The sequence below is a fragment of the Rhamphochromis longiceps genome, linkage group LG3 (genome assembly GCF_057381845.1).
Source record: "Rhamphochromis longiceps isolate RC_006_pf linkage group LG3, R_longiceps_female_GT1.1, whole genome shotgun sequence".
NCBI classification, from domain to species: Eukaryota; Metazoa; Chordata; class Actinopteri; order Cichliformes; family Cichlidae; genus Rhamphochromis; species Rhamphochromis longiceps.
In genome coordinates, this window is record NC_140559.1 from 4083192 (window position 1) to 4136275 (window position 53084).

At 42.0% G+C, this 53084-nt stretch overlaps 2 protein-coding genes, 4 long non-coding RNA genes and 1 pseudogene across 6 annotated transcripts; 5 read left to right on the forward strand and 2 right to left on the reverse strand.

Moving 5' to 3' along the window:
• The first annotated feature begins 5206 nt into the window (after window positions 1-5206).
• Window positions 5207-18321, forward strand: LOC146672568 (uncharacterized). Its single transcript, XR_014910370.1, has 3 exons — window positions 5207-5462; window positions 14392-14497; window positions 18165-18321. It is a non-coding gene; the product is annotated as an uncharacterized LOC146672568 (long non-coding RNA).
• Window positions 8074-8829, reverse strand: LOC146672569 (uncharacterized). The gene is made up of 3 exons (XR_014910376.1): window positions 8700-8829; window positions 8343-8405; window positions 8074-8212 (listed from the first exon to the last, which is right to left on the reverse strand). It is a non-coding gene; the product is annotated as an uncharacterized LOC146672569 (long non-coding RNA).
• A 53-nt stretch (window positions 18322-18374) lies between the features above and the next one.
• LOC146672570 (uncharacterized) lies at window positions 18375-21261 on the forward strand (the record flags this gene model as incomplete). The annotated part of the gene is made up of 2 exons (XM_085400882.1): window positions 18375-19685; window positions 20011-21261. Coding segments are annotated over 2 exons (2004 nt in total), but the record flags the coding sequence as incomplete, so codon positions are not given.
• Window positions 21262-28068: 6807 nt separating this feature from the next.
• On the forward strand, window positions 28069-29386 carry LOC146672571 (uncharacterized; annotated as a pseudogene).
• Window positions 29387-31583: 2197 nt separating this feature from the next.
• On the reverse strand, window positions 31584-42830 carry LOC146672572 (uncharacterized). The gene is made up of 3 exons (XR_014910371.1): window positions 41419-42830; window positions 35463-35568; window positions 31584-31832 (listed from the first exon to the last, which is right to left on the reverse strand). It is a non-coding gene; the product is annotated as an uncharacterized LOC146672572 (long non-coding RNA).
• LOC146672573 (uncharacterized) lies at window positions 37336-38462 on the forward strand. The gene is given in 2 exon segments (XM_085402586.1): window positions 37336-38389; window positions 38392-38462. Coding segments are annotated over 2 exon segments (1125 nt in total).
• Window positions 42831-49344: 6514 nt separating the features above from the next.
• On the forward strand, window positions 49345-50100 carry LOC146672574 (uncharacterized). Its single transcript, XR_014908300.1, has 3 exons — window positions 49345-49474; window positions 49769-49831; window positions 49962-50100. It is a non-coding gene; the product is annotated as an uncharacterized LOC146672574 (long non-coding RNA).
• The last annotated feature ends 2984 nt before the right edge of the window (window positions 50101-53084 follow it).

Below are 53084 nucleotides of genomic sequence, written 5' to 3' on the forward strand. Positions count from 1 at the left end.
GATGCATCAAGACTTCATTGTGTGTTACTTCTCATTCAGCACAGACACATTATTCCTGTTAGGTCATGTCAGCTGTCACTCAGTACAAGCACAACTGTGAACAACACAAACTTCTCTTCAATGTGTCACAGAAACACTAAGTGTGAGAGCCTGTATGACACACAGGACAGACTGTAAGCTCTGCTGGCTGCACAGCACTTTGTAGCAGTTTTCCAACATGTCCTCCACCCGTGATGTCAGTGGTGGGACCCCAGTCACAGCACTCAGCACCACCTCCTTTAAATGGATTTTATAGCAGTTCCTCCCGTTACTCGGTGCAACGCTTCTTAAATGTGTTTTTGCAGGATAAAACACAGCAGGTGGTGTAGAGAGGACGTCAGCTGACGGAGCAGAGGGAGGCAGACTGTGGATAAATGACAGAGTGAGAGGAGAGCAACCATGACAGAAGCACAGGTGTGGCAGATAGAAGTGGCTTTATAGACACTTATTGTCAGTCCTCGTGCATGCTGTGGAAATAAGTGTCTGTGTCATGAGGTGACATGTGAGCTTATCTTTGGTCAATAAAGCTGAACGACCAGTTTTCACTTTGCTTGTTACGCTTGTTTAGTGACGTCTGGGTTTCTGTGGAGCCCGAATTTTGATGAGTTCTGGTGAAATCATCTGAGATCATCTGAGCATCGGTGAAGAGTCAGCAGAGAAAGTGTGGGACAGAAGTTTGCTTTGGACACATGGACTGAAATCAAAAAGTAACAAACAGGATTTCCAATGGACAGTATGGAGAAGTGAAAGTACACAAAGGCTGTGCTGGAACACGTGTGTTACACTTTTTGACAGCTGAGAACAAAACACAATATTTTGCATCATCTCTGCAGTGTCTCTTCTTTCCTCTGCTGTTGTGCTTTTAGCTCCAAACTGTTTCAAATGGTTTGTCAGCAAGCTGACCTCTGACCTCTGCAGTACTAACTCCTGACCCGTACAAAGAGCGGGCGTTTCTGACCTTTGACCTGCAGCTGTATGTCTCTCAGTCTCAGTTCTTCTCTCCGTCACTGATGGAGCAGGTGTAGTTGCTGCTGCTGACAGTCAGTCGTTTGTTTTCTCAGAGTGAGGCTGAAGTCTGAACTGTTCAGAGCATCAGGTCTCATCAACGTGCGCTGCTGTAACGCCGCTTTGTCCTCTGAGATCACCAGGTATGAAACCTGAGTGCTGACAGAGCAGCATGTTCCCCCTCATTCACCTCCACCACCACAGCCAAGGCATGCTGGGAAACTGAGGACACACAGACGGAGAACTGAAGTGTCTGCTGTGTGTTCATCTCAGAGTCCTCACAGGTGACACATTAGCTCCAGAACACCAAGCCAGGTGTTTGAAGCCTGACAGGGATTCTTCCCATCCAGAGGGAGGATTTAGCTGCACAACAATGAACATTAGTGTGTAGTTTAGAAACACAGACTGTGCCTGCACTGCATCTAGTGAAGAAAAGTGTTACTGCCAGAGAACCAGGCTCCTTTAAAGCAGCTGATATTAAGGTTGAAAAATCAACAATAAGCTGATGTAATCAACGTTTCACAAAATGGTCAGCAGCTAAAATCTGGAGCCGTTCTTTGGTGGTAATTAACAGTTTGTTCTTGTTAGCTAATTATGTCATTAAAGGTAGCAGCAGAAGCCTTGTGTTGAAAGCCCATTCACTCACACATTCACACAGTATGTGTGTGTCTGTGTTACACTGTGGACATCCCTTCTGTTGGAGCGCCATCTTGTGGCAGGTTTAAGAAATGTTCTTCTTGTAAATCCAAACTGATGCACCTCCATAGCAGACTGTGGAGGCTTTCAGTGACATGAAGACTTGATTTATACTGTCATATTCTCCTGTTACACAAAGCACAGCACGCTGAACATGGATGAACTGAAACTCCCAGCATCTGACTGAGGAAAAGCACAAATCATTCTCACACTGACTCCTGCTTGATTTTAGATTTGCTTTCAAATCCTCACACTTTCATATGAAGCACTAAATGGGCTCCAGACTGTTTATCTCAGCTTCCTGTCAAACACACTGCTGCTCACACCGAGGCTCAGTTTACTCCTCCAGCCTGGCTTAACCTGCTGTCTGTTAAAAACAGTCCCACACTCCTCTGTTTAATCCTTCTGATCAGACTCTTTGATTTTGTATTGTTTTTACCTGAAGTTGTGTTTTTGACATGGTTCTGTCTGTGAAATAAAACTCACACACACACTGCTACAGTCCTTCATACACTTAGAAACGAAGCTGCTCCTTTCCTCAGTGCTGACACATAAAGAAGAGTTGCTTTTATATCCAACACGTCTCTGTTCCAGAAAACAGCTTCAGCAGCCTCTGAGTCTGAACTTGGAGTTGGTTATAAGCCACAGGCCTGTGTGCACAGCAATGAGGAAATATAATGCAGTAAGTGAAACATGGATGTGTGGAACAGATTATCCCAAAGGTTGATTCTGTTCATCTGGACGTTCTCAGTGAAACATTTGGTCTCTCGGTCAGGTGACTCCTTTAGTCTCAGCTGACTGCAGCTTTCCAAACCTTTGTCACTGGATCACTCACTTCATCTCCAACGTGTCCCTGACACAGACAGCTGGAGCCGTTACAGCAAAATCATTGATCATCGTTTTTAGAACATTAGCTGGTGTTGGTGGGCAGGCTAGCAGTGCTAATTGTTAGCACTAGTTCTGCTGCTCTCCCTTTGTCTCTGTTATTGTTGGTCTTTAGTGAACAATAGAAAGTGTCTTCATGAGACTGTTGCCTAATGTTCAAATGTAGATAACACCACCTGCACCAACCTGTTACACAGCACAACCCTCTGGTGTAGCTTTGGCTGGAGCACATATTGGCAGCTCCAGTGACATCACCACTCCATGGTGACATCATCTCTACAGACTGTGGCTGTTACATATCCTCACCTGGTAATAATAAGACTGTCCTCAGCTGCACACAGCTCCAAGATGAACAAACTGAAGTAAATACAAATTAGAGTTACGATAGATTGAAATCTTGTAATCAGAGCTAATTCTTAGTGAAACTCTCACAACATCATATCATGATCCTGGGTTAGTGTCTCGGTCTCAGATCACAACATCAGCACAGGCTTGGCTTGGGTGAGGTATTGAGTGGTTCTTGTCCATGACAGCTGCAGGTACAGTGCCATCAGCCATGCTGCACCACATGTCTGCCCAGGAACATTAGTGTGGCTGAGTCTCATGTAAACATTGTGCTAAAGTGGTGGGAAAGTGGCTGCAAGCTGGCTGCACTGTGTCCAATACTCTCAGTATGATATCCACAAACCTCTGAGTGTCACAGAGTGGGCCTGTGCTCAGCTCACTGTGCCCCATTCAATTCTACTTGCATAGTTTTACAAGTAAAATTAAAAGTTGCTCAATGATAAGTTATTGTAGTAACAACTAAGTCCATGGTCATTATTTGTTAATAGTAGCTTAAAGCTTCTGCACCAATCATGGAGCAGCAGGTTTAGAGCATGTGGATCTACAAAAGTAAGTCCCAGTAAGATGGGCTGAGCCTTACATACTAGAAGAAACATGTCATTCCCAGCAGATGAAGCGCCCTTTAAAGCAGGATCTCACTTTAAACCTAAAGAACTTGCTATGAGCATGCAATGCATTCATGGTTATTATTCATACGATTGTGGGGAGCTAATAAAGTGCAACTATCACATTACATTTTATTATTAAATTGTTGTTAACAATCCCTTCACTTCTGCTTATCTAATTCATGGTTGCAGGATGGCTGACAGCTTCCATTAGGCAGGAGGTAATGTCCATTCTGGCCACAGTGCAACCCACAATGTGTAACTGACACTATTATATTGCATTATGTCACATTGTTACATCTTTTTAATAAATGATGACAGTCAGCTGAATTTGCTGCCCCCTTGGTGGAGGACATCAGGATCAGCAGCTGCTGCTCCATCACAAACACCACAGAAGAAGAACAACACTGGATCAGATTATCTGGACGTGTTTGACAGGGACAGTGTTCATGTTCATGGACATCAGGACAAAAACAGACGATGGAAACCTGCCAGATTTGAGCTAAACTGCTCGTTTCCATGTGTAGTCCCTGGGAGGTCACATGACCAACAAAGACACACAAGCTGTGTCCCAAAACGTCGGCTGCATCCTCCGGAGGCCGCATTTGAAGGCCGATGACGTCACAGCCAGGCGACGAAGGCTGTCCCGATTCCTCGACTCCTTCAAATGCGTCCTTCATTCCCCCGAGTTTGAAGGATGGGTCGGGTGTGTCCTTCGTGGCCCACCATATCCCAGAATTCATAGCGCGGCCCAGCCAAATTTCAGCTGCCAACAATGGCGGCCGCTACTAAGTTTTAAAATTTAACGAGGGAGTACTACTTACTTACAATGAATTCCTTACACTATATAATTTTCCCGTCAGTGTTGGGGAATTCTCAATGGTGCTTGGTGCCATACCCTCAGGGACTTTAATGTTATATAAAAACACTGACAGCTCAATATCTGCCTCAGTCACTCTCCCTGATCCAGCTGAGTCAGCAGTGGGAAAAATCTGCTTTTCACAGGAACTTGGTAACAGCAATAAGAGAATACGTAGTTTATTCCAAGAAGATATCATGTCTCTCCCATATATAGAATATCTTACTGGAACCGACATGTTCCAGATATCACCTGGAAGACAGTCTGGATGATCCCATAAATATCTAATTGTGAACAAGGTGAAGGAAATCTCATATAAAATTCTTCATAAATGTGACCCAGCCAGTCACTATATGGTAACATTTAAAAGAGACATAAATACTAATTGAACTTTCTGTGGGGATCATCCAGAAACTGTGGCACATGTCTTTTGGTTCCTCTACACAGAGAGTCTGGAAGAATTTAGCAGTTTTGTTATTGTCCATATTTTAAGGGAGTTTTCTTTACGATGGGAAAATGTTTTATTCTGTTTCTTTAAGTTCCCCAGGAAGAATGATAAATGTTTTTTATAAAATATTTGTTAATACTTTTAGCTATTTTATATCCATAAATGTAAGTTTATTAATAAAACACCATATTTCTGCCTTTTTATAAGGATATGAATTGTACATACAATCAATTTCAGACTCAACCAACAAAAAGCCTCTCAGAACAATATTTATATGTTGATTTTTTTCGCCTACTCATATCATAATTTTTTTACTCCTGGTTCTGTATGTTCATGTTCTGTTCTTTTGTAAACTTCATCTGTTTGTATGTTGTATACTCATTGTGTTTCAATAAAGTTCGATTTTAAAAAAGGTACGTTCTAAACGAAGCTTCAGACGTCACTGATCACGTGACTCTGGCCAAACGAATCAAGCCTCGACACGGTGCTTCTGAAGCAGCGCGTTGATCTTTCTGACACACGCACCGGAGCGTCAGCTTCAAGCGGACCATCACTACGTCTCACATCTAAAGGTGTCAAGGTAACTTTGAACTGAGTTCAGTCAATCTGGAGTTTTTCCAAGTTTTCTGTTGCTCTCTGTGAGAGAAGAGCGTTAAAGGCGGGGCTCTCCAGAGTCCAGCAAAACAGGAAACCACAGCTGGGTGTGTGTAAGTGTGCAAACCAATAGAATGCATCGTGGTGGGGGGGGCATCACGGGCATTGGCAAGAAAAAAATAAAATAATCGGTCGTACCCATGCTTCCCCGACGTCATGCCAGCGCATATTGGGAAATTCGTAGGCACCGATCGGTTTTCTATCAGCCATTTGCTGGGAGTAAGGGCGCCCTCCGTTTGCGAGGTGCGCCTGCTGCTGGCGGCACAGGGAGGAGAGGGCGGGGCGGCGGGGAGTCTCTGGCTGGCTGCAGCGGCATCTAATAACCAACTCGCAAAACAAAATAAAAACAACAAACAGATATTATGATACAGACTTATAATCTGCACCCATGTTTTTTCTAAATTCTATAAAGTGAGCGCGAGAGCCCTCGGTGCGCCTGCGCGCTGCTGAAGTCAAAGTAAACTTTATTGTCATCTCCGCTACAGACAGTCCAGCATATAGAGAGACGAGACGACGAGGCTGCAGTTACAGCGGTGCAAGTAAACAAACAATAAATATAAGAAGAGTAAGAAAATAAATCTACACTTTAGGACTCGGGGTAAAGGATCAATAACAATTTAATTTATAATTTACAGTTTGATGATTTAAAGTCTCACACAACCCGTCAAAAGGGGCGGGGCCGGCTGCTTCCAAGTAGAGCACATTTCATTTATAATGATGTAAATCCAAGCCCATCATGGATTCACGATCTGAATCCTGGGTTGTGTGAAATCCCAGAAATCAACCTTAGACAAAGTGAATCTGTGAACTAAGGTGTAGGTCTGTTAGGCAGGGCTGTGCAGAGAGGTTTAAAGGGGCGGGTGCTCAAAGTTAAAAAGGGGCACATTGAACCAGGCTGAATAACAACAACACACTTTCATCAAGAATCTAATATGGGCAACAAGGCAAAGCAAACGTAGCCGATGCTTTACCTGATGGGTACAATGTTGCTGTTGAGGGGTTGCTGTGGATAGTGCTGGAGGGCAGGCAGGGCTGGACTGGGACAAAAAATCGGCCCGGGCATTTTGACTGGAGACCGGCCCACCAAAAATGTGACGTCATTCATGGATAAAACCGCAAAGGATTCTGGGAACTTTTGGCAAGCGGTACTAGCGCATGCAGGCTTTCAATTGAACTCAGTTACACAGCGATAAAAAGAAACACAAAAAATGGCAAGAAGCTGCTGTATTATTAACTGCAATAGCCGGTGTTGTGCCAAAAAGTGATTGTCTGCCAAAAACTGATTTCCGGTATTTGCAAAGAAACTGATTGCTCGTATTTAAATTGCTATAAGTAACTTGTTGGGCTATAATATGTGAAACATATGTCAAATGCATCCCTCATGGATGACATAAAGTCATACTGAGCTACAAACAACATTAGTGTAACAAGGTAGAAGCCGCAATCAGTCTGTGGCAGTGACTTTTATATAACCTTTATTTATGCCGTAAAAAAAAATCTAATTAACATTAAAAATGTATTTTTTAAGAAGTAGTTGGACAGCAGAAATGGCTCAAATATTACAAGTATTTTTCCACTACTAATTAATTACCGTTGAGCTCAAAGGTTATATTAATACACGGTTAACGAATGTGTATTTATGACGACGATTTGTGAGACGAACAAAGGTAAACGTACCTTTGTTCGTACGATGGTCTTTCGGTGCATTTCAAGGTCCTGTACCCATCCGTCGGTAAACTGTACCTGGGCTTGTTGCAGTGACCTGAAGTTACTAAACTTCATGAGTGTATGCACTCACTCCAAGAACCGTATGATTATAAATCTGAGCGTGGTGAAAGTTGGGCAGCACGCTAACGTCTTTTGTCCCTCTGTGTGCTCGTAAGGGTCTGACCCTTTCACTCCTTTGATTTTTCCTCGTATCTTTTTTTGTCTTTTCGTCGAGTCTGTCTTTGTACGGACCGGCATTGTTCTCCGTCGTTTTGTACATACCTTTTTTGTGCGGCAAAGAAAAATCAAGAAGGTATTGGAACCGGAGAATGAACGTTTTGCGGTGCTGCAATTGCAAATGCTTGTATTTGATGCGGTACTTGGATTGTTTTGCCAGGAGTTCCCGGCATGCAATGCGCAAAGTCACGTGGTCTGTCAATCGCTATAGGAAAAACCATAAAGCCTTTGCATGAAAACAACTGCTTTGATGTACACTGCCTTGTTGGTATATATGTATCAATCTAATAAAGTTAAACCTACACCATTCTCCCTATTCGGGATTTTAAACAGTACATAGCGGAAACAAAAAGACTGCTTGGTAGAGTTAACCTCCTGAACTATCTACAACACATGGTAGAAACCTGAAATTAAGACCAAGAACACTAGAGGTGAGACATGATCATTAATTAATATTAAAATTAATAAATGACAGATTTAGAGATATTTTCATAAAGTATTTATTTACCAAAACAATAGAAAACAGCATGGTAGCACAATATATTTTGTTAACACAGCAACCTTTAAATATGAAAGGAGACAGAGAAAGAAAGGTGAGAAAGAAGAATAAGAATAACACTTAATTGAGTTTTTGATGGCATTTTACACACAGTACTAATACAGTATCTAGAAAATATGGGAAAATACTGGCATCATATACAGTACTTACTTCTGAAGAAATTATATGGGACCCTGAAAAACAGGACACAAGTGAAAGGACAAAGAACTGTGAATGGCAATTGATGGACTTGCTCAGATGATCACAGTACTGGCATCTTTATTCCAGAAAGGAATTAGAGAAATCATATACACTAGTACTTACGTTGATGAACTTAAAAAGTTGAATGGTCTCGAACCTCTTAAACAAACAATGTATGATCAGACCCTGACAAACAGGACAGAAAGGAATAAAGATTAGATGAATATTAAAATCTATAAAGGACAGATTATGATTGAATTGTATCACCAAAGACTATTCACTCATCAATAAAAGGTCACCTACAACACTTCCACAGCAGCAACACTGAACATATCTTAAGACATGGAAACCTTTATGAAGTGAAAGGACAGACACTGAAGGTTGAGAAAGAATTGTACTTAATAGATTTTTTCAGACAATGACAGTACTGGTATGCTTACTCTAGAAAAATGGTTGAATCATATTCCATATAGTACTTACTTAAAATGAACACACTTCAGTCCTCCTAAAATGACTGACAGCATCTGAAATGAAACAATGACAGATTAAGACTGTAAGAATATATGTTTATAAATGCCTAATACTCCAATCTCATATTTATTCTATCTATTAAGATGGACAAATTCTAAGCATTTACCAATCACTTGACTTGTTTGAAGTGAAGGTAGATACTAAACGTATTCATTTAGGCAATAACAATAAAGCTGAATTTAATATTAACAATAGATAATTAGGAATGTTTTGCTCATTTTTATTTCACCTCACCAGGTTACAAAAGGAGCTTTCTCAGCAGGTCACTCTTCTCAGCTACCCTGTCAATGACCATGTCAGAGTCCAATGACATGAGAATGTCCTTTTCAGTGGCCATCAGCATAAACATCTCCAGCTTGTTTGCAGACAGGCTGCTTCGGAGTCTGCTTTTAATGAACTTGAGTGTAGAGAACGTTCTTTCACAGGCAACCTGAGTGAGGGAGAGGGTCAGCAGGTACTTGTATGCCAGCCCAAGGAGACGATAGGCATCAGACAGCATGTTGAACCGCCTGAGTATTTGATAGCAGCACAGTGGGCAATTTTTGCAAGAACCACAGCTTTCGGTCACAATTTCACTTTCTTCGTCCCATTCTTCAGATCTGTCCTTTGCTGTTCTGGTCGTGTACTCATCTACATGTGATGTCTTAAGCCTTTCCCACTGTTCAGCAAAACGTTTCAGTTCTGACTGAAGGTTATTAACTGTAGCCCTGCTGTCAAATTTAAGTAGACAGGCGCTGAGGTTCTGAAATGCATTACTTGGAAGAGAAACTGTTCTGACCTGGCTAAACTTCCTGGGGTCCAACCATGCCAAATCGGCAAGAAGAGGGCCATGTATGACAAATCGTCTGTGGATTGCTTCAATAACTGTGTCCAGGATGATGTTGTGCACTTTCACCTCATATGATTTCTCAGCATTGATTTGCAACTCATCTTCAGGCATCTCTCCGGCCATGCCTTTTCTCCTTTTGGCTCTCTTTTTAGGTAGTTCAGCCTCCACTTCCATGTCTGTGTTGTTCTCCCTCTCCTCTAGTTTTTGATTTGTCTGTTTCACAAATGTGTCTGCAGCTGTCTTCACAGTTGGAAAGTCCCTGGCAATACTTTTGAGGCCATCTTGTGTGGCAGTCACCATATGATGGGCAGAGAGAATGTCCATCCCCTTTGACTGGAGGTACTTTGACAGAGGAGTTGTTTGCTCAAACACTCTAAGAAATATCTGTGCTGTTAACACAGTTTCATGCTTCAAGAGACACTCTTTAAAGCCTCGTGCTTTGGCACAAACAGCTGGCTTTTCTTTTCCCCTCTTTTCAATGGCTTCCATCGTCAGCACTACATCAACGAAGAGGCCATCATCTGGTTTTCCAAAATGTCCAAAGATTTTCTGGAGGGCATCATGCTTGGCCCACCACCGTGTCTCACCTATTGGACTGAGGCGTCTGTGTCTTGTGTTTTCGGTTTGTTTCTCCCACAGATTAACCCTGTGATAGGACTCCTTGATGAACACAGCTATGTCATTAAGTAAATTAAAGAGTGATCCACTTTCAATGACACTTTGTGTTGTGTCAGCAATCACAAGATTAAGTATGTGTGCATAGCACCACACATGCACATGAGTTGGAGACTGGGCAGTCATAAGTGCTGAAAAGCCTTTGTACTGGCCCTGCATATTTGAAGCACCATCTGTTGCATTCCCAATGCACATGGCCTTGTCTAGATTCAGATGCTCTAAAACTCCGGAAAGCAAGTTTACAAAGTACTGCCCCGTGGATGCTTCGCACCTCACTATGGAGACAAGCCTCTCCTGCACAGACTCAGTAACATACCTGATGATTACTGAACACTGATCATAACCTGTGATGTCTTGGGTTGTGTCTAGCTGAACAGAAAACATCCCAGCTTTCTGGACATCACTGGCGATGCTCTCTTGAAGGAGATGGCCAAGTGCATCAATCACTGAGTTGACAGTTGTTTTGGAGAGTAGGGTGATGAGAGATCCTCTACCTCTTGATCCACTGGTCTGATGCAACTTCTTGCTTTTTTCAATGCAGTCATTCAAATGTTCTCCAAGGCACATATCATACTTGCCTAATAACACAATCAGTTCCAGAAAGTTACCATGATCGATGGTGTTATCACCTAAAGTGTATGCAGCCTCATTCTCCACATGCCTATAGCTGAGTCCCCTCTTCCCAAGTACTTTGATCACATCCACTATACGCTCTAAAACTTGCCGTCTCTTTTTCACTTGTGCTCTGTGAGCTGACAACTGACTGCCAGCAAACAAGCTCCTGATGTTGCCTTTTGAGCACCTTAAGAAAAAAGCTTCAGCACAGGTCTGGTGTGTATTGCTCTTTTCATGCTCCTCTGTGCGCAGATGTATATGTCGCCAGTCACTCATGCCTGTTATAAATGTGCTGGTGTCAGTCCGCCTTGCAAATGCCAGACACACAAAGCAGAACAATAAATGGCGTTCTTTGCAATAAGTAAGCCACTTCCTGTTGGTGCCATCTTTACAGCTGAACACCCTCATCACAACTGCACTGCTACTGTTCTGCTGTGGGTGGTAATCTAAGAAGGCCTGTAATATGGCAGGTTCAGGGCGAGCAAAGTAATCGATGCCCTGGCTCTCACTCTCCTGCTCTTCCATCTCTCTCTCCTGCTCTTCCATCTCTCTCTCTTGCACTTCCATCTCTCTCTCTTGCTCTTCCATCTCTCTCTCTTGCTCCATCTCTCTCTCTCTCCTGCTCTTCCATCTCTCTCTCTTGCTCTTCCATCTCACTCTCTTGCTCCATCTCTCTCTCTTGCTCTTCCATCTCTCTCTCTTGCTCTTCCATCTCTCTCTCTTGCTCTTCCATCTCTCTCTCTTGCTCTTCCATCTCACTCTCTTGCTCTTCCATCTCACTCTCTTGCTCTTCCATCTCACTCTCTTGCTCCATCTCTCTCTCTTGCTCCATCTCTCTCTCTCTTGCTCTTCCATCTCTCTCTCTTGCACTTCCATCTCTCTCTCTTGCTCTTCCATCTCTCTCTCTTACTCTTCCATCTCTCTCTCTTGCACTTCCATCTCTCTCTCTTGCTCTTCCATCTCTCTCTCTCTCCTGCTCTTCCATCTCTCTCTCCTGCTCTTCCATCTCTCTCTCTTGCTCTTCCATCTCACTCTCTTGCTCTTCCATCTCACTCTCTTGCTCCATCTCTCTCTCTTGCTCCATCTCTCTCTCTCTTGCTCTTCCATCTCTCTCTCTTGCACTTCCATCTCTCTCTCTTGCTCTTCCATCTCTCTCTCTTGCTCTTCCATCTCTCTCTCTTGCACTTCCATCTCTCTCTCTTGCTCTTCCATCTCTCTCTCTTGCTCTCCCATCTCTCTCTCCTGCTCTTCCATCTCTCTCTCTTGCTCCATCTCTCTCTCTTGCTCTTCCATCTCTCTCTCTTGCACTTCCATCTCTCTCTCTTGCTCTTCCATCTCTCTCTCTTGCACTTCCATCTCTCTCTCTTGCTCTTCCATCTCTCTCTCTTGCTCTTCCATCTCTCTCTCTTGCTCTTCCATCTCTCTCTCTTGCTCTTCCATCTCTCTCTCTTGCACTTCCATCTCTCTCTCTTGCTCTTCCATCTCTCTCTCTTGCTCTTCCATCTCTCTCTCTTGCTCTTCCATCTCTCTCTCCTGCTCTTCCATCTCTCTCTGCTGCTCTTCTGTCTCCTCTGTCACAGACTTCTCCACTTTTGATGATAAATCAGCTGGTGCAACATGTAAGGATTGGCACAATTTGTTAAGATTTTGAGAAATTTGAGAAACTAACCTTAAGCATAAAATAAAATTTACTATCAGTAACTTCATAGCACCCGCCCAGCAGTATATAAACTCTGTCATGCTAGTTACGCTGTACGAGTTATTAACCTGTGCAGTTAATAAAAGGACAGGTAATGTTTGTCGCGCTGTTGCACACACAGCACGCTCGTTTGTTTCAGTTTGTCAGTAGCAACAAGACAGCTTACCAACGTGTACGTAATAAGCTAATACTCCTGGGTGCTACACACTACAGTGTGCGCTGTACACCTACTTACTGGTTGTGTGGCATCAGTCTGTGTCTCTGAGTTAACTTGTGTTTCTCCTACAGCTCCGGACCGCAACAAATGCGCGTGCTCTTTGTGAGCTCGTTCCCGGCTCGTAACCAGCGCGTTCTGCTGTCAAGGGTGATCATTGGTTAAATGTGATCATGTGACTGATGCAAGCCAGATCCTTTTATTTAGCGAAACTGTGATTAATAGTTAAATATTATTGTTGAGGGGCACAGACAGGACTCCGCACGCACACACACATAAAATAATAATAATAATATTAAAAAAAAAAAGTTGCCTCAACAAAAGGGCACCTTGGGCACCCATCAGGAAAGGGGCGGGTGCTCAAGCCCCTCTAACCCCCCCCCCCCTGCACGTGCCTGCTGTTAGGTTAATTGTGCTGATCCTCAGGTTGGGGGATTTGTGTTTGTACTGGAGCGCAAAATTCAATCCAATGGAAGATGGACAACAAAAGTTCAAAGCCATCAGGTGCTCAGGTTAGAAAAAAGAGAAAAGATGCAGGTAAGCAGACGTGTGATTGGATAATGGCAGCTCATCCTGAACCAATCAGACTAAACTCCAAACAATACATTATGTTACAGATTTTAATATTAATTAGTCATTGTTACTTGTTGATTTGTCCTTTTCTCATTGTGTGACGAATTATGACGACTGTTTGGTAGCTGTTATTGTCTCTCTCTCTCTCTTCATGTGTTTTCTCTGGTGAAACAACAGTTTTGTGTTAATGTTAGGGCTGCACGATTTTGCATAAAATGAGAATCACGATTTTTTGGCTTAGAATTGAGATCATGATTCTCTCATAACAATAAATAAACATAAAACAACAAATGTCTCACGTTTTGTTGTTGCAGCAAAATGTTGTCCTGCTTGAAATTCCGTCTCCACCGTTGCTCGACGCTGCGTGTACAGAGCAGGTAGTGCAACAATAGAAAAATAGTTGCAGGACGGCACTGTGTAGCGTTTGTCTAGGGTGTTGATCGTTTTCCTAAATCCCTCGTTTTGCACAGTGTTGATGGAGCCATATCTTTGGTCAGGTGATAAGTGATAGCCTCCGTAATGTCTTTGTGCCTGCGGGAGTTCGACGTGTATAGGGAAGCGCTGTATAAGGTTCCCGTTATTGATGTTTGGGTGGTTGACCGGGACGGATTTTCTCCTGTCACTTTCTCGTCATCCCTGACGTGCTCTCCGTTGTTTTTTCCCTGCTAATTTTAGCATCACACGGCACAGCTTCTGTATCACGTGGTATAAGGCTCCGCCCTTGTCATTTGTTGAGCAGGAAGAGTGAGCGCTTGTTTTCATGCAGATTACGTCCCGGATCAAAATGCGGTACATTTGATCTCTGTTGTTTTTGCCTGATGATTGGTTTGAGTCTTGACAATCCACATTGCTGGCGTTGCATCTTTCAATGCCAGCAATGGCAGGTATCAGTGCTCAAACCTTTTGTGTTTGTTTCCAACAAGTTGCCCACCTCGGGAAACAAAAATGTGTTCTTTTACTTGTCAGATGAACATATGAGACACTTTGACTCTTCAGTGCAGTGTGGAGCCTAACAAAGATCTGTTTTGTGTCCCAGCTGATCAGCAGGAGGAGGAGAGTCTGACGGAGCAGCAGAGGAACATTTTCAGCTACTTGGACTCAGCTCAGCCACTACAGAGGAAACAATGAGCTCAACACAGAAGGTGACAGACAGAGCAGGACCATATGACCAAAGATATTTATCACCATATACATTTGAACATTTGCCATAACGATGTAGCTGACGATAGAATTGACACGAGACAAAATACTTTACAGCTGCACAACTTTATTAAAAACCCATCAATGTATTTTCACTGAAACAAGCAGCTGTTGTTTATGTGCATTAAAGTTATATAAAAATGTAACAGTGCAAATGCAAATTCCTCGCTGACAGTTTAACCAAAAGGCGTTTCCAGTGGAAACTGGCCGACACATCCTGAGCATAACCATGTATAATATCCACTAAACTTCAGAAGAGGTTATACAGTCGTGGCCAAAAGGTTTGAGAATTGCATAAATATTGGAACCTGGAGAAGTTGCTGCTTAAGTTTTTATAATAGCATTTTGCCTGCACTCCAGAATGTTATGAGGAGTGATCAGATGAACTGCATCGTCCTTCTTTGCCATGAAAACGAACTTAATCCCCAAAAAGCCTTACCACTGCATTTCATTGCTGTCATCAAAGGACCTGCTGAGACCATTTCAGTGATCGTCTTCTTAACTCAGGTGAGAATGTTGGCGAGCACGAGGCTGGAGATCATCATGGCTGTATCCCGATTCAGGTTCTGCAGCTTTAAAGTCCTCAAGGGCCGCGTACTCAAAGACCGCTAAGGCCGAAGTGCGAGGCTCGTAGGCTCGTGAAATGGGACGTCTAGCCTCCGTCGCGCTGCCCAGGTTGCCTAGCAACCATGATACTAACAGCTGGAAACGTTTCATACGGCTTTGTTTGACAGAAATGAAGGAGAACATATTTAGTTCATTTGTTTCTACATGAGCTCTGTGTGATTTGATGAGTATCTGAGGCTGAGACCACAGGACTGTGAAACATGATTGTTGGGCTTCATTTCTGTGCTGAACAGTCGTTTAAGATTAGCTGTAAATAACAATTAGCTGATGTTGTTCATGAGACTAAAGTCATCTCACTGTGGTAATGTAAATATAATATAGCCAATATTATAGTTATTATATTAATCACTTCACTCACAGACAAGTATCTGTGACAGTGTGTATACAGATGTATCATATATAAGAGACAAATATTGTTCATTTAATATGTTGGTACTAAATGTGGCTCAGTGCTTACATATATGTGTAAAAAGCAAATGTAGGAGCTGTGATAACTGTGTCTGATAGAATGAAGAGTAGACTGATATATGAAATATTCCTTTATTGGGTGAGAAAATCAGACCATGTCATAACTGCTTTAAGTCACACAGAATAGATATCAGAGCCTTAAACAGGCTGACGTCTGCTAAATGGGTCAAACTGGGCAGAAAGTCTACAAACACATAACATCCTTATAGAATATGATGTAACACTATAGATCAACTTAGCTCAGAATATATAAAGCATATAAACAGTTACAGCAATATGATGCAACAAACACAGCAGCTACTGATCCAAAATACTCAAAGCTTCATAGAACTGAAACCAACATTTATTTTTAGCTCCATCCTGCTGCTGATACAGACTTTAGGTTTCTGAACATTAAACTTGTTGCTGCCTTTCATAGTGTGTAGCTTGAAGGCCCTGAGTACTTTCTCCCACACTGGAAACACTGGGATGATCACATTATTTGAACATTACCTAATAAGACTGATTCAGCACAGACAGTTATGTTAAACTTTCCTAGCAGTCCTTCACAAACAGGGAACAGTCTGTCTATTCTCTCCATCTGTCAGCTGCTGCTGGCTCTTCCTCCTCCTCTTCCTCACACACTGCTGAGTTTGTCCTGGTGGATCATCAGGGCTGCAAAGCCTCACAGATGATGTGCAGCAGTGGCTCCCTCAGTCTGTCCTCACTCTGGACACTTGCAGTCGTCACACATGGAAATCAAATGTGTGATAAGCTGCAGGATTCAGACACAAGTGTAACTTATAAACACATGTTCATACTTTTATTCCACAATCAGAGAGAAAGAAACAGAGAGAGAGTGCAGGACAGACAGACAGGTGACAGTCTCAGGTGTACACACTGCTACACAACAGCACCAGAGAAGCAGGATTTAGTGTTTGTGTTATTACGAGTGTAAACAAGAAGAGTTCCAGATGGTGCAGTGGACACATGTGTGACTGCTGTGATTAAAGCATCTTTCTTTCAGCTTAACGAGTGAACCGTCAGCTCGTTCAAACACACGTTAAAGTGCGTTTGGCTCGACACCACCGAACAGAGGCAGCAATATAACACAGCTAACATTAACAGTGCAGTGAATCCTGCTTGTGCCGTGATGTTCAGGACTGCAAACCGAGCAGCATCACTGACTTTCAGCTTGTTGTGTTTGTGGATATATGACTGACTTTAATTATCCACAAAATCATCACATTCTCTGTCAGATTAAGGTCGACTATTGAACGGCGTATATTTTAAAGGCTTTAAAACCAAGTTAACGCTGAAAGTACAAACATCACTAATGTCACATAACTCTGCTGACAAGGCATAGCTATGGCTATGAAATGCTCTTTGTGTATCACTTCTTCATTATGAAAGATGTCATTAATGCACTAGTAATGTCTCATCTGGAGTATTGTTCAATCATTTGGTCAGCAGCTAATAAGACAGATCTTAACAGACTTCAGTTAGTCCAGAATAAGGCGTCCAGATTAGTGTGAAGATGTTCATACTATACTAATATTGATCAAATGCATAATAACCTTTCTTGGCTTCCTGTACAGGCTAAAATATTCTATGGCTTACTTGTAGTTCTAAAGAAAGCAATTCTGTTAAACACACCACATTTATTCTGCTCAGCTGCAGTATCCAGATGAAATACATCATCATATTACACAGTTTTCAACAAGCTGCAATTTAGTAAATGCTCGAGTTAAAAGTAACGTTTTGTAAAACTGTTACATTTAGAGCAACTTTTAAGTGGAATAAGTTGCCTTAAAAAATTAGAGAATTATTCAAAACTTCAATGAACACTTAAAAGCCGATTTACAGAGCTTTTAGTTGTTGTAAATATTGTAAGACAGGATTTGTTTTTGAAATTTGTGTAATGTGCCTCAATGTTATTGATATTATTATTATTATTATTGATTGCTTATATTTGAACAATTGTGAAACCTCACTGTGGATGTAAGAGTGAAATTATGTGGATATCTTGAATCCACTTTATTGTGTAATATTTTATGTGAGTATTTGACGGAAGACGAGCAACATCTGTTGTGGAAGCTAACGGGGTTCCTTTAGAATAAACAAACATAGGATTTATTATCACTGAATAATTCTGTATAAATCTATACAAATTATAGAAATATGTAATAGGAAACAACAAAATAATCTAAATTATAAAATAGTGTGTGTGTGTGTGTGTGTGTGTGTGTGTGTGTGTGTGTTTGTGTGTGTGTGTGTGTGTGTGTGTGTGTGTGTGTGTGTGTGTGTGTGTGTGTGTGCATGATTTTAGTGTTTGAACAGTCATGAATTATCTTTAACAGCAGGTTGGATGTAATGTGTTAGAACTACCAGCAGGTGGGGATAAGAGACCTTTAAGGTGTTTGGTGCCACGCTCCACCTTCAGGTTTAAAACTAGTGTTAATGGAGTTTGAAGGTTGAGTTTGTTCCACGACTGCATTTCACTCACTGCCTCTGTTTGTATCTCTGTCACTGCAGGACCAACATGGAGCCAGAAGTCAGCGCTCTCAGGAGGCCGACAAACCTCACAGAAGAAAGGGAGAGAAAAAACACACCTGTGACGAGTGTGGGAAGGGTTTTACTGTGAGGGCTAAACTAAAACAGCATCAGGTCATCCACACTGGAGAGAGACCGTTCAGCTGTGACTTGTGTGGGAAATGTTCTACTGTGAGGGCTTCACTAAAACAGCATCAGGTCATCCACACTGGAGAGAAACCGTTCAGCTGTGACGAGTGTGGAAAGTCTTTTTCCTCGAAGGGTTCCCTAAAAAAACACCAACTCATCCACAGTGGAGTTAAAGCGTACAGCTGTGATCAGTGTGGCAGAGCTTTTACTCAAAGTAGCAGCTTACAGAGTCATCTAGTTACCCACTCTGGAATTAAGGCATACAGCTGTGACGAGTGTGGGAAGGGTTTTACTCTGAAGACTTCACTAAAACAGCATCAGGTCATCCACACTGGAGAGAGACCGTTCAGCTGTGACTTGTGTGGAAAGTCTTTTTCCTTGAAGGGTTCCCTAAAAAAACACCAACTCATCCACAGTGGAGTTAAAGCGTACAGCTGTGATCAGTGTGGCAGAGCTTTTACTCAAAGTAGCCACTTACAGAGTCATCTAGTTACCCACTCTGGAATTAAGGCATACAGCTGTGATGAGTGTGGGAAGGGTTTTACTGAGAAGGCTTCACTAAAACAGCATCAGGTCATCCACACTGGAGAGAGACCGTTCAGCTGTGACTTGTGTGGAAAGTCTTTTTCCTTGAAGGGTTCCCTACAAAAACACCAACTCGTCCACAGTGGAGTTAAAGCGTACAGCTGTGATCAGTGTGGCAGAGCTTTTACTCAAAGTAGCCACTTACAGAGTCATCTAGTTACCCACTCTGGAATTAAACCATACAGCTGTGATCAGTGTGGCAGAGCTTTTACTCAAAGTAGCAGCTTACAGAGTCATCTAGTTACCCACTCTGGAATTAAGGCATACAGCTGTGACAAGTGTGGGATGGAGTTTACTCTGAAGGCTTCACTAAAACAGCATCAGGTCATCCACACTGGAGAGAGACCGTTCAGCTGTGACTTGTGTGGAAAGTCTTTTTCCTTGAAGGGTTCCCTAAAAAAACACCAACTCATCCACAGTGGAGTTAAAGCATACAGCTGTGATCAGTGTGGCAGAGCTTTTACTCAAAGTAGCAACTTACAGAGTCATCTAGTTACCCACTCTGGAATTAAGGCATACAGTTGTGACATCTGTGGAAAAACTTTCAGCCGGAGAGGGTACCGAAATACACACCTACGCATTCACACCAGACATGATGTGTACTGCTGTGAACAGTGTGGCAAAGAGTTTACAACAGACGCACACTTGCAACAACACATGTTTACCCACACTGAGGAGAGACCTTATCAATGTGACCTGTGTGAGAAGACTTTTAAATCTCCACATCACCTGAGACGACACCAACAGATCCACACCAGAAAGAGACTCTACAAGTGCAGTTACTGTGAGGTATGTATTTATATTGTTATCTTGTCATTTTAGCCTGACTGTTTGGAACAACTCTGCTCATTAAACTGTGTTAGCATGTTAGCAATTCTACTGCATGGAAAAGCAGCTCTGAGTGATTATTCAGATTTTCCTTTCAGTTATGATTTTAGTATTACTGTAGTATTATGGTGGTAGTATTGTAGTTATTGCAGCCCAGTAAACTGAGTGTGTTAACTGAAACAGTCAAATGTAGTTGGACGTCTGCAGAGATGCTCTTTATTTCAGGCGACGTTCAGGATACAAATGTTGAAGGACTGACTTACACTGTCTTTGTGTCTTTGTTTAGAAGCAGAGCGACACAGATGGATCCAGTTCTCAACCCTGTCATCACTGTGGTGGTGGGAAAGACTTTCATTGTGACCTCTGTGGAAAAACTTTCAGTCTGCAAAATACCCTAAAAGTACATCAACGTAGACACACTGGAGACAAACTGAAATACTGCAAAGAATGTGGGAGAAGCTTCACCACACCAAGTGATTTAAAACGACATGAACTGATTCACAGTGGGGTTAAAAAGCACCTCTGTGATCAGTGTGGGTCATCCTTCACCACTGCAAGGGACCTTAAATCACACAAACGAGTCCACACAGGAGAGAAACCACACAAGTGCAGACACTGTGAGAGAAGCTTCTCACAGTCAGGTAATCGTAACCTTCATGAACGTGCACACATGGAAGGAAACTACAGCTGTGACCAGTGTGACAAGAGCTTCAGGAATCTCAGTTCATACTCTGCACACAAACGATCCCACGTTACTAATAAACTGTTTCACTGTTACCAATGTGCCCAAACATTCACCTCATTGTCTGCTCTGTGCAAACATCAGCGCGATCACTCAGGGCTGAAATCACTCCCATCACTGGATCACAGTGAATCTGAAGACACAGAAAGATCCTCTGGTTTCTGTGTCAGACTCAAAAAGCTTGAGATCAGGCTCCACAGAGTTCAGATAGAATCATTTAAACTTGTGTTGAACTGAACTGGTTGCTGGGCTGAACTTCTACATAATACAGATCTACATGGGATCTTCTTTTCTGTTGTTTTACTGAGTCAGTTTTGTCCTTTTTTCTCTGTCCTGGTTTTGCTCGTCTGTAAATGATTGAAACTCAGTCAAATAGTTCATTGTTCTCCAGCAAAACGTTTTGGAAACTCATGTTTAACCTTTAAAACTCTGACATGTTTTAGCACACAAGGCTTCATCGGGGAGTTCACTCATGATTGGACCATGAGAACAAAGGTTTTTAGTTCTTTCAAAGAGAGTCTTTGAGATGTTTGATGTTTCTGTTTTTCTGAAACCAGCTGAAAGAAAAACTATTTTTCTTGCTTTATGTAGTGTGGAAGTTTTTAATGTTTCTTCATCTGTGATGTTCTTGAATGTGTTCACGTGAAGATGGTACAAATAAACTGTCCTTTCAGCTTTAGCTCCTAATTTATTCATTATTTATGGATGTAGCACAGCAGCCGTCTCTTGATTAACACATGGAGGGCTCGGGATCTGATGGTGTCGTCTCCCTAATTTGCCCACTCAGTAAATCTCACTCATGGCCAAGAAATTGAAATAAACCTTGTTTCCCTGCTGGATAGTGATCCACTGTAACTCTGCTCCTCCTTCCTGTTTAGGATTTCTGTGGCTGAAGTAAAATTCCCTCCATCCATCACTTATCCCAGCTAACCCAAAGTGAAATAAAGTTTTGCTCATCTTAAAAAAGCATTACAATAATGGGCATTACCAATGCAAACTGAATGATACAGAAGATGAAAGAAGAGACTTTGACGCGTCAGTGTAGCGCGTCTGGCGCGTTTGACTCGCGAATAAAACCACGCACGTGAGTTTTTGTGTTGCATTTTGTGCATACGCGCGTTTCGCGTCTACCGCTCGAGTTGGAAAAATCTGAACTCCAGCGTCAAATCGCGCCGCGACAACCAATCAGGAGCCTGGTGACGTGGCTGTTACCTAGGTCAAAGGGGCAGATCCAGCCAAAGCCTTTCATACTTCAATGGAGGGGAAGGCTAATCAATGCGGTAGCAAACAACTCGGAGCTGTACAACACCAGCTGCTTTCAGTACCGAGACAGGAATAAAAAGGACCGAGCTTGGAGGAAGATATGTGAAGAGATCGGGCAACCTGGTAAGTTCATTCATTTCTCTTTTGAAAGTTTTCACTGACCCGGGGAAGCCGCACAAAAGCTAGCAAGCCACCGCTATTTTCCCACTGACGTACAAATACCGTTCTGCTTTTATGCATGTTGTCATTTAGGAATATATTTTATTGTCTATTAATAAACAGCACACAGTGGTCCCGCTGTTCATCCGTCACTGCTTTGCTTTTTCGCTGATTTTTTATTGCATAGTACAGCATTGCATTCTGCAGCCTGATTGACAAATCTCCTGCGCTTGCCAAATTTATCACGTTTGGTTTTGATAACCATCGCGTCCAATAGAAAAAACAGCACAAAAACACCCATAACTATGAGCCACATTCGGAAATAGACACCTGCACCGTGAGGGAAAAAGGCGCACGAAAGTGGCGGGCAGATGAAGACAAACCGCGGCATAATAATACTTTTACGTTTTGCAATCTACAAAGGTTTGCACTTTGAGAATCAATTGTGAGAACTGTGACCAGGGGCTAGTTATTCTGAGAACCCCTGCAATAAATGAGGGACCACTGTCTACTCTACGATTATTATATCCAACCTGTTAACATTTAATACTGTATTGATAGAACCAACTGATTCTGCAGCAGAGCATCCCCAGTCCCTGAGCTCCTGCTGCTGCACCCACAGATATGTACAGCAAGCACTGATACCTTTTTAGTCGGTGGGATTCCCTTGTGATCACCTTTACTAAATATCTACAACCAATCTGATTATATCCTGTTATTGTTTTTTTTTTTTTTTTCAATGTTGAAATTAAAATCTAGTAGCAGCCTTCTCATTTCTTTGTGTTTTGTGCTGTTTTACAGGCCCACAGAGGAGGACGGCTCCGAGGCAGATGAGGGACGGGTCCCAGGACGGTCCATCGGCGGTGGAGCTGGCCACCCTGGTGTCCCTGAAGAGTCCACACCAGTCTCCAATGGAGCATTTCCTCCTCAGCCTTGTTCCTGCTCTGGAGAGCAGCTGGTCCTTTTTATTCCTGTCTCTCTGTAAATTCTTATATTTTATATATTTATGTTTAATGTTTTTCTGTTTGAGACTTTTGATATTATTTCAAATAAATGTTTATAATGACTAATGTCTCAGTTCTACTACACAGCAAATGTTGGCACACAACTTGACACATGTAGAATTTATTTCATATTATACTAATGACAAAATATACTGATACAGTGGGATGCAGAAGTTTGGGCAACCTTGTTAATAGACATTATTTTCCTGTATAAATCGTTGGTTGTTACAGTAAAAAATGTCAGTTAAATATCATACAGGAGACACACACAGTGATATTTGAGAAGTGAAAAGAAGTTTACTGGATTTACAGAAAGTGTGCAATAATTGTTTAAACAAAATCAAGCAGGTGCATCAATTTGGGCACCACAAAAAAGAAATGAAATAAATATTTAGTGCATATCAATGTGTGTGTCTCCTATATGATATATGGGGTGCCTTTGTCTGGATGTGCTTCCCATCCAGAGCTGCACAGCACAGAGGAAAGTTCCAGCGCTCCTGGAATCCCTCTGTGATGGACCGCCAGTCTCCAGGTGAAGGCACAGCCATGAAGTCGTCCACTAGACAGTCCCAGATGGACGTCGCTGCCTGGGGGGTGATCTGGCTCACCGTGGACACACCGACTCTGAAACTGAACGCGATGGTCCTGAAGGAGTCCCCGGTGACAAGGAACCTGGACAAAATTGTTCAAAATCAGTATTATGTGTACTGCAGTTACAAAATACATTATTCAAATTCCAAAATACTTTTGTGATGTCAGATATAAATCACAAAACTTAAATCTTACATAAAACATTTTGTAATTATAAGGATAATTACAAAATGTATATTAGATAATATCTAAAACAGTTGTGTTTTGTTTTAACTTTAACATATCATAATTTGATTGGTAGCAACTTTCACAACTACAGTGAGCCAATCACTCATAATCCCTAAACATGTCAATCAGGTAGGAATGAAGTGAGACATTAATAGAAATAAAGAGTTGTATGTTGACATGTAGCCCTTTCCTTGCTTAAATCATTAATATTTTTGAAAAATTAATCTGTGATAAGACAGCTTATCAAGATAGAACCATGTAACTAGAGATGAACCAAACTGTTCAGTTTTATCTAACTCTGTTTTAATAAAGGCTGTGACCCCTGTATAGAGTCTGACAGCTGCAGGGATTATATACAAATATTCAACTATCCCAGAATCAAACCAGGTCTAAATAAAAAGGAGTGAGTATCACTACAAGGTTAACTCAGTGGTCCTAATGCTACAGTTTGATATCAGCAAACACCGAGCGCATACATTGATGTGACACCACAGCCATGCTATCATGCAAACACTGATAACAGCATAAATCGAATTAAATCGGGACTTGATGAGACCTTCTGAGTATCACTAGAAATATTATAAAGAGTCGTCTCTGTACCACAGTTTGCTTTCAGTAAACACCGACAGCATTCACTGTTAGCATAGCACATCCATGTTAGCAGTGTATAACTGGATGGATTAGCATATTAGCACAGATATCAATAAAGGACTACCGTATTAAATAGTTTTACTAACCTCAGGCAGACGGACAGGCACTCTGCAGGTGGGATTGAGCGTCTGTAGTTGGTGTCTAGGCGGGCGATGCTGGGACCGACGAGGGAAAGCAGGTCCTCAAACTGGCCGACGGTGATAGCGCTGGAATCGGCCGTCATCCAGGCGCAGCTCCTGGAGCAAGTGGTGAAACTCACCAAACTGCTCATGCCTCTGGAGGACCTGATGGACCCAGGTACGGCGAGGACGTCTTTTACGCTGCTGCTCTGCTCTCCACAGTACATAGAGAAGGGAGACTCTCTCTTCAAGCGCTAGCTCGATAGCTGCCATCTTGCAAAGATACCGGTCTGGCACAACTCCCTCCCACATTCCTCCCACATTTCCGGTTCACGCGCGATGGATTTTTCTTGGACACGCGTTGAGACGCGAATGTACACGCGTCAAATTAGGGGCGTTTGGGGCGTTTTATTCGCGTCCATCGCGTTCGGTGTGAACACACCGTTAGTTGTTCTGCTGCCTAAATACCACAGGGTCTGATTATGAAGTTATTGAGCTGCACATACTTTATGACCTGCTTAAGTTCGAGGTCACAGCGTCTGTAGAGCAGCTGGAACATAATGAAGTCTACAAGGTTAAAGTTTTCTCTTCAGTTATTGTTCTTTCTGCTGCTTGGTTTGATGGATCTGAGAGCTTTTGTTTTTATTATTGTTATTATAATTATCATTAATATTTTACTCTCTAGAAGCTTTAAAATAGTGTTTGTGTTTGAAAAAATTGATTTAAGAATTGAACAGAAACATCTGTCCTTCTGAAAATCGCCCAAAGGCACGGAGACAAAGTCAAAGGATGCAACCTGTAACTTTCTCTTCCTTCATGTCAGGACCATCATCCATGATTTACCGTATTTTCACGACCATAAGACGCACTGTACTAAAAGGCGCAGTCTCAGTTATGTGTGCCATTACTGTATTTAACACACACATAAGGCGCACTGGATCATAGGGCGCATACAAGTACCGTATGCGTATTTAAAAATAAAGCAGGAGCATAACAAAGTTTGGTACTCACATTTTTATCATCAATCAAACCCATCAAAGTCCTCATCCTCTGTGTCTGAATTGAACAGCTGCGCTAAATCTCCATCACACATGCCAGGTTCACTTTCTTCACTGTCAGAGTCACTTTCCGTGCCGTGCGGCTCCTCGGAAATGATGCCGGCTTTTGCGAAAGCTCGAACAACAGTGCCAGCAGACATGTTAGCCCAAGCATCTACAATCCATTGGCAAATTGTGGCGTAACTCACCCGGCGCTGCCTTCCACTCTTGGTGAAACTGTGGTCTCCATTGGTCATCCATCGCTCCCAGGCCGCTCGCAGCCTTACTTTGAACGGGCGGTTCACACCGATGTCCAGCGGTTGGAGTTCCTTCGTCAGGCCTCCCGGAATGACAGCAAGCTCACAGTTCATTTGTTTCACTAGTTTTTTCACATCGGCTGTGAGGTGGGCACGCATAGAGTCACAGATTAAGAGCGATGGTGATGCGTGGAAAAAACCACCTGGTCTCCTTACATACACCTCCCTCAGCCAGTCTTTCATCATTTCCTCATCCATCCAGCCCTTTTCATTTGCCTTAATTATGATTCCTGCTAAATAAATAAAGTACTATTTACTTGATTATAAACAATACTGAGACTACTCATTTTTCTTGCATTGATTTAAAGTGACTAAATTAGAATACTAAAACCATTTTAATCGTGTTTGACCACAACCGGAAATGATGCAATATATTCAAAGACAACAACTAAATATGATTGGATAATAAGACCTAGTCTTATCCAATAAGACAACAACATAATTTAAGGAGAGCGCAATTGACCGCCAGATTCTGGAAGACTGTTCAGCCACATGCAACCACATGGCACTGAGTCAGGCATACCGAGAAGGTAAGTAATTTAAATACATTTGTTTTAGTTGGGTACGTTTTCACAGAATTGTTGTAGTGCATGCTATATAAATAGTAGTCTGTAATGCATTTACATGTTGTTTTTACAGTGCTAGCTAAAGTTGGTATTAGCTTTGTGGCTAGAGCTGAAAAATAGTAACAAATTACACATAATCGGGAGAAAGCAGCTGTTGTCGGTCAGATATGGAATTTATGCATGTGACAGAGAGCACTGATGTTTTTTGATGGCTTAGCAAGTTAAAACGTCACTGAGAGAGCGCAATAGTGTTTGTGTTACTCGTGCTAGTTATGGCTACAGTGGCTAATTAGTCTGACTGTAACCGTCAGAGTTTATGAAGCTGGGAGCACAGTGCCATACCTTAATTCTTGCTGAGGACACACGCTCAAGTTATAATAAGGATCCTGCCACCTTAGACGTGGGTTTAAGAACCTGTGCCCATAAATGCCAAATCATTTTTCCATTTAGTCATTGTTTTAGGTGAAGTGTCACTTACTTGACTATTCTATTGGTCAAGCCCAAATAATACAGCAGATATCTACAAGGAGATAAGTTTGTTCAACAGAGTATGTCTTATTAAGTGATGTATTGTGAATTTTCCAACATTGTCCTAACAAAAATTAGGACCCTTTCCCCCGCTTTTTTTCTACTTTGTGTAGAACATATGTGAGCTGCTTCTCAAAACATTATGTATAAATGAGAGAAAGATTGGTACTTTAAAGAAACCATTGATGCTCTTCTGGACTGGAATACCTTTTTTCAATTAAAATTAATGTTTTTTGTGATGGTGGAATTTTTACCTTTATGATTACAGAAGTCAAAACATCAGATGATGATAGCTTACCATCTAAACTCCGCATCTCTTGGCAAGTCTGAATTAGAGGTCTCAGCTGTATCTGCCTTTCTAGTGGATTTGCTTAAAGAGGAGATAGCTTATTATTATTAGGTACATATTCCCTGACATTCTAGAGGTCAACCTTGCACAGTGTGTGACATTAAAGGGCATAACGTATAGAAATGGAATGGCACCGGCCCAAAGGGCAGCAGGTGGATTGCCAGAATACTGAAAAACCATATCTGCATTGTACCACAGCATATTCTACATTGTCAGAGAGCTTGGTGGCTGGTACAGAGAGCACCACAGAGCTTTTGAGCTCAGCCCAGTATCCACAAGAATATTCACTCTGTGAACTCCTTGATACTTATCCATTGGTTGGCTATGAGATTGGATCAGTCCACATTGTGACTTTAAAAAGGCATATAGAATTAAAAGGTGTTCATATAAGTGTAATAGCTTCAGTAGCATGTATTTCATTAAATAAATTCTTCTTTTTTATGTCTGATCTTTCTAACTTTGAGTATTGGGTATGGATAGCTTTATGAAAACTAAACTGAAAGGATTCTTTCTGAATGTCTGATATGTAATTCTTTTTTGCCTACAGAGTCCTATGGTCCTAAAGACTGTTTTGGCTGACGGAACCTGTCGAAGGCTCACTCTCTAATGGAGCGCCTGAATCAACTGAGGATCTCATTGTTGAAGTCAAGAGACAGTGTTGTCTTCAGGGCAGTTTCAGACTTCAGTTTATGGATTCCTTATTTGGGAATGAGTTTCTTAACCTTACCTCAGTTTCAGAAGTAGCAGACAAAGGGACTCTTAAAGCTATTGACATCCCAAAGCCCACCATATGGACATAAAAAAGAGTAACAGAGTTGGTGAAACTCAAGATGGAAAAGACTTTTTCATACAGAAGACATGAAGTTGTTCGTGATGCACCAATGGTGGAGGCTTTCATGGCAAGATGGCCTGCTCTATTTGATTTCCATGAGGTAAGGTTTGCCTCATACACGGTGTTCTTGTGGTATTAGCCTAAAATGGTTAAGGCACAGTTGTTATTTGACAGCCCATTTCTTCAGCATGAGTGATTGCGGCCTTCTTCCAAGTATTAAACCTTTGAAGCTCATTCCTCTGTGCTCATGTTTTCAGATCAACGCTGAGTTTAAGAGAATTGCCACCATCCCCCCTCAGACAAAGTTCCTGGCTCAGCTGGCTCTCCACTTGGACAACCTGGTGAAGTTGGTCAACAGAAGAGGAGAGCTTGGACTAATACTGAAAAGAATTGTGGCATAAATGGATAATGTAAGTGATAAAGCCTCAACATTCACTTAACATGATCCTCTTTGGATGAAACTTTACAATTGTGGAAGATTTCAAATGTTTTCCCATGATAAATTCTCTCATTTTGTATTTTTACATCTGCTTGTTTTTTTAACCTTCACTTTGTCAACTTGTTATTAATTGCCAGTAAACCTATTATTAATTTGTGTGCCTTTACTTTAAAAACATTCATGTAAAGTACACTAGTAAAACTTAAATGAAGGACAAGGGCTGAATGAAGATGCTAATTACATACATTTCATTTCAGTGTGAAGATGTTAAGGGAGTGTGAATCTACATGGGTGAAGACCCTGGCATGCTTATCCAGGAGTATGTGGTATGTACTTGTCTTTTTTTTTTTTTTTTCGAATTTTCCACAGTGTGTCATATTACTTACTTGGCATGAAATGACTAACATGGCTTCTTTTTTACAGGGCATGGAAGAACGTGCCATCAGTGAGACTGTTGAAGACACCACTGTTTGAATTTATCTTCTTAAAGAGCAAGCTTCAGCAGATGAACAAGAGTTGTCCTTGCAGGCATCAGGGTGGCGAAGACTTTGGATAATGTAGCATTTGCTGTGATAATGCTATTTGGACTCATGTATGCATTAAACCTTGCCTACCCTGCTGACCTTCGCTACAACTTTGATGTTTTCCAGAAGGTTTTCATGGAACTGGATGGAGCTAAACTCTCTAAAGTTCTTGCTTTAAAAAAACCATCTGTTTCATTGAGAAGTCAAAGACTGCACTTCTGCAATTCTTTGCAGTTTTTCATTTTGTGTTCAGTAACGTTATACTGCTTATGTTTTTATTGCTTTCCCCTCATGTGACTGTAATGCAGGATAATTTTTCCTTTTGGTATCATGTTGTAAGAAATTTTTACTGATGATTTTTAGCAATATGTTCTAAATCAACCTTAATGTCCTGCTTACATGTTTAAAATGAATATTAAAATTCATGTAGGTGTTTGGTATTAGTTGTGTAACAATGTCATTTAAGGCTCAACTTAGTTGAAATCTTGTACAGGTAAATACTTGTACAGAAGCTCTTTAAAAATGTGTTAACAAGTTTATATGGATGCGATTTTGGACTTGTTCATGGCAGAATTGCTGCTTTCACTGCTGTTACAGTTTAATAAAGGTGTATTGTTCAGTAGCACTCACAGTCTTTGCCTTTTTTGTCAATAATGATCAGTTAATATTTCAATTGAAAAAATTAAGTAGGATTTAAAGCCATAATTTGTCTTGCAAGAACATAATTGCAATGTGTTTACATTACATAATATCATTGCGTACCACTGGCAAATAAAAATAAGTTGGTGTTAAATATTAAAATATATTGACATTATGCAATACATTGATATTATGATAGTAGATTAATTTTAGTACATCAAACATGATTTTTTAACCCTTTAAGACCTACCATAGAACCAAGTCCGCCAGAGCTTATATTATATTTTTACATGCTGTGGAGCCATTTTTGGGAGCATTTCAAGTTGCTATACATCAATACAACCATTATAGCCCAAACTTTAATAATATGTCTGCATTAGGTGCATAGTAATTAAATAAATTGCAAAAAAGTGCAATAAACTACAAAAAAATTGAAAATCGTTTTTGTTTTTTTAACATATATTTCTAGTTAGAGAAATTTAAGAGGCTCATCCCTCAAAACTGTAAATACAAAAAAGTTGCACAAACTAGTTTCCCACCACAGGAAATTTATTTTGAGTGTCTTCATAGTTTTATTTTTGAAATACACCAATTTTTATACACTGCAGGAAAAACGAAAATAAATATTATAGTGCAAATTTGCAAAATAACAGCATATGCATCAAAATAAACTATTTCCAGCAGTGCAATATGAGTCCTAAGCATCCCAGAAACGACACAGAAAGTCATAAACTCAAACATAACTTTTTAAAACACAAGTATAGGCTCATAAGGCCCCGATCGTAAAAAAACTACATTTCCGCAAAATGACGTCACTTCCGGTTTCGGGCAGGTCATGCGGTCATGTGATAGTTCGCGCTGATGGACGTAGGAAGTGTTACAAACAGCTGATCGGATCGGCGAAGCGTGTTTCTGGAATATCATGTTTTTGTTGCTGCAAGTGATTTTTATGCAGTTTTTGCAAAGCTTTATGTGGAAGGAAACCGTGACCTAGGACAAGCTGATGGCATAAGATGTAAGTACAACTCCTCCGGTTTCATATGCAAAAAAAATTATTGCGCTAGCTTACGTGGTTGCAGAGCTACCGGGATTTAAAAATAGTTACGCAAAATGGAGCGTGCCCGCTCCGATCGGCTGTAAAGGGTTAAAGTAATCTGATGTAAATAAAATACTTTGATGTGACAAGCATTAATTACTTGAGGAAAAGTGGAAAATTAAGTCAGTCATACTTATTCATATTATGTGGGACCGATGTACACAATAAAATCAAGTAAATTGAAAGAACTTTTTTTTTCAGTGTACCGTAGTCCTGGTCCGGATGGAAAAATGGCACCGTTTCATAAAAAGTGAAAGTGAAACTGCTTTTAGCCGAATGGTGACCGTCGAAACGCTTCTCCCGCTCGTTCTTTGCTCGATGATCCACCGCTCGAGTCTTTCCTCCAACTCGGCCACACTTCACCCTTTAGCGTTCTCATGGTGTTCTCTACTACGTCCTCATTACAACACACAGGGCGCACTGCGCTATAGGGCGCACCGTACTTTTTGAAGAAAATGTAAGACTTTTAAGTGCGCCTTATGGTCGTGAAAATACGGTATATAAAATGCATATAGCAACAGTAGCACTTTAGTTTGGACTTTATGATTTCTGTAACTGGAAAATATTATTTTGTTTAAAGACAGAAGTGACCGCATAGTTGCAACATCAAAGGGAAATATTAATTAATTAGCATCAAGTATATTTGTTGCTTAAGCGTTTGCACTATAACTTAAGTAGGATTATAACTTTTAAGGAAGGAAAGATTTCAGATATTTAGTTCACTGTTTCAGTTACAGTAAAACTTACTCACAGTAAAACCCTTCCCACACTCGTCACAGCTGTATGGCTTAATTCCAGAGTGGGTAACTAGATGCTTCTGTAAGTGGCTACTTTGAGTAAAAGCTCTGCCACACAAGTCACAGCTGAACGGTCTCTCTCCAGTGTGGATGACCTGATGCTGTTTTAGTGAAGCCCTCACAGTAAAACCCTTCCCACACTCGTCACAGGTGTGTTTTTTCTCTCCCTTTCTTCTGTGAGGTTTGTCGGCCTCCTGAGAGCGCTGACTTCTGGCTCCATGTTGGTCCTGCAGTGACAGAGATACAAACAGAGGCAGTGAGTGAAATGCAGTCGTGGAACAAACTCAACCTTCAAACTCCATTAACACTAGTTTTAAACCTGAAGGTGGAGCGTGGCACCAAACACCTTAAAGGTCTCTTATCCCCACCTGCTGGTAGTTCTAACACATTACATCCAACCTGCTGTTAAAGATAATTCATGACTGTTCAAACACTAAAATCATGCACACACACACACACACACACACACACACACACACACACACACACACACACACACACACACACTTTTATAATTTAGATTATTTTGTTGTTTCCTATTACATATTTCTATAATTTGTATAGATTTATACAGAATTATTCAGTGATAATAAATCCTATGTTTGTTTATTCTAAAGGAACCCCGTTAGCTTCCACAACAGATGTTGCTCGTCTTCCGTCAAATACTCACATAAAATATTACACAATAAAGTGGATTCAAGATATCCACATAATTTCACTCTTACATCCACAGTGAGGTTTCACAATTGTTCAAATATAAGCAATCAATAATAATAATAATAATATCAATAACATTGAGGCACATTACACAAATTTCAAAAACAAATCATGTCTTACAATATTTACAACAACTAAAAGCTCTGTAAATCGGCTTTTAAGTGTTCATTGAAGTTTTGAATAATTCTCTAATTTTTTAAGGCAACTTATTCCACTTAAAAGTTGCTCTAAATGTAACAGTTTTACAAAACGTTACTTTTAACTCGAGCATTTACTAAATTGCAGCTTGTTGAAAACTGTGTAATATGATGATGTATTTCATCTGGATACTGCAGCTGAGCAGAATAAATGTGGTGTGTTTAACAGAATTGCTTTCTTTAGAACTACAAGTAAGCCATAGAATATTTTAGCCTGTACAGGAAGCCAAGAAAGGTTATTATGCATTTTATCAATATTAGTATAGTATGAACATCTTCACACTAATCTGGACGCCTTATTCTGGACTAACTGAAGTCTGTTAAGATCTGTCTTATTAGCTGCTGACCAAATGATTGAACAATACTCCAGATGAGACATTACTAGTGCATTAATGACATCTTTCATAATGAAGAAGTGATACACAAAGAGCATTTCATAGCCATAGCTATGCCTTGTCGGCAGAGTTATGTGACATTAGTGATGTTTGTACTTTCAGCGTTAACTTGGTTTTAAAGCCTTTAAAATATACGCCGTTCAATAGTCGACCTTAATCTGACAGAGAATGTGATGATTTTGTGGATAATTAAAGTCAGTCATATATCCACAAACACAACAAGCTGAAAGTCAGTGATGCTGCTCGGTTTGCAGTCCTGAACATCACGGCACAAGCAGGATTCACTGCACTGTTAATGTTAGCTGTGTTATATTGCTGCCTCTGTTCGGTGGTGTCGAGCCAAACGCACTTTAACGTGTGTTTGAACGAGCTGACGGTTCACTCGTTAAGCTGAAAGAAAGATGCTTTAATCACAGCAGTCACACATGTGTCCACTGCACCATCTGGAACTCTTCTTGTTTACACTCGTAATAACACAAACACTAAATCCTGCTTCTCTGGTGCTGTTGTGTAGCAGTGTGTACACCTGAGACTGTCACCTGTCTGTCTGTCCTGCACTCTCTCTCTGTTTCTTTCTCTCTGATTGTGGAATAAAAGTATGAACATGTGTTTATAAGTTACACTTGTGTTTGAATCCTGCAGCTTATCACACATTTGATTTCCATGTGTGACGACTGCAAGTGTCCAGAGTGAGGACAGACTGAGGGAGCCACTGCTGCACATCATCTGTGAGGCTTTGCAGCCCTGATGATCCACCAGGACAAACTCAGCAGTGTGTGAGGAAGAGGAGGAGGAAGAGCCAGCAGCAGCTGACAGATGGAGAGAATAGACAGACTGTTCCCTGTTTGTGAAGGACTGCTAGGAAAGTTTAACATAACTGTCTGTGCTGAATCAGTCTTATTAGGTAATGTTCAAATAATGTGATCATCCCAGTGTTTCCAGTGTGGGAGAAAGTACTCAGGGCCTTCAAGCTACACACTATGAAAGGCAGCAACAAGTTTAATGTTCAGAAACCTAAAGTATGTATCAGCAGCAGGATGGAGCTAAAATAAATGTTGGTTTCAGTTCTATGAAGCTTTGAGTATTTTGGATCAGTAGCTGCTGTGTTTGTTGCATCATATTGCTGTAACTGTTTATATGCTTTATATATTCTGAGCTAAGTTGATCTATAGTGTTACATCATATTCTATAAGGATGTTATGTGTTTGTAGACTTTCTGCCCAGTTTGACCCATTTAGCAGACGTCAGCCTGTTTAAGGCTCTGATATCTATTCTGTGTGACTTAAAGCAGTTATGACATGGTCTGATTTTCTCACCCAATAAAGGAATATTTCATATATCAGTCGACTCTTCATTCTATCAGACACAGTTATCACAGCTCCTACATTTGCTTTTTACACATATATGTAAGCATTGAGCCAAATTTAGTACCAACATATTAAATGAACAATATTTGTCTCTTATATATGATACATCTGTATACACACTGTCACAGATACTTGTCTGTGAGTGAAGTGATTAATATAATAACTATAATATTGGCCATATTATATTTACATCACCACAGTGAGATGACTTTAGTCTCATGAACAACATCAGCTAATTGTTATTTACAGCTAATCTTAAACGACTGTTCAGCACAGAAATGAAGCCCAACAATCATGTTTCACAGTCCTGTGGTCTCAGCCTCAGATACTCATCAAATCACACAGAGCTCATGTAGAAACAAATGAACTAAATATGTTCTCCTTCATTTCTGTCAAACAAAGCTGTATGAAACGTTTCCAGCTGTTAGTATCATGGTTGCTAGGCAACCTGGGCAGCGCGACGGAGGCTAGACGTCCCATTTCACGAGCCTACGAGCCTCGCACTTCGGCCTTAGCGGTCTTTGAGTACGCGGCCCTTGAGGACTTTAAAGCTGCAGAACCTGAATCGGGATACAGCCATGATGATCTCCAGCCTCGTGCTCGCCAACATTCTCACCTGAGTTAAGAAGACGATCACTGAAATGGTCTCAGCAGGTCCTTTGATGACAGCAATGAAATGCAGTGGTAAGGCTTTTTGGGGATTAAGTTCGTTTTCATGGCAAAGAAGGACGATGCAGTTCATCTGATCACTCCTCATAACATTCTGGAGTGCAGGCAAAATGCTATTATAAAAACTTAAGCAGCAACTTCTCCAGGTTCCAATATTTATGCAATTGTCAAACCTTTTGGCCACGACTGTATAACCTCTTCTGAAGTTTAGTGGATATTATACATGGTTATGCTCAGGATGTGTCGGCCAGTTTCCACTGGAAACGCCTTTTGGTTAAACTGTCAGCGAGGAATTTGCATTTGCACTGTTACATTTTTATATAACTTTAATGCACATAAACAACAGCTGCTTGTTTCAGTGAAAATACATTGATGGGTTTTTAATAAAGTTGTACAGCTGTAAAGTATTTTGTCTGGTGTCAATTCTATCATCAGATACATCGTTATGGCAAATGTTCAAATGTATATGGTGATAAATATCTTTGGTCATATGGTCCTGCTCTGTCTGTCACCTTCTGTGTTGAGCTCATTGTTTCCTCTGTAGTGGCTGAGCTGAGTCCAAGTAGCTGAAAATGTTCCTCTGCTGCTCCGTCAGACTCTCCTCCTCCTGCTGATCAGCTGGGACACAAAACAGATCTTTGTTAAGCTCCACACTGCACTGAAGAGTCAAAGTGTCTCATATGTTCATCTGACAAGTAAAAGAACACATTTTTGTTTCCCGAGGTGGGCAACTTGTTGGAAACAAACACAAAAGGTTTGAGCACTGATACCTGCCATTGCTGGCATTGAAAGATGCAACGCCAGCAATGTGGATTGTCAAGACTCAAACCAATCATCAAGCAAAGACAACAGGGATCATTTGTTTCTGTTTATTTAGCATTCACAGCATTTGTAGTTGCCTTCTGTGCAGGGGAAGTCCACGCACACTGTGTGGTACCGCCATCCGCAGAAGGTGCATTCAACCTCTGTAAAAGAAACGAGATTGTCTGAGACTGAAATGATATTAACTAAAGAAGTGGTGATTTGTAAAACTTCACATTTTGATCCGGGACGTACTCTGCATGAAAACAAGCGCTCACTCTTCCTACTCAACAAATGACAAGGGCGGAGCCTTATACCACGTGATACAGAAGCTGTGCCGTGTGATGCTAAAATTAGCAGGGAAAAAACAACGGAGAGCACGTCAGGGATGACGAGAAAGTGACAGGAGAAAATCCGTCCGGGTCAACCACCCAAACATCAATAACGGGAACCTTATACAGCGCTTCCCTATACACGTCAAACTCCCGCAGGCACAAAGACATCACGGAGGCTATCACTTATCACCTGACCAAAGATATGTGTAACGGTCTTTTGCATTTGATGTTTGTTGCATTTGATATTTGTTAAGCTGTATGTCTGGATTTTGTTCCTTTGCGCCCTCTGGTGGTGAACTGTGCAGGGTACAGCTTTGCTGTTTGGGTCTCCACCCAGCAACTTTTCTTTTGCTAGCGCACATGGTGTCTGCATGCTGCAACTCACAGTTAGCTCCACACATGGAGAAAATATTGTTTAAAGAGTGAAAATAATTGACGAAGAAGATGGAAGATAAGGCAATAAGGCCATAAAGCTCTATTTAGCACTTCCTGGATGTCAGCTCACGAGGTTTGTGTATTTTAAATGGTTTATTTTCTGTAATTAAGGATTTTTTTGATTGATTGACACTATGTACAAGAGCGCATTTTGATGTGATGTTTTTGTTTTATTGTTTTGTCCGTGAGCAGTTCTCACGGGTTGCCAAGACCAGAATAAACCCTGTTTTATAACTACATCGTGCGTACGTCAATCCTTGAGGGTGCTACAGTGAGAACTCCGCTCTGCACGGGTAGATGAAGGACGCAGCCCCGCAGGAAATTCAGGTGCCCCGAAAATAAGTGTTGCCTCAGTTAAAGGACTCAATATAATTAACCACAAGAAAGAGAAATAAAAAGGAAAAGGACTGTAAAATTAATTAAGATAAGTTTCCTTTTATAAATAAACAAAGGACTGAAATATTTCTTCTTTTTTCTTTCCTTCTCATTGTTTACATTTCTGCTGTTCAAGTGACTGATATTCATACAGTGTTAAGTTAATGTTGTGATGAGTAACCTGTGCATCGTGCATATGGTGGGCTTCAGCAGTTGCTGTAAGAAACAGTATTACTGGCTTGGAGAAGAGATGTAATGTGAGTTAAGTATACATGTTAAGTGATGTTTAAGGAGTAATAGTAATTACTGTGCTTTAAAGTTGTAACAGTAAATGAAGATTAATATTCATTTGCTCCTCAACTAACAAATCAAATTTAAGCTGCTGCACCTTTACATTAAGGCTAAGTAAGATACACAAAAAACACAAACCCCTCCAACAATGGCAGAGTTTGAGGCTAATCCAGAAGTCAGTGAAAAGGGTGATGTGGAACAACTTTCTGCAGATGAGCAACTACAAGCAGTTGAAGGCACAGCTGATGATGTTTCTACTACCTCACAAAGAGCACGACAGAGCCAACGAGTCCGTACATTGACGGAAAAGGGCAAAGAACTGTACGGTGAGCACATAAAGAAGGCTGCACATCGTTTCAGTGTGCGCTATGAGAAGTGGAAGGTTGTCATTAAGAATGCCAAAGGAGCTATAGATGGTCAATGCTCAAAGGATCTGCTACAAGAACATGTTTCCAAGGTTTTGAGTGCTTCTAAGGATGTGAATGCAGCCTATGATGACTTGAGACGTATTGAATCTCCAGATAGTGACACAAGACGAAGGATGGATACGTGTGAAGCCATAACAAAGACAATTATCGAATCTGTAAGAAAGTGTCCAAGCCCAAGTAATGCGGAGGTTCAAAGAGATGAAGAACTTTGGAAGGACACTGAGTCTTCATCTAAATACGTAGCCTCAGATGTGAAAAGTCAAAGGGATGAAAAATGGAAGGAGACTGAGTCTATGCCTAAGTTAGAAGCCTCAGACAGGATGAGTGTTAAGTCACACCACACTAAGCGCTCTTCTCATTCGAGGGTTTCCTCTAGACACTCCAGCTGGCTCTCGGCTAAAAGACAAGATGCAGCTGCTGAAGTTGCAGCAAATGAGGCTGCTCTCCAAGTTCTGCTTGAACAAGAAATCCATATGAAGGAAATTGAAAGGCAAGAAGCAGAAATAGCACAAAGACAAAAGGCTCTAGAAGCTAAGCGCAGAGAAGTAGAGCGACTTGAGACTGTAAAAAAGCTGAATGCAGCAAAGGCTCGACAGCGAGTGTATGAACAAAGTGAATGTTCAGATGAAGAAATATACAACCTACTTCACCACAGATCTGATAAAAATGAAGTCAAGTCTGAAAACAATGACCAGCATATGAAACGGTGTTCCTCGCCACGAAATGTGACACCGCACCAAGAGGTGAACACAGAAGATCTGGTCAAAGCATTTGCAGTGTCTCTTAATGCAAGTCGTCTTCCGGTACCAGAGCCAACAATATTCAGTGGCGACCCTATCAGATATAATGATTGGAAAATTTCCTTTCAGACTCTGATTGACAGGAAAAATATACCAACTGAAGAGAAGACTTATTATCTGAGGAAATATGTAAGTGGACCTGCAAGGAAGGCAATAGAAGGCTACTTCCCGCTTAGCACAGAGTCTGCATACTATGCAGCATGGACAGTTCTCATAGAGAGGTATGGAAATCCCTTCCTCGTAGCAAAGGCCTTCAGAGACAAACTTGACGCATGGCCTAAGATAAGCTCTAAAGGCAGTATGGAACTTCAAGCATTTGCTGACTTCCTTTGCTGCTGTAAGACAGCCATGTCGCAAATGAAGGGGCTTGAAGTGCTCAATGACTGCAATGAAAACCAAAAAATGCTCGCAAAACTTCCAGATTGGCTTACTTCAAGGTGGAACAGAAAGGTTACAGAAGTGCAAGAAGAGACTCACACCTTTCCAAGCTTCAGCCAATTCGTAGATTTCATCTCACGGGAAGCCAAAATTGCCTGTAATCCCATAACATCTCTCTTTGCTCTGAAGCCAAGTGAAACTGAAGGGGCAAAAACAACAAGGAACAGAGGCAATGGAGCAAAGGTGCTAGCAACTAACTCAAATGAAAGGACTGTTAGTGCTAGTTGTGTGTACTGTGAAAGGTCGAGTCACAGCCTACTTAAGTGTAGAAGGTTCATAAATGAGAGCATTGTTGAGAGACTAAAGTTTGTTCAAGACAAGAAGTTATGTTTTGGCTGTCTGAACTCTGGTCATCGCTCCAAGGATTGCGAAGGGAGAGAAACCTGTGACACATGTAATAAAAGACATCCAACATGTCTTCATGACAATCGCACGAAGGAAGACAGAACAAGGAGAAATCCACACAAGAACAGTGACAGGACAAGACAAACGGACGCAGATGTCTCACAAGACAACAGTGTCACACCAACAACAAGTGAAGCGACTTCTAACAGAGTCACACAGAATGTTGACGACACTCACACATCTTCCATTATTCCAGTATGGGTGTCAACCAAAGGTGAGCCAGCGCATGAAATTCTTGTGTACGCGCTCCTTGATACACAGAGCGATACGACCTTTATTCTTGAAGAAACGGCACAAGCTCTGCATATCAAAGGTGAATCGACTCAGCTAAAGCTCACTACTATGTCTTCAAGAAACACAGTTGTGTCCTGTCGCAAGTTCTCAGGTCTACAAGTCAGAGGGTTCTACTCAAATAAGACCATTTCCCTACCAGTGACGTATGCCAGAGACTTTATTCCCGCAAACCGAGATCACATTCCATCGCCTGCAACAGCTAAGGCATGGTCTCATCTTGACTGCATTGCAAGTGAGATCGCTCCACTACAAAGCTGTGATGTTGGTCTGCTGATTGGGTACAACTGCCCCCAAGCACTTGTTCCTTGTGAGGTTGTGTCTGGAAAGGAAAATCAGCCGTTTGTGCAAAGAACTGATCTGGGATGGAGTATTGTGGGTTATGGCAATCCATGTCTCGATTATGGAGACGCCTTCAGAATAAGTCACCAAGTCATTGTGAAGGAAGTGGTGCCTGACATTAATCCCTCTTTAAATCTCACCAACAAGGTTCACTATGTCTACAGAACTCAAATAAAGGAAATGATCTCTCCCACAGAGGTCCTAAAGATGTTGAAGTCTGACTTTGTTGAGAAAGCACCAGAAGACACAAAGGTCTCTCAAGAAGATCTCAAATTTTTAACAAAGATGAAGGCCGGCATTAGGCACAAGGAGGATGGTCATTTTGAAATGCCACTCCCATTTAAGAGTGAAAGGCCGAACCTGCCAAACAACAAGGTATGTGCTATTCATCACCTCAAATGTTTAGAAAAAAGGCTCAAGAGTAACAAGCAGTACTACATGGACTATAAGAAATTCATGAATGACATCTTAGCCCATGGAGATGCTGAAAAGGTCACAGAGCAAGACATTGACAAGACACCAGTTTGGTACATCCCACATCATGGTGTGTATCATCCACAAAAACCCGGAAAGATTCGTGTCGTCTTTGATGCCTCTGCCAAGTTCCAAGGCGCTTCCTTAAATGACCATCTCCTCACTGGTCCAGAGCTAACAAACACCTTGCTCGGAGTCTTGTGTCGCTTCCGAAGAGGCCCAGTGGCTTTCATGTGTGACATCGAACGCATGTTCCACCAATTCCATGTGCATGCTTGTGACCAAGATTACCTACGGTTCTTGTGGTGGGAGAACGGTGACCATGAAACTCCATTCACTGTCTACAGGATGAAGGTACACCTATTTGGAGCAGCATCTTCTCCAGGTTGTGCCAACTATGGCCTCAAGCATCTTGCAGCTGAAGGGGAAGGAAGTTTTAATGAAGAAACCATCAAGTTCATCAAAACCAACTTCTATGTTGATGACGGACTAGCAAGTGTTGACACTGAAGATCAGGCAATACAGCTGGTTAATGAAGCACGCAAACTCTGCAGCATGGGCAAACTTCGGTTGCACAAGTTCATCTCAAACAGCACCAAAGTTCTAGCTTCGCTTCCGAAAGAAGAATGCGCTGCAGCTCCCAAAGAGCTAGATATGGCACTCGGTGAAGTACACATGGAAAGAGCACTTGGCGTACAATGGTGTGTGGCATCAGATCAATTTCAGTTCAGAGTAGTTGTTAAGGACAAACCACTCACCAGAAGAGGAGTATTGGCCACAGTCGCCTCTGTGTTCGATCCACTTGGGTTTGTGTCACCTTTCATTCTGCTGGGAAAGCAGATTTTGCAACAAATGTGTCGAGATAAACTCAGCCAGGATGATAACTTACCTGACAGACTTCGACCTCAGTGGGAGTATTGGTTGCGTGACCTGGGAAACCTTGCAGACGTAAAGGTTCACAGATGCTACATTCCTTCGACCTTCAAGGCACAGCACTACGAACTTCATCATTTTTCTGATGCAAGTGCATCTGGATATGGAATGTGCACTTACCTCAGAGCAGTAAGCACAACTGGTGAAGTCCACTGCTCATTGGTGATGGGAAGATCAAGAGTTCCACCAACCAAAGTCACAACTATACCTCGGCTTGAGTTGTCGGCGGCCGTTGTTGCTGTGCGCACTGGTGACATGCTGAAAAAGGAATTGGAAATGGAAATTTCAGAAGAAAGGTATTGGACTGACTCGAAGGTGGTACTCGGATATGTCAGCAATGAAGCCAGAAGATTTCATGTGTTTGTTGCAAACCGAGTGGAACGCATCAAACAAAGCACAGATTCAACCCAATGGAGGTATGTAACTTCCGAAGATAATCCGGCAGACCACGCCTCAAGAGGTCTCACAGCAGAACAACTTGTAGCATCAAACTGGTTCAAAGGCCCAGACCTCCTTTGGCAGAAGATCATACCCAGTGGGGAAATTAAGGTGGGAGAGTTATCAACCAGTGACCCGGAGGTTAAGAAGGTTCAAGTCCACAAGATACAAGGGGAGGAACAAAGGTCACTGTTAGATCGCTTACACAAGTTTTCCGACTGGTCGAGGATGATTAAGGCAGTTGCTAGACTCAAGCGCTATGTGAAAGAAGCAAAGGATCACAAGAGTAGATCACACGACATCAGTAGTGTAACAAGAGAGAAAGGAAGCAGAGTTAACAATCATAAAGATGGTTTGGAGGCCTATCTCCCCCTACCACCACTTCCCCTGCCAGTGGCGGACCCCCTCAGACATCGGTGCGTTGGTGGTTCTTTGTGTCCGGGGATGGGCGTCCAGGTACACACCGGCTCACTCCTTGGCGGCCGCTTATCGGGGCCTGGAGCCTGGGGCTCGCTCGGGCCACTTCGGAGGTGGGGTGCCCCCGGCCTCTCGGCCTGGGGCTCGGTCACTCAGGCGCAGCTGGCTGCCGGCGGAGCTCACGGGCGCGTCACTGCAACTCCCCCTGGCTTCTGCTCCGCGGCTGCTGAGTGAGCCCTCATCTGGGACTCTCCTCAGCTCTTTCCGGGACAGTGGCGCAGCTGCCCCTCTGTTGGTCTTCCTTGGTCTCTTGTGTTCTGGGGGCCTCTGGATGTCTGGAGTTTTGATCTCCTCCACACCTGCTTCAAGCCCTGGAGGACGGGGCTGTGGCCCCCCCACACCCTCTAGCAGATTATTACATGAAGGAACCTTTTAAAAAAACAAAAAACAAGCGCGTCCATGCTCACAGGTGTACACACGGGTGATCACACCCACAAACTACACCCTTTTTGGCTCCTACCTCAAAGCACACTGTGTTCTGTTGATCTTATGTGCTGCACAATAATGTTTAACATTTAGTATTTACTGTCATATTCCCATATATCATTGTGATGTTGTTTATTCTATTACTCTTGTTCTCTTCTGCTTGCTTTCTTTTTTCTTTCTCAGCAGGTGATCCAGGTGATTGATATATGCATTTTTTTTTCTCTGCCCGTTCTGTTGGTTTTTGTCTTTTGCCCTTCTCCCCCGTCCCTCTTCTCAGCTGTTTCTCTTTCCCTCTTTCTTTCTCCCCTTCTTTCCCTCAGTCAAGTCTGTCCTGTATTCAGTAAGTGAAAATAAAATAAACAATAAAAGGTGAATCAAATGGACCATTACGGCAAGGCTGGGATGGTCAGTTTGGTAAAGTAAATCCGTTGGGCATCTTTCTTTGCCTTTAGACAACAATTCTGAGGGCAAAAGAGCCAAACGGGACAGGCCAAAAGAAAAAAAAAAAAAAAAAAAAAAAAAAAACAATCATAAAGATGGTTCAAGAAACAGCCTTTGCTCAAACTTCGAGCTAACGGATTCTGGATTCTTGGATGCAGCAAGATCGTGTCATCTTACATCTATAAATGTGTAAAATGCAGAAGGTTCAGAAGGCGCACAGAGCAGCAGAAGATGGCAGACCTCCCAGAGGATCGGATGGAGACCACACCGCCATTCACCTACTGTGGGATGGACTGCTTTGGTCCTTTTTATGTCAAAGAAGGCCGCAAGGAGCTAAAGCGTTATGGCTTGCTAATCACTTGCATGTGCTCCAGAGCAGTGCATCTTGAAATGCTTGACGATCTCTCTACAGATTCCCTCATCAACTCATTACGTGCATTCATGGCCATCAGAGGTACAGTTCGTCAGATAAGATGTGATCAAGGCACGAATTTTGTCGGCACTAGAAATGAGTTTATTGGAGCATTTAAGGAAATGGATCAAGCCAAGCTAGGGAAACTGGACTGTGAGTTTCTCATGTACACCCCAGCATCTAGTCATATGGGTTGTGTCTGGGAAAGACAAATTCGCACCATAAGAAGTGTTCTCATGTCCATTCTGGAACAATCAGCCAAACAACTCGACAGCTCCTCTCTGAGGACATTCCTGTATGAAGTCATGGCAGTGATTAATAGCAGACCATTGACTACTGACCAACTATGTGATCCATCAAACCCAGAACCTTTAACACCGAATCACATACTAACCATGAAGTCCACAATCATCTCTCCACCTCCAGGAAGGTTTGTGAAAGAAGATCTTTATCTCCGTAAGAGGTGGCGTCGTGTTCAACTACTTGCCAACACTTTCTGGACAAGGTGGAAAAAGGAGTATTTGTTAAATCTTCAAGGAAGACAGAAGTGGACCAAAGAGCACAGAAATGCTAAGATCAATGATGTTGTCCTCCTGAAGGATGAGATAACTCCACGCAACCAGTGGAAGTTGGCAAGGATCATTGAAGTGTATCCTGGAAAGGATGGAAAAGTGAGGAAGGTGAAATTGCTGCTGAGTGATCCAACCCTGGATAGAGCAGGAAAACGTAACTCCAAACCTGTGCACCTGGAAAGACCCATTCAGAAGACAGTCATTCTGATGGAAGCGGAAGACGATTCTCCACCGCACTCTGCTTAAAGGATAATTCACGATAGTTCATTCAAAAGCCGTTCATTAGTTCATAGGCAATACTTTATTCTTTTTAATCACAAGTGATTGGTGGGAGTGTAACGGTCTTTTGCATTTGATGTTTGTTGCATTTGATATTTGTTAAGCTGTATGTCTGGATTTTGTTCCTTTGCACCCTCTGGTGGTGAACTGTGTAGGGTACAGCTTTGCTGTTTGGGTCTCCACCCAGCCACTTTTCTTTTGCTAGCACACATGGTGTCTGCATGCTGCAACTCACAGTTAGCTCCACACATGGAGAAAATATTGTTTAAAGAGTGAAAATAATTGACGAAGAAGATGGAAGATAAGGCAATAAGGCCATAAAGCTCTATTTAGCACCTCCTGGATGTCAGCTCACGAGGTTTGTGTATTTTAAATGGTTTATTTTCTGTAATTAAGGATTTTTTTTGATTGATTGACACTACGTACAAGAGCGCATTTTGATGTGATGTTTTTGTTTTATTGTTTTGTCCGTGAGCAGTTCTCACGGGTTGCCAAGACCAGAATAAACCCTGTTTTATAACTACATCGTGCGTACGTCAATCCTTGAGGATTGACAATATGGCTCCTACAATATGGCTCCATCAACACTGTGCAAAACGAGGGATTTAGGAAAACGATCAACACCCTAGACAAACGCTACACAGTGCCGTCCCGCAACTATTTTTCTATTGTTGCACTACCTGCTCTGTATACGCAGCGTCGAGCAACGGTGGAGACGGAATTTCAAGCAGGACAACATTTTGCTGCAACAACAAAACGTGAGACATTTGTTGTTTTTATGTTTATTTGTTGTTATGAGAGAATCATGATCTCAATTCTAAGCCAAAAAATCGTGATTCTCATTTTATGCAAAATCGTGCAGCCCTAACATTAACACAAAACTATTGTTTCACCAGAGAAACACACATGAAGAGAGAGAGAGAGACAATAACAGCTACCAAACAGTCGTCATAATTCGTCACACAATGAGAAAAGGACAAATCAACAAGTAACAATGACTAATTAATATTAAAATCTGTAACATAATGTATTGTTTGGAGTTTAGTCTGATTGGTTCAGGATGACCTGCCATTATCCAATCACACGTCTGCTTACCTGCATCTTTTCTCTTTTTTCTAACCTGAGCACCTGATGGCTTTGAACTTTTGTTGTCCATCTTCCATTGGTTTGAATTTTGCGCTCCAGTACAAACACAAATCCCCCAACCCGAGGATCAGCACAATTAACCTAACAGCAGGAACGTACAGAGGGGGGGGGGGGGGGGGCTAGAGGGGATGGAAGAGCAAGAGAGAGAGAGAGATGGAAGAGCAAGAGAGAGAGATGGAAGAGCAAGAGAGAGAGATGGAAGGGCAAGAGAGAGAGATGGAAGAGCAGGAGAGAGAGAGATGGAAGAGCAGGAGAGAGAGATGGAAGAGCAGGAGAGAGAGATGGAAGGGCAAGAGAGAGATGGAAGAGCAGGAGAGAGAGAGATGGAAGAGCAAGAGAGAGAGATGGAAGAGCAAGAGAGAGAGATGGAAGAGCAAGAGAGAGAGATGGAGCAAGAGAGAGAGATGGAGCAAGAGAGAGAGAGATGGAAGAGCAAGAGAGAGAGAGATGGAAGAGCAAGAGAGAGAGATGGAAGGGCAAGAGAGAGAGATGGAAGAGCAGGAGAGAGAGAGATGGAAGAGCAAGAGAGAGAGATGGAAGGGCAAGAGAGAGAGATGGAAGAGCAAGAGAGAGATAGATGGAAGAGCAAGAGAGAGAGAGATGGAAGAGCAAGAGAGAGAGATGGAGCAAGAGAGAGAGAGATGGAAGAGCAAGAGAGAGAGAGATGGAAGAGCAAGAGAGAGAGATGGAAGAGCAGGAGAGAGAGAGATGGAAGAGCAAGAGAGAGAGAGATGGAAGAGCAAGAGAGAGAGAGATGGAAGAGCAAGAGAGAGAGATGGAAGAGCAGGAGAGAGAGAGATGGAAGAGCAAGAGAGAGAGATGGAAGAGCAAGAGAGAGAGATGGAAGCTCAAGAGAGAGAGATGGAGCAAGAGAGAGAGATGGAGCAAGAGAGAGAGAGATGGAAGAGCAAGAGAGAGAGAGATGGAAGAGCAAGAGAGAGAGATGGAAGAGCAGGAGAGAGAGAGATGGAAGAGCAAGAGAGAGAGAGATGGAAGAGCAGGAGAGAGAGAGATGGAAGAGCAAGAGAGAGAGATGGAAGAGCAAGAGAGAGAGAGATGGAAGAGCAAGAGAGAGAGATGGAAAAACAGGAGAGAGAGATGGAAGAGCAAGAGAGAGAGAGATGGAAGAGCAAGAGAGAGAGAGAGATGGAAGAGCAGGAGAGAGAGAGATGGAAGAGCAGGAGAGAGAGAGATGGAAGAGCAAGAGAGAGAGATGGAAAAGCAGGAGAGAGAGATGGAAAAGCAGGAGAGAGAGAAGAGCAAGAGAGAGAGATGGAGCAAGAGAGAGAGATGGAAGAGCAAGAGAGTGAGAGCCAGGGCATCGATTACTTTGCTCGCCCTGAACCTGCCATATTACAGGCCTTCTTAGATTACCACCCACAGCAGAACAGTAGCAGTGCAGTTGTGATGAGGGTGTTCAGCTGTAAAGATGGCACCAACAGGAAGTGGCTTACTTATTGCAAAGAACGCCATTTATTGTTCTGCTTTGTGTGTCTGGCATTTGCAAGGCGGACTGACACCAGCACATTTATAACAGGCATGAGTGACTGGCGACATATACATCTGCGCACAGAGGAGCATGAAAAGAGCAATACACACCAGACCTGTGCTGAAGCTTTTTTCTTAAGGTGCTCAAAAGGCAACATCAGGAGCTTGTTTGCTGGCAGTCAGTTGTCAGCTCACAGAGCACAAGTGAAAAAGAGACGGCAAGTTTTAGAGCGTATAGTGGATGTGATCAAAGTACTTGGGAAGAGGGGACTCAGCTATAGGCATGTGGAGAATGAGGCTGCATACACTTTAGGTGATAACACCATCGATCATGGTAACTTTCTGGAACTGATTGTGTTATTAGGCAAGTATGATATGTGCCTTGGAGAACATTTGAATGACTGCATTGAAAAAAGCAAGAAGTTGCATCAGACCAGTGGATCAAGAGGTAGAGGATCTCTCATCACCCTACTCTCCAAAACAACTGTCAACTCAGTGATTGATGCACTTGGCCATCTCCTTCAAGAGAGCATCGCCAGTGATGTCCAGAAAGCTGGGATGTTTTCTGTTCAGCTAGACACAACCCAAGACATCACAGGTTATGATCAGTGTTCAGTAATCATCAGGTATGTTACTGAGTCTGTGCAGGAGAGGCTTGTCTCCATAGTGAGGTGCGAAGCATCCACGGGGCAGTACTTTGTAAACTTGCTTTCCGGAGTTTTAGAGCATCTGAATCTAGACAAGGCCATGTGCATTGGGAATGCAACAGATGGTGCTTCAAATATGCAGGGCCAGTACAAAGGCTTTTCAGCACTTATGACTGCCCAGTCTCCAACTCATGTGCATGTGTGGTGCTATGCACACATACTTAATCTTGTGATTGCTGACACAACACAAAGTGTCATTGAAAGTGGATCACTCTTTAATATACTTAATGACATAGCTGTGTTCATCAAGGAGTCCTATCACAGGGTTAATCTGTGGGAGAAACAAACCGAAAACACAAGACACAGACGCCTCAGTCCAATAGGTGAGACACGGTGGTGGGCCAAGCATGATGCCCTCCAGAAAATCTTTGGACATTTTGGAAAACCAGATGATGGCCTCTTCGTTGATGTAGTGCTGACGATGGAAGCCATTGAAAAGAGGGGAAAAGAAAAGCCAGCTGTTTGTGCCAAAGCACGAGGCTTTAAAGAGTGTCTCTTGAAGCATGAAACTGTGTTAACAGCACAGATATTTCTTAGAGTGTTTGAGCAAACAACTCCTCTGTCAAAGTACCTCCAGTCAAAGGGGATGGACATTCTCTCTGCCCATCATATGGTGACTGCCACACAAGATGGCCTCAAAAGTATTGCCAGGGACTTTCCAACTGTGAAGACAGCTGCAGACACATTTGTGAAACAGACAAATCAAAAACTAGAGGAGAGGGAGAACAACACAGACATGGAAGTGGAGGCTGAACTACCTAAAAAGAGAGCCAAAAGGAGAAAAGGCATGGCCGGAGAGATGCCTGAAGATGAGTTGCAAATCAATGCTGAGAAATCATATGAGGTGAAAGTGCACAACATCATCCTGGACACAGTTATTGAAGCAATCCACAGACGATTTGTCATACATGGCCCTCTTCTTGCCGATTTGGCATGGTTGGACCCCAGGAAGTTTAGCCAGGTCAGAACAGTTTCTCTTCCAAGTAATGCATTTCAGAACCTCAGAGCCTGTCTACTTAAATTTGACAGCAGGGCTACAGTTAATAACCTTCAGTCAGAACTGAAACGTTTTGCTGAACAGTGGGAAAGGCTTAAGACATCACATGTAGATGAGTACACGACCAGAACAGCAAAGGACAGATCTGAAGAATGGGACGAAGAAAGTGAAATTGTGACCGAAAGCTGTGGTTCTTGCAAAAATTGCCCACTGTGCTGCTATCAAATACTCAGGCGGTTCAATATGCTGTCTGATGCCTATCGTCTCCTTGGGCTGGCATACAAGTACCTGCTGACCCTCTCCCTCACTCAGGTTGCCTGTGAAAGAACATTCTCTACACTCAAGTTCATTAAAAGCAGACTCCGAAGCAGCCTGTCTGCAAACAAGCTGGAGATGTTTATGCTGATGGCCACTGAAAAGGACATTCTCATGTCATTGGACTCTGACATGGTCATTGACAGGGTAGCTGAGAAGAGTGACCTGCTGAGAAAGCTCCTTTTGTAACCTGGTGAGGTGAAATAAAAATGAGCAAAACATTCCTAATTATCTACTGTTAATATTAAATTCAGCTTTATTGTTATTGCCTAAATGAATACGTTTAGTATCTACCTTCACTTCAAACAAGTCAAGTGATTGGTAAATGCTTAGAATTTGTCCATCTTAATAGATAGAATAAATATGAGATTGGAGTATTAGGCATTTATAAACATATATTCTTACAGTCTTAATCTGTCATTGTTTCATTTCAGATGCTGTCAGTCATTTTAGGAGGACTGAAGTGTGTTCATTTTAAGTAAGTACTATATGGAATATGATTCAACCATTTTTCTAGAGTAAGCATACCAGTACTGTCATCGTCTGTAAAAATCTATTAAGTACAATTCTTTCTCAACCTTCACTGTCTGTCCTTTCACTTCATAAAGGTTTCCATGTCTTAAGATATGTTCAGTGTTGCTGCTGTGGAAGTGTTGTAGGTGACCTTTTATTGATGAGTGAATAGTCTTTGGTGATACAATTCAATCATAATCTGTCCTTTATAGATTTTAATATTCATCTAATCTTTATTCCTTTCTGTCCTGTTTGTCAGGGTCTGATCATACATTGTTTGTTTAAGAGGTTCGAGACCATTCAACTTTTTAAGTTCATCAACGTAAGTACTAGTGTATATGATTTCTCTAATTCCTTTCTGGAATAAAGATGCCAGTACTGTGATCATCTGAGCAAGTCCATCAATTGCCATTCACAGTTCTTTGTCCTTTCACTTGTGTCCTGTTTTTCAGGGTCCCATATAATTTCTTCAGAAGTAAGTACTGTATATGATGCCAGTATTTTCCCATATTTTCTAGATACTGTATTAGTACTGTGTGTAAAATGCCATCAAAAACTCAATTAAGTGTTATTCTTATTCTTCTTTCTCACCTTTCTTTCTCTGTCTCCTTTCATATTTAAAGGTTGCTGTGTTAACAAAATATATTGTGCTACCATGCTGTTTTCTATTGTTTTGGTAAATAAATACTTTATGAAAATATCTCTAAATCTGTCATTTATTAATTTTAATATTAATTAATGATCATGTCTCACCTCTAGTGTTCTTGGTCTTAATTTCAGGTTTCTACCATGTGTTGTAGATAGTTCAGGAGGTTAACTCTACCAAGCAGTCTTTTTGTTTCCGCTATGTACTGTTTAAAATCCCGAATAGGGAGAATGGTGTAGGTTTAACTTTATTAGATTGATACATATATACCAACAAGGCAGTGTACATCAAAGCAGTTGTTTTCATGCAAAGGCTTTATGGTTTTTCCTATAGCGATTGACAGACCACGTGACTTTGCGCATTGCATGCCGGGAACTCCTGGCAAAACAATCCAAGTACCGCATCAAATACAAGCATTTGCAATTGCAGCACCACAAAACGTTCATTCTCTGGTTCCAATACCTTCTTGTTTTTTCTTTGCCGCACAAAAAAGGTATGTACAAAACGACGGAGAACAATGCCGGTCCGTACAAAGACAGACTCGACGAAAAGACAAAGAAAAGATACGAGGAAAAATCAAAGGAGTGAAAGGGTCAGACCCTTACGAGCACACAGAGGGACAAAAGACGTTAGCGTGCTGCCCAACTTTCACCACGCTCATATTTATAATTATACGGTTCTTGGAGTGAGTGCATACACTCATGAAGTTTAGTAACTTCAGGTCACTGCAACAAGCCCAGGTACAGTTTACCGACGGATGGGTACAGGACCTTGAAATGCACCGAAAGACCATCGTACGAACAAAGGTAAGTTTACCTTTGTTCGTCTCACAAATCGTCGTCATAAATACACATTCGTTAACCGTGTATTAATATAACCTTTGAGCTCAACGGTAATTAATTAGTAGTGGAAAAATAATTGTAATATTTGAGCCATTTCTGCTGTCCAACTACTTCTTACAAAATACATTTTTAATGTTAATTAGATTTTTTTTACGGCATAAATAAAGGTTATATAAAAGTCACTGCCAAAGACTGATTGCGGCTTCCACCTTGTTACACTAATGTTGTTTGTAGCTCAGTATGACTTTATGTCATCCATGAGGGATGCATTTGACATATGTTTCACATATTATAGCCCAACAAGTTATTTATAGCAATTTAAATACGAGCAATCAGTTTCTTTGCAAATACCGGAAATCAGTTTTTGGCAGACAATCACTTTTTGGCACAACACCGGCTATTGCAGTTAATAATACAGCAGCTTCTTGCCATATTTTGTGTTTCTTTTTATCGCTATGTAACTGAGTTCAATTGAAAGCCTGTATGCGCTAGTACCGCTTGCCAAAAGTTCCCAGAATCCTTTGCGGTTTTATCCATGAATGACGTCACATTTTTGGTGGGCCGGTCTCCAGTCAAAATGCCCGGGCCGATTTTTTGTCCCAGTCCAGCCCTGCCTGCCCTCCAGCACTATCCACAGCAACCCCTCAACAGCAACATTGTACCCATCAGGTAAAGCATCGGCTACGTTTGCTTTGCCTTGTTGCCCATATTAGATTCTTGATGAAAGTGTGTTGTTGTTATTCAGCCTGGTTCAATGTGCCCCTTTTTAACTTTGAGCACCCGCCCCTTTAAACCTCTCTGCACAGCCCTGCCTAACAGACCTACACCTTAGTTCACAGATTCACTTTGTCTAAGGTTGATTTCTGGGATTTCACACAACCCAGGATTCAGATCGTGAATCCATGATGGGCTTGGATTTACATCATTATAAATGAAATGTGCTCTACTTGGAAGCAGCCGGCCCCGCCCCTTTTGACGGGTTGTGTGAGACTTTAAATCATCAAACTGTAAATTATAAATTTAAATTGTTATTGATCCTTTACCTCGAGTCCTAAAGTGTAGATTTATTTTCTTACTCTTCTTATATTTATTGTTTGTTTACTTGCACCGCTGTAACTGCAGCCTCGTCGTCTCGTCTCTCTATATGCTGGACTGTCTGTAGCGGAGATGACAATAAAGTTTACTTTGACTTCAGCAGCGCGCAGGCGCACCGAGGGCTCTCGCGCTCACTTTATAGAATTTAGAAAAAACATGGGTGCAGATTATAAGTCTGTATCATAATATCTGTTTGTTGTTTTTATTTTGTTTTGCGAGTTGGTTATTAGATGCCGCTCCAGCCAGCCAGAGACTCCCCGCCGCCCCGCCCTCTCCTCCCTGTGCCGCCAGCAGCAGGCGCACCTCGCAAACGGAGGGCGCCCTTACTCCCAGCAAATGGCTGATAGAAAACCGATCGGTGCCTACGAATTTCCCAATATGCGCTGGCATGACGTCGGGGAAGCATGGGTACGACCGATTATTTCATTTTTTTCTTGCCCGTGATGCCCCCCCCCCACCACGATGCATTCTATTGGTTTGCACACTTACACACACCCAGCTGTGGTTTCCTGTTTTGCTGGACTCTGGAGAGCCCCGCCTTTAACGCTCTTCTCTCACAGAGAGCAACAGAAAACTTGGAAAAACTCCAGATTGACTGAACTCAGTTCAAAGTTACCTTGACACCTTTAGATGTGAGACGTAGTGATGGTCCGCTTGAAGCTGACGCTCCGGTGCGTGTGTCAGAAAGATCAACGCGCTGCTTCAGAAGCACCGTGTCGAGGCTTGATTCGTTTGGCCAGAGTCACGTGATCAGTGACGTCTGAAGCTTCGTTTAGAACGTACCTTTTTTTAAATCGAACTTTATTGAAACACAATGAGTATACAACATACAAACAGATGAAGTTTACAAAAGAACAGGGCCCTGTTTCAGGAAGCCGGTTTAGAAAACTCAGAGTGAAAAACGATACGCAGGGTTGAGTAACCCCGAACTGTCCAACTCGGAATATTCGGTTTCAGAAAGGCTGATAACAATTAGTTCAGTCAACGCGGAG